This window comes from Chiloscyllium plagiosum, unplaced genomic scaffold, assembly GCF_037043375.1.
Source record: "Chiloscyllium plagiosum isolate Xiang-an unplaced genomic scaffold, Cpla_swu_hap1 HiC_scaffold_3, whole genome shotgun sequence".
Taxonomy (NCBI): Eukaryota; Metazoa; Chordata; class Chondrichthyes; order Orectolobiformes; family Hemiscylliidae; genus Chiloscyllium; species Chiloscyllium plagiosum.
Window position 1 is genome coordinate 129,599,684 of NW_028270141.1, and position 72,089 is coordinate 129,671,772.

Below are 72,089 nucleotides of genomic sequence, written 5' to 3' on the forward strand. Positions count from 1 at the left end.
AACCCTCCACTTTCAAGAGCATAGCTAATCAACACCTTCTCAAGTGCAATTACTGAGTAATTCAGTTTTGGCATTTCCACCAATGCCCATACTCAGTGATGGGGGTTGGTTGGGTTTGCAATGCAGAGTGACACCAACAACATGGGGTTAATTCTGCACTGGCTGAGGCCATGATGAAAGACTCTCCTTCTCCTTTCCCCTTACCTGAGGTAAGGTAATCCTCTGATCAAACCACCACCAGTCATCTCTCACTAATGTGAGAGCAGCCCTAGAGTCTGGTGAGAGAATGGCAGCTTTACCATATATGTCCCAGTTGAATTTTCTAAGGTGTTCAGGCAGCCTTTGCTCTATTGTAGACATTGATAGTTTTCCAAAAGCAACTTTTAGGCTCCCTGTTTTACAATTCTCTGGTTTTCCTCTCTCACTTTTCTGAAACGGTTATCACTAGATTATTGATTCAGAGACCCAGGTAATGTGCTGGGGACTGAGTTCAAATCCCACCATGGTAGATGGTGGAATCTGAATCGATAAACATCTGGAACGAAGAGTCTAATATGATGTCAATGCAATTATGGTCAATTATTAGGAAAACCCATCTGGTTCACTAATGTCCATCAGGGAAGGAAATCTGCCGTCCTCACCTTGTCTGGCCTACATGTGACTCCAGACCCACAGCAAGATGGTTGATTCTCTGCTGCTATGTGGGCAATTAGGATTGGGCAATAAATACTGACCCAGCCAGTGATGCCCTCACCCCACCGATGATTTAAAAAAAAACGTTGTACTCAATAGTTATGGAGTTAAGAGAACTTTGGAAAACTAACAGTGAGGTCACCTGCAATTTTCCCCACTTACCTTCTTCAAAATCCTGGAGTCCATCTATTCCGGAACAGGTCGCTTTTCAGTGCCATTATTTTCTGCAGTATCATTAATTTGCTGATTTGAGTGAGCTCCTGTCCCCGATTCTATCGTTGTTTCCTAGTGATGTTCAGCACTGCATCCACTATAAACACTGATCCAAAGACATTATAGCATCTATCTGCAACTTTCCTCATTGCTAAGATCACTGCGATCGGTTTTCCAGAATCCCTATTCCCAGTGACTCTTCTATTTTCCCAAATATAGTTGTGGGTGGGCTTTTTACTGATTTTACTATCCCTGGTAAGTTTATTTTCCTACTTCCTTTCTGTACGTCTCACTCTTTGGTGCTTTGATTTCTTTGTTATCAGGATGTGTGCTATTTTTCACATCCTTTACTTATTCTGTTACCTCTTACGCTTCATAGCTGGCAACTAGACATCTTCCCCTTTAGAATTAAAAGTTACATCACATAAAATTATTTTCTTTCTCACCATCTTTTTCTGACCTCACATTATTTTACCCATTCGCAGATTTGCTCAGTTTCCTCTTTCCACCTGGTGGCATTGAATTCAACTATTAAAATGAAGAGCTGTTTTGCATTTCCTTCTTAGCTCCTTTAGCTGGATGGCAGGTTCGCAATGCAGAGTGACACCACTAGCATGGGCTCAATTCCCACAGGCTGAAATTACCATAAGGTTTTGTGTTCTCAGCATTGGCCTTCATTTGAGGTGTGGTGACCCTCAGGTTAAACACATCACCAGCTGTCGTTCTCTGATGACAACGTGGTCCTCTGGGACTATGGCGACCTTATGTTTCAAGTGCTTCAATTGCACTTCATCACATTATGAGCACGACTGGATAAATGTTCACACAGTGCAATTGCTAATAAGTACATCAGACTCAGTCTGTTAACTAAATAGAACACAGCACATTATGCAAAATGCTCAAATTGAGAGTGAAGTTGATAGTGAATCCCCTGAATACCCCGAAACAGGAGATGCAAACCAGTTTTGGGGTTCAAGCCTTATGGCAATGCAGTCAGCGAGGTGTTTGTGTTCCTGTTAACACTAGATCACTCACTGACCGGGAAGCACCAACATCCAAAGGCTCTGGTTAAGCCAGGGGGAAAAGGTGAGGGAGGAAACAGTTACATGATACACCTGATGCTCTACAGAGTGCTGGAGGAATGGAGATTAAATGATAAAGGATCTGCTTTTAAATAACCAGACATTAATCACAGCTGGTATTAACTGTACTCAGAAACAACAACTCTGATATATATATATAGCACATATATTCACTTGTGAACAATGAATCACATTAGAGTATATGCCTGAGAGATGTCACTGTGCTTTTTGTTAGCCACAAACAGTAATAATATTAATAATAATCATGGTCAAAGGCTTAAAAAGTGCATAATGTCATTAAGACCCTGCAAACCTCAGCAATCTTATATTTTTAAACATTCCCCTACAATAGGAAGGGTGCTGAAATGTTACTGTCGACAGATCCTTTGTTGACAGGTCAGCAAAACCCATACAGTCAACTGGAAGCTACCATGCTGCACTGCCTTTGTCTGTGGTGACCACGCCAAACCTTAAGCACTGTCTTTACCACAAAGACAAAAGGGAGGTTTTTATTTCAAGGATACACTTACAATTGATCCAAAGGGACAAAGGACCGAATTATAAGTAAATCCAGGCAACATGGTGGCTCGGTGGTTAGCATTGCCACCTCACCGCACCAGATGACTATCTGTGTGGAGTTTGCACGCTCTCCCCTCTGAGTGGGTTTCATGCAGGTGCTCCGGTTTCCTTCCACAGTCCAAAGATATGCAGGTGAGGTGGATTGGCCATGCTGAATTAGCCATAGTGTCCAGGGATGTGCAGGCTAGGTGGATTAGCCAAGGGTTGGGAGTGCTGGGTCTGAGTCTAGGTGGGTGCTCTTCAGAGGATTGGTACAGACTCATTGGACCGAATGGACTCTTTGCACACAGTAGGGATTCTACAAAATCCAATAGAAACCTTGGCTTCCTCACTGGAAAAGGGGGTACCTTAGAAACAGTTAAGGTAGTGATTGGGGAACAAATGATAAACTAACATTAAAATTATGAAATTAATCATATAAATACCGAGTAACATTTGGGAATGAATTATCAGATGAGATAGTTGGGTCAGCATTCACAGGAACAGTTAAGAAGCAATTGAATGGGTGATGTGTGGAATTATTTGCTGGATGGATGAACGAAGATGGGTTATCGGGCTTTTGCTCATTTGTATCTCTCCCACAATTAGAGCTGGTAAAGTTTACGGCTGCGTATATTTTTATTTCTTACAACAGCCAATCAAACATCACCTTCAAAACAGCTCCACTTATTCAGGAATATTGCTCCTGCTTTTCTGAGGTGGACTGGAGGTCAAAGGTGAGGTTTTCTGGTTGCAAATAGCCTCTGGCTTGAAACTTTTCCCTCGACTTACAAGACAACAAAAGCAAAACCGCAGAATTGCTGTGACACTCTTGTCATGTGCTGCTTTAACCATGTAAAACATGGAAGGTCCTTGAGTAAACAGGCTGATCGCACTGGGCTCAATGGATGTGTGCACACCTACATTTGCTTTCTGGCCTTACAGTTTAATGCTCCTGGACACAGTGCTGGGGGGCTTTAGAGGCTTTTGGTGCCCACTCACCTGATGTGGGCCATTTTCAGGAGACAGGGACCAGTTTGGTCTACAGTCACTCTTCCTGAACACGAATGCCATTCCTAATATTTGGTCAATGTTAACAGCTTTGGGTCTGGGTCTGGGTCTGATACAGGGACAACAGTTAACACATTCAGCCAGACGTTTACAAATTACAATGTAATTATACAGATTATCGTTCCCATCATGATCCACACCAATTGCTAAATAGAAGACATGAACCTACAATCTGCTAACAATGATGATTTGCACCTCCTATTTCGATCTTCTTCTTTCCCTCCATGGATTTCCTTTTTGTCATTGCTCTTGTAATTGCATATTGCCTAACCCCATCATCCCCAGTGACAAAGTCTTCATCTCTCCTGAGAAAGAGTTGTTCAGCCAGTCTTCTTCACCACGTGGATGAAATAGCATGGAACGTAATCCTGGCCTGGCGTGTGGGGTTTGAAGTCACTGTACAGGCTGTGCTGACATTTACCTTGGAAAGCATTCTTCAGCAACTCTGTGAAGGCATCCACACGGTGAGGATAGTAGGACAGGCGGAAGGTGCTGAGGAGCAGAGAAGGAGGCAAAGGGTTTTCATTGGGTTGTCATACAATCATTAACAAGGAATGGCAGCCTTTGGGGCTTTTCAATGTAAATGTTACAGAGTAAAGTTTCACGTTCCCAACCCAAGGCAAGTAGCAACACAAGTGAATTAGGCATACAAACTCAGCTGAAGGGTTTCCAGGATATTTCATACAAATATATGAATTAATAAGAGGAGGAAGTCATTCTACCTCTCACTTACCCATTATGTTGCAGTGTGATCACTCAGAGCTGGGCCTGACTGACAGATAAATATTCCAGGTTATAAGGTCTTTAAATACTTGTGTGTGTTGAAAAGGATGAGGAATAGCAGTATTAACAAAGAAGAATATTTCCACTTGATAAAGAGAAGATATAGGGAGGATGACAAGACTATAGAAATGCCAAGGGTAGGTTGTTGTGTCAATGCAAATCTCTAGTGAATTTTGTTTATTTCAGTGATAAAATTGCAGCACACTGAACACAGAAATCAGATTGGCTTGTTGCAAAAACAGAGCAAGAAACCCATTTATATGACGCCTTTCATGATTTTAGGAAATGAAACAATTCAATTCGTACACAGCAAACTTCTCAAATACCAATGTGAAAGGAAACGAAACAATCTGAGTTTTTTTTGTGGATGTTGAGAAAAGGAAAGGTCCTAGCCAAGGCACTGGGAATAATTTCCACTCTCTTTTTTGAAACAATGAGTCAGAGTTGTTACATGATGTGCCAACTCTCCAAATGATTATCTGCTACTGAATCTCTGGGCAAATAGCACCTTGATTTAACATCTCCCCTCAGGGATGATACTGCCCATAGTGCAACAGTTCTTCAGAATCACACAGGAGTGTCAGCCTTGATTACCTTGGAGTGGGACTTGAACATATCATGTTCTGACTCAGAGGTGACAATGCTACCAACTTCACGTTTCACTGAAATGCCTGCTAAAGTCCTAAGGGCACCAAATTTCCTATGTGCATGCGAGACAATGGAACAATCATTTTTTAATTCAAAAAATGTTGTATGAGGTATAGTGATGTGCAATGAACCTCTACTAAACAGAAAATTATCTCAGACCAAACCACTAAGTTTACAATAGAATCTTTTTTTATAGCATGAGGTCCAGAGGAATGAGAGAATTATGCCATAATTAGGATACAATTTCAAAAATAAAGGGGAAGGCATTCAATACTGAGATGAGGACTTTTTAAAAAATTTCAGACGGCTGTAAACCTTTGGAACTATATACCTATCAGGGCTGTGGAAGCTCAGACCTTGAATGTACGAAAGGTAACAGATCTCTAAACACCAATGATGCCAAGGGATATGGGGAAAATGTAAGAAAAATGAATTTAAGCCAAGATTGTGCTGAATGTCAGAGCAGGCTGAATGACCTACTCCTGAGATCCCTATAGCATTCCTTTATCCAGAGCACATACTACATAGAGTCATAGACATGTACAGCATGGAAATAGACCCTTCGGTCCAACTCATCCATGCCAATCACACATCCAAAATTAATCTAGTCCCATTTTCCAGCATTTGGCCCACATCCCTCTAAACCCTTCCTATTCCTATACTCATCCAGATGCTTTTTCAATGTTGCAATTGTACCAGCCTCTACCACTTCCCCTGCAGCTCATTCCATACATGTACCAACCTTCTGTGTGAAAACGCTGTTCCTTGGGTCCCTTTGAAATCTTCCTCCTCTCACCTCTACTTTTTGGCTCCGTTACCCTGGGAAAAAGACCTTGGCTATTCCCCCTATCCATGCTCCTCATGATTTCATAAATTTCTGTAAGGTCACCCCTTCAGCCTCTGACGCTCCAGGGAAAACAGCCTCAGCCTATTCACCCTCTCCGTGTAGCTCAAACCCTCCAACCCTAGCAACATCTTTGTAAATCTTTTTTGGACTCTTTCAAGTTTCACAAGATCTTTCCTTTAGCAGTTTCTGCAAAGAACTTCAACAAATTTGTTAAGCAAGATTTCACTTTCGCAAAACCATACTGACTCTGCCTGATTAATTTGAATTTATCTACAAGTCTGACTATAACATGTTTAATAATAAATTCTGACATTTTCCCTAAGACAAATCTGAAGCCAACTGCCCTGTAACTTCCTCAATTCTGTCTGTCTCTCTGTTTAAAAAAAAATCATTATTTTCTCATCTAATGGAACCTACTTTAAATCTAAGGAACTTTGGAAAATTAGGACCAATCCATCAACTTTGTATAGGGCAAATGCTCATTTTGTTAGTTCTTTTCTTTTTCAGATATCAATAGAAACAGTTTTTATATTTCTAGCAAATATTTATATATTTACATGTTTTAATATTGCTAGCTCCTTCTTATAATTCCAACTAGTTGTCTTTCGTGCTGTAACATTTCCCCCCTCACTAATCCTATTGTGTTGCTCTTTTAAACTTATCTAACCTTCTGAGCTGCCACACATCTTTGTAAAATTGCATGTTTTTTCTTTTGCTATAGTTAACCACGAATGGTGGGCTCTCCCCTTAGCACTGTTCGCTCTCATTGGGCTGTACATATTCAGCATTTTCTGAATTAGTTTTCTGTTCTTGGGCACAATCCTACCTCACATCTGGTTGTTCATTGCTGTCCATGTTTGGAACCTGAATAGTATAATCCAGTGTCACCATGTGAGGCCTGTTGTTTACATACAGCACAGAAGTATTTATATCCTTGGTGAGGTCACTCTGGAAGGCAAAAATTGCAAATACGTTACTCCTCTCTGATGATATAGCGACTTACAAATATTATTTTAATAAGTAACTGAAACAAAAATCATGAAAGCCATTCTCCAACGAACACACTGGGTGTTTGTCTCTCACTTAACACAACATCAAAAGAGTGTAACAAATGTGCTGAACTGTGAGGGAAATAATTGACCTCTTCCCTCTAGCAGCTTGGTTAAAGCTAAGCACATATTACTGAGTAGAAAAGACCCTGAATTGCTATTCTCTGTCACAGGAGCTACACGGTTTGTGCTGATGCAGTAAGAAACTGTTATTGTACAGCTCAGGGAGTTTTGCCTTACAACAAACAGACAATGCTACAGCAATGCAACATCTATGAAGACAGAGAAATAGAGTTGACATTTCAAGTCCATCTTCAGTTCTGAAGAAGACTCATACAGGATTCGAAAGTAGTTTGGGATAGTATCATGGTTGGTTCCGACATGGTGAATTTAAGAGCCTATTCCTGTGCTGCACTGTTCTATACTCTATGATGCGGTCATGCCTGCTAAGTTTTTCCAGCATTCTCTGTGCTTACTTCAGATTTCCAGATCTGCAATATTTTGCGTTTATCTGAGTTTGGTTTTGCATCTCTGTATCTGACCTGGAGGTGCATGGCTTTAGCAGTGCATACTTGCAAATGACAATAACAATTTTCAACTAAGGGAAGGCAATATGCTGAGACCACATGAGGTATCATAGAATGACATAGTATTGAAGAAATCCATTTGACCCAAAATGTTTGTGTCATCTATTTGAAATTAGACCCAATTCCTGTACCCATCTCAGAGCCCTGCACATCTTCCTTTTCAAGTATATTCCAATTTCTGTGATTGATTCTAATTCAAACATGATTTAGAAAATACATTACAGATCAGAACAACCTGCTGCGTGGAAAAAAAATACTGTTTCCACGTTATGCTTTTAATTCTTTGGTCAATTATATTTCAGGGCCCTATTGAGAGAGATTGTGCTGGGGAGAACTGGAGGAGAAGTCCCAAGAGTGTAATTTGCTCAAAGTGAAATCAGGTAAATACATCTAATGTCTGTGCTAAAGCATCATTCTGAATTTTTAACCAAAGGTAAAGTTACTATCCAGATGAAGGAAAGATGAGTAATCGTAACCTAATCCAATACAGATTTGAGATGGGAGAGACAAACATGGTGAATAAATAAAATATATGTGTCATGTGCATGGATTTTCAAGAATAGGGAGTGTGGAGAAGATTTGTAGCTCAGGTTGAGGTTCTGAACGCAGGTTTGCTCGCTGAACTGGAAAGCGCGTTTTCAGATGTCTCGTCACCATACTAGGTAACATCATCAGTGAGCCTCCGGTGAAGGACTGGTGTTATGGCCTGCTTTCTATTTATGTGTTTAGGTTTCCTTGAGCTGGTGATGTCATTTCCTGTGTCAGTGATGTCATTTCCTGTTCCTTTTCTCAGAGGGTGATAGATGGCATCCAAATCGAAGTGTTTGTTGATAGAGTTCCAGTTGGAATGCTATGCTTCTAGGAATTTTCATGTGTGTTTCTGTTTGGCTTGTCCTAGGATGGATACATGTCCTTGTGCATGTAACATCCATCCTAGGACAAGCCACACAGAGACAAGCATGGGAATTCATAGAAGCATAGCATTCCAATCAGAACTCAATCAACTAACACATCGATTCGGATCCCATCTATCAGCGTCTAAGAAAAAGAACAGGAAATGACATCACCAACACAGGACGTGACATCACCACCAGAAATGATATCACCTGTCCAAGGAAACCCACCCAATAAGCAAATAAATAGAAAGCAGGTCATAACACCAGTGCTTCACCAAAGGGTCACTGATGATATTACCTAGTATGGTGATAAAACGTCTGAAAATGAACCTTCCAGCTCAGCGAGCAAACTTACATCCATTTTCAAGAATACTTTAGATAAGGTACAATAAAGGAGACTACTGGAGAAAAATAGTGGGTATGGTTTTCAGAGGAAGAGCAGAAGTTTGGATCAAAAGATGGTTAGAAGGGTAGACATAAAGAATTAAGAGTTAAAACATGTATCTTCAAATTGAGAATGAAATGGCTATCATATAGGTAGGATGGTGAGGCAATGAAACATATGATAACTAGATTATGCTTGGTATGTGAATATAAAAAAGGAGAGGGTTGAAAATTGTGGCTACAGTTTCCAACACTGAGGAGATTCAGGGTTAATTTAATAGAGATCAAAATTAGGAAGCGATTGGTTAGTTAAATCAAAACAGAATATCTCTGGGAATTGATCTGAATCTAGAACAGGGGAGTATAGATATATTAAAGATGATAAATGTAGCGACATTTTGGTGCCTTAAAACAAATCACAGAATCCCTGCAGTGTGGAAGCAGGACATTTGGCCCAACAAGACCACACAGACCCTGTGAAGAGTACCCCATCCAGACCCTTTCCCTTACCCTATTACTCTCAATTTCCCCCTGACTAATGCACCTAACCTACACATCTTTGGATTATGGGAAGAAATCCACACAGATACAGGGAGAATGTGCAAATTCCACACAGACAGTCACCCAAGGCTGGAATTGAACCTGGGTCTCTGGCGCTATGAGACAGCAGTACTAACACTGAGCCACCAAGCCACCCAAAATACAGAACACTCTCAGACAGCTCCATGCCTACTGGCACGAATTACCTTGTAATAAATATTTTTGCCTTTTGGTGCTTCGCCAGTATCTAAGATGGCATCATAGTTCCTGTGGTCAATGATTAAAATCCCACCTGGTTTTACCATGCTGGCAATATTTCTCAGGGCTCGCTTCTGGTCACTCTGGTCACCTAGAGAAACAAAATTTAAAACAATTCCAACTGGCCGTTCACAGATTAGGAAGGAGATGTTTTCACCCAGGTGCGAACTTAGTCCGGGAAAAAAAATCTGAGACAAGAATCCCACATGTTTCCCAGTTTTAACAGAGGGGTAGAGTGCCACCAATCCAGTCCCATGAATTAGGATTAAATCTTTCACATACAGAATTCTTTGGGAACTTGACAGGGTAGATGCTGCTTGTGGGAAGAGTCGAGAACCAGAGGGCATAATCTCAGAAAGAGGGGGTCACGCATTTAAGACAGAGGTGAGGAGGAATTTCTTCTCTCCGAGGTTAGTGATTCTGTAGACAGCAGAGGGGTGTCAAGGATGGGTGTTAAATATATTCATAGCGGAGGTGGACAGAGTTTTAAGGGTTATAGGGAAAAGGCAGGAAAGTGGAGTTGAGAATTATAAGATCATCTCTTGAATGCTGGCACAGACTTAATGGGCTCCATGGCCTATCTACCTTCACTCCCATGTCCTTATGGTCTTGTGATCCACGAAGCAGCAGCCTCCATTTTAAGTGTACCTATTTTTACACACAGCGTTAGTACTCTATGGGAATCGGGAAGGAATGCAGATTGGTAGGTTGTGTTTTTGCAGCACTACGAGTGAGGCAAGAGGACCAGGAGTATTTTCCCTAAGGCCAACAAGCTAACCTTGAAACCACACCCTCCATTGACATCTCTGGTCAACCCATCAGTACTGAAAGGCCCACCCTGACCCTCCATCAACCCCTCTGATAGCAAACCCCTACCTCCTCACCCCCGCAAATAAAGTCTTGGCACAAACAGCTCCTGATCGATTGACCAAAACAGTATCTTCTACATCACGGGTATCAAATGCCCCGCTGATGTCATACCAGGAACTCTCTCAAGGTTTTGCCAGAGACAAACAGGAAGTAAGCTCTTTTTTCTTTTACCTTTGAAGTCTGGTAAGTGCGCAAATGAATTTCCTAAACAAATTACAGCATCGAATCCATCACCAGGCTTCTGGATGTCGTTGGGTAAGGTCAACCAATTAGCTTCCTCGATCACTGTGAAGGAAAGTGAGGAAGTTTACAGCTCCTGTTAAAGACTCACACTTAAAAACTCCTTCTGATGCAACTCATCTAGCATTAAAAACAGAGCCAGAATGGGGTCATGCCACAAAAATGAGGCATTTGTCCATCATGCCCATGCTAGCTTCCATAGATCAATCCAGACAGTCCCATTCATACATTCTCCTCTGCGCAAGCTTATTTCACTTAAATTCCAATACAATATTCTTTTTAAACCATTCATCATCTGTGAAATAACTCAACAGAGACTGTCATTCTGTTGCTGAAAATGTGTTGCTGGAAAAGCTCTGATCTCCAGCATCTGCAGTCCTCACTTTCTCCACTGTCATTCTGTTACCAAGTCACCCTTTATTTACACATGCACAGTACTTGATGCTGGTCCAGCTCCCACAGAGCCAGCTCTCAGACTGAACAGAATCTCTGACACTCCAGTTTATATCTGTCAGCCAGCGCTCCCTGATGGGACCAAATTAACAGCTCCAATCAGGGAGCTCATATTCTATGAAGTCAACCTGACTGACCTCGTTACAGTCGCTATATCCCTCCCCCTCTAAGTCTGGAGACATTGGCCCATTCTTTCTCTTGTAGCCTCTTCTAGGGCACTTTTGAACTGGATCCAGTTCATAGAGTCATAGAGATGTACAGCACGGGAACAGACCCTTCAGTCCAACTTGTCCATGCCAACGAGATATCCTAAACTAATCTCATCCCATTTCCAGCACTTGGCCCATATTCCTCTAAACCCTTCCTATTCATATACCCATCTAGATGCCTTAATTGTACCAGCCTCCACCAAACCTTTATCTTTCAAACCTTTCCTATTCTTGTACTTATCCAAATGTCTTTTAAACATTGTAACTGCATCTGTCAATGTCTCTGGCAACTCATTCCATACATGCACTACCCTCTGTGTGAAATTGTTGCCCTTTAGGTCCCTTTTATATCTTTCCCCTCTCACCCTAAACACATGCCCTCCAGTTCTGGACTCCTCCACCCCAGGGAAAAGACCTTATCTATTTACCCTATCCATGCCCCTCACGATTTTATAAACCTCTGCACAGGTCACCCCTCAGTCTCTGATGACCCAAGGACAACAGCCCCAGCCTATTCAACCTCTTCTTCCTCCAACTCAGCCTCAGATACGGGCAGCGTGTATCAGACTGTAGCCTGCCTCTTGGGCCCCAGAGAGTCTAGGAAGGAATTTGTTGTCTTCTTCAAGTGGTAAAGGCATTGAGGCTGCAACATCTGCTGTGCCTGTCGCAGACTCCGAGCTTTCTTCCACACCAGGGGAAGGGGACAAACCCACAGGTTCTGACAGCCTGTTCTGAGGAGCTGGGTATGCTTTGCTCCTGCCCCACTTGTGAGTTTGTAGGTTTCATTTGGTCCATGTGCAGGCCCCACCTACCTGAACTTTGTACGTCACAGGATGTGACCATGCCCGTCATCCATGCAGGGCCATTTTCCTGGTTTTGGATCAAACTTCATCCCTTGAAGTAAACTGGCTCTCTTGTTTAGTGGATACTTTTGCCTGGCATTGGCATTCCTGATGCCAATGCCTCCCCCAGGTCCGGGAAGATCAGATTTAACCTGGTGTGGCGTCATCCCCCACCCCTTTAGCAACTTTGCTGGAGCTACCCCTGTAGTTATCATCATAGAGCACGGAAACAGACACTTCAGTCCAATCAGTCCCTGCTGCCCATAATCCCAAATTAAACTAGTCCCACCTGCCTGCTCCTGGCCCTTTTTCCTCCAAACCTTTCCTATTCTCGTACTTATCCAAATGTCTTTTGAACATTGTAACTGCATCTGCATCTATCAATTCTCTGTATAAAAGAAGTTGTTCCTCATATCTTTTTTTAAAATCTTGCTCGTCTCATCTTAAAAATCTGTCCCCTCGTCTTGAAATCACCTCCCTGAGGGAACCTCTATAAATGTCACCTCTCAGCCTCCTACGCTCCAGTGAAGTAAGTCCCAGCCTATCCAGCCTCCCCTTATAACTTAAACCCTCCATACCCAGGAACATCTTGGTAATCTCTTCTGAACCCTCTCCAGCTTAATAATAACCTTCCTATAACAGGATGACCAGAACTACACACAGTATTCCAGAAGAGGCCTCACCAACGTCTTGTACATTCTCAACAGAACATTCCAACTCTCATACTAAATGCCTTCAATAACTACCCTGTCTAGCTGTAATGCAAATTTCAAAGAATGATGTACCTGAACTCCAAGGTCTGTCTGTTCTACAACAATACCCAAGGCTCTATTTTTAATTGTATAAACCCTGCATTTGTTTGCTTCACAAAAACGTAATAACTTACCATTTATCCAAATTAAACTCCATCTGCCACTCCTCAGCCCACTGACCCAATCGATCAAGATCTCTTTGTAATCTTACATAACCTTCTCCACTTCACCATCAATCTTGGTGCTATCCACAAACTTACGAATCGTGCTTTTTCTATATTTTCATCTAAAACACTTATGTAAATGACCAACAAAAGTGAACCCAGCACTGATCTCCATGGAACACTGCTGGTTTCAGCCCTCCAGTCTGAAGAACAACCCTCCACCATCAGTCTCTATCTCCTGCCATTAAATTAAACTAATTTGATATTCAATTGGCAAGCTCACCCTGAATCACATCTGATCCAACTTTACGAATTAGTTGCATGAGGGGTGGTCCCATAATCAAACAGAAACTGGGACAGTTTGGTAATGAGGTAGGCTGTAGGCTGTTTCTTTAAGTCTACCTTCAAATTTGGACTATTCTTTTTGTCAGGCCATTGGATGATGGATGGTATGGAGCTGTCCGAACATGACGAATGCCATTTGACTTTCGGAAAAATTCAAATTCCCTGCTGGCAAACAATGGCCTGTTGTCTATGACCAAAACTTCTTGGAGTCCATGTTTTGCAGAAGATGCCAGTAGCTTTTGTATCATTGTACCTGTGTTTGATGAATGAACTCTATGCACATTCAACCACTTTGAGTGGGCATCCATAATGACTAAGAACATTCAGCTCATGAGGCCAGCCGGCACTGTTGACATGTAACCGAGTCCAAGGTTTACCCGGCCATTCCCATGAATGTGGGGGAGCTGATGACTGTAACTTTTGTCCTTGTTGGCACTGACCCACCAACGCTGCTTTGTCAGCATCCAATCCTGGCCACCAGACATAACGTCTCGCCAGCATCTGCGTGTTGGAGACTCCTGGATGACCTGGGTGGAGTTCAGCCAGTATCTGGCAGTGACCTTTGCTCGGGACAATCACTCTTGGTTGGTCTCACCGGGTCCAGAATGTTCTCGATTCTGGTTGTGAGAAAAGGCCCTTTTGTTTCCCCCAACTATTTTAGTTTGGCTGAGACTTGATCATTTTTGTGTCCATATTGTCAGTGGTGACTGGCGGGCTGTCCTAAAAGTTTAAAACCAGAACGGACTCTTCCAGGCATGGCACCACCAGTGGGAGGTGGCTCAAGGCATCCATATTTGCCACTCGGCCTCCCGAACAGTGTTTTAAATTGTAATTGTACGCACTTAGAATGAGAGCCCACTGCTGAATTCGACTGAAACTATGGGCAACACGGTCTTCTGCTCTTTTTGTAACCCTACCAAGGATATGTGATTTGTTATTATTACAAATTTATGTCTGTAAAGGTATTGGTGGAACTTTCTCACACCAAACATGACCCCTAAACCTTCCTTCTCTATCTCGGAGTAGTTGCACTCTGCATCAGCCAGAGTCCTGGAAGCTTAGACTATCGGGTGTTCCTCTCCATTGGGCCATCTGTGAGCTAACACTACCCTGATACTATATGGGGAGGCATCGCCTGTCAGCATCAGATCCTGCCTGAACTCAGAGTCACCTTGCATGATGATAGCTGCTTCTACATTTCACTAAAGACTACAGCTTGGGTTCTAGACCATTTCACAGGCTGACCCTTTCTTAATAGCAGATGTAACAGTGTCAGGATGGAGGCCAGGTTAGGTATGAACTTACTGTAATCATTTGCCAATCCAAGGAAACACCAAAACTCCAGTATAGACTTGGAAGCTGGGGCACCTTTGGTTGCCCTTACTTTATCTTCCAATGAGTGTAACCTGGTCTTGTCAATTCTGTAACTCAGGTAGGTCACTTGCAGTGCCTGGAACATACACTTTCTCTTCTAAGGCCCTCTAAGGAGAAACGTTGAAGCACTATGTCCAAGTTCTCAGTATTCTTTATTGATCTTCCTTGTTGTTAGCACATCATCCAGATAAATGCTGACCTGGGAGTAGACCTTTTAAAATGCTTGCCATGGTCTGATGAAAAATGGCACAGGCTGATGATACCCCAAAAGGCAGGCTTGTACTGTCCAGATGCTGCCCATTCACAAGCTGGACTGATTTGATGATCCCTTCACTTGACAGCCTCCTGATTTCTGCCTCCAGTTTTGCCTCTCAGAATCACGGAACTGCTTCCCACTCAACATGCAAGGTAATCTTAGCTCCTTTGATAGTATCTAGAAAAACATCCGGGTATTTAATTAGGACGTCACTCAGGCAGCCATTCTCTAATCGAAAAATGTTGAGCTTCCTCAACCAATTTTGCCCCATCAGGCTTGGGCCTGAGCTTTTTACCCCAATCAAAGGGAACTGAGCCAGCTGTTTTTCATCAGATTGGAACCAAAGTTGTTCCCTTAATCTCTAAAGGTTCCCCAGTGAAGGGTCTCGGTCTCGCCAAGGTCTTTCACAAACTTAAGGATTGGAGTCCAGAGTGAATGTCATTAAAGACTGACTCTGCAATCACTGATACAGCTGCGCTAGTATCGAGCTCCAATAGAACCAGGTAAACATTTAACCAGACGTTTATTTTGATTGGCTCTGATTTGGACATTGCTTAGCAATTTATCTGTCCCAAGCCAGATGTAGGTGGGCTTTCCAGGGTGTGCACTCTCCTGGATACTGGTCTGTGAGTTAACTTACTCACTCTAGGTCTAGTGGGACTTTTTTGCTGCCTTGAGTCTACATACTGGCAGCCACTGCAATGGCCTGCCAGTCCAGATCATGAAGAAAATGGTGACTGTTTGGCCGAAGGTTGGCTTTGTTTTGGGGTTTTGCTGTAGGTCGACTGAGAGTCCGTCTGTTCAGGAAATGTCCTGAGTGGGTCTATGTCATTACTTTCACTCAAGTGGTGTTCCCAAAGCTTAGTCAGACTAGCGAGGGTGTCCACATCCTTCAGCATACCCAGTAAATCATATGCTATACTTGCTGCATTTTCCAGTGACAAAGCCAGTTGTAGTGACGGTCTGAAGTCCAGTTCGACTTCAGCTAGTCAGCACTTTTGCGTGGTTACATCATTAACCCCATTCTCGTTACCACTGAAATAACTCCACAGAGGATAGTATCCCGTCCACCAAGTCACCCTTTACTTACATGTGGAGAGGCCTTGACACTGATTCAGCTCCCTCAGAGCCAGCTCTCAGAGTGAACAGGATGTCTGACACTCCTGTTCTTATCTGTCAGCCATGGCTCCCTGATTAGATCAGATTAACAAACAGAAAATACATAGTCTAAGAAGTCCACCTGGCTGACCTCATTGTAACCACACCCTCTTAGACTGCAGGTTTGAGGTCACAGCATCGCTACAGTGTGGAAAGAGGCCATTCGCCCCATCTAGTCTGCACTGATCCTCCGAAGAGCATCCCACCCAGACACAGCCACCCTCATCCTATCCCTGTAACCCTCCATTTGCCATGACTAATCCAGCTTGCCTGTGCTTCCCTCAAAGATTAGCATTGCCAATCCAGCTGACCTGGACATCTTTGGACATTGCGACGAAACAGGGGGAAACCCACACAGACAGGGGGAGAATGTGCAAACTGCACACAGACAGTCACCCGAGGCTGGAATCAGATCCAGGTCCCTGGCGCTGTGAGGCAGCAGTGCTAACCATTAAGCCCAGGACCAGATCCTTGCCATTGTTGCATAAATAGTATGCTTTCTCTGGTTCTCCATGCATCTCTTGCCCAATGCCTTAAAACTATGTTCCCTCAGTATTGCATGACCAATGAACAGGGACAGCTTTTCTCTGTCCACCTTATTTACATCTGTCATAATCTTGTACACTGGGCTCAAACCTCCTCTCCATTTTCTTTTCTCTAATCCCAGCTTTGGCAACCTTAGTTTCTCATTAAGTCACTCATTCCTGGGTAGGTGTGGACACCAAAAGTGGCCACCGGTCTCAGGAGAATAATGATGGCAATTGCCAATAGTTTCATGGCCAGTGTTTTGCAAACTCTGGGCCGATATATGGGTTTGCAGAATAGGCACATAATTGGCAATACACATACGGTTTATTTGGTGGAAAGAATAAAGAGGCTACACATTTCTTGAAAAACAGCATGGATACTTGGAGCAGAGAGACAGCAACACAAAACATAACAAGCAACAACACAGAAAAGCAATGAGGTTCACTTCTAGCAGGGGAGAAATGAAAAGCAGAGGGTTATATGTTAAGTTTCTCAGAATCACGGAATTATTAAAGCTCAGGAGGCCATTCATCCCACCATCTCTGTGCAGGCCCCCTATGGAAATGATGCACCTTGTACTTAATATTCTCTCCAAATCCTGCACAATTCAGATTGTAAATCAATTCCTCCTTGAGTACCTTGATTAAACCTACTTCCGACACACACTCAGGTAGTGCATTCTAGACACAAACCACTTGCTCTTGTGCTCATATCTTTATTGCTCTCTTTGCAAATTATTTGAAATCTCGGTACTTCTGTTCTCAATTCTTCCACCAATGGGAACAGATTTTCCCAATCCGCTCTGCCCAGACCTCTCATGATTTTACATAACCCATCAAATCTCCTCTCAGCCTTGCCTTCTCCAGAGAAAACAGTCCCAACTTTTCCAATCTAAATTCATAACGTTTGAGGTCTCTGGATGTATACTCGATGGAGTTTAGAGGAATGAGGGAGGATCTAATTGAAACTTACAAGGCAGTGAATGGCCTGGACAAAGAGGACGTTGGAAACATGTTTCCGTTGGTGGGAAAGACAGGACACGAGGTCACAGTCTTAGAATAAAGGGAAGAATGGAGATAAGGATAAACTTCTTCAGCCAGAGAGTGAGGAGTCTATGGAATTCACTGCCATAGAAGGCTGTGGAGGCTAGGTCAGTGAGTATATTTAAAATTGAGATAGATATGTTCTTTAATATCAAACGGATCAAGAGTTACAGGAAGAAATGAGGAGAATGGGGTTGAGAAACCTATCAGCCATGAATGAATGGCAGAGCAGACTCAAGGGGCTGAATGGCCTAACTTCTGCTCCTATGTCTTATGGTCTTATCCGAATTCCTGGAACCATTCACATTAACCCTTTCTGCATTATCTCAAGAGCCCGCACATCTTTCCAAAAGTGCAGAACCCAGAATGGGACACAATGCTCCAACTGAGGCTGAACCAATGTTCAATAAAGCTACTGTATAAAGGCCCTGGCAGGGGGGGACATTGGTTCTGCAGGGACTGCACCAGTGATGGGTTACAAGACATCAAAACTATCGAGATCATTGCTAGATCGAGATAGTAATTGGACGCTGGTGGACCTTAATGTTGGCTTCAGCCTACCGCCAATTCAGGTTGTCCAAACTTGTGGGGATGGGGGGTTCCACTTACCCTCAGATGGCCCCCAAAGGTCAGGAAGATGCCACCTCCCAGCAGAAAACTGAGACGAGGGGCACTCAGAGGGAGGGACAGGCCGGAGAGGAGGAAGAGGTAGTCAGTGCAAAGACATAGTAACTGACCCAACTCCAACATGAATAGATGGAGTCAATGGAGAAGAAGGAGGAGGAAACCATGGAGGTCGGGGAATGGATTGCAGTGAGAAACAACTGGAACAGTCAGGTCCCCAAAGCCTCACAGCAAAACAGAAAGAGGCATAATGGACACACCAACAACTTCTGTGAGGTTGAAGATGTGCAGAGGGATGGCCATCCACATAAAAAAGGGGCAGAGCAGGGGCGAAGGAGAGAAGCACCCCCTAACCCAGAAATGCTGGACTCCCCGGGTGGGGCCCGGTGAAGACTAACATCCAGCCATTCGGACCCACAGGTACCCTCTGCACGACAGTCACAGGCAACCAGCAGTAGTGACGCTCTGACAGTCCCTCTGTCAGACTCCAAGCTGGACCCTGTTGGTTCGTTCCCACAAATGGATGTTAAAATTGTCAGTATTAACGTGCATGCAGCATTAAATCTACTACGTGAGGTGTCTCCACATTGACTTATCTGGTCAATGCCATTGCGGGAGACCTCGTGTTTCTGCAGGAGTGTGGAATACTGCACCCCAGCAGCCACAGGAGAGGGTCGAGCCTTCAACTTGGTAGGGGGGGGGAAGCGATAGTCATTCCCCCGGCCTGGGTATTATGGTGCAAGGAGGAGATTTCACCATCTCTGAGGTTAAGGAGGTGGTGGGTGGGTGCTTTCTCGTAGCAGATGTTACATACAGAAACGCTCCCCTGAGATTAATTAACATGTATGTCCCGGGGGTACAGAGTGAGTGGCTGGCTGACCTGAAGCAGCTCCCACTACCAGTCATTCGGGCCAGAGACTTCAATCACATTGTTGATGCAGATCAACAATCCAGAGGGGCTGACAGCAAACTGGACACCACATTCAGATTCCCAATGGAAATGGTTCAATTTGCTAATCAACACAACGTCTTCAGCAACCCTGCAGACAGATGCCTCTGGTCATGGCCAGATGGGTCTATACGCTGAAGGATAGATTTCCCATTTGCATCCCGCACATTCTCAGTCAGATCCACCAATGTCGAACCAGCGTTCTTCTCTGACCACTGCCTCCTGCTGGCTGACTGTCACCGACAGGAGGAGCAGCAGGCCAGCAAAGGAACATGGAAGCTGAACATGAAGTGGTTGACCCCAGAAAACATTAAGGAGCTCAAAAGGGATTACACAGGTTGGAGAACTTTTGGATACAGTCAAAGTCCAATGTTTTGTTTATTTACTTGATATGCAACTGTATTGAACCAAACTGCTTTTGTGACAATGTAGATCTACAAAGAGAACAACCTTACTGTCGTCAGGTAAAGTCACCATCGTCCTACCATTTCATTTTTGTACTGTGTTCCCCCTATTAATAAAGCATAGGATGCTACACACCTTTACAAACTCATACGGAATGTGTACTTAATCATATTTGGAGTTCAATGAACAGTTTGTTATAAAGTGAATGAGGAGAAGGTCAAGAGTTTCTGTGCTGCAAACTCTGTAGACAAAGGTTGCAAACTATTCAAAATCCATTCACATTAACAAGTCAATCCTTGTGCGGGTCTGTGTAGATGAAATAAACTGGGATTGCTCTGCTTAAGGAAGAGAAGGATGTATGGAAATTTAATTGTTTTAAAAGATTTTGACAGAATAAATGAGGCAACTCCATTTCACTTCAGGAGGGTTGGTAATTAGAGAACACATTCTTAAGAGAATTGCCAGAAGAACCAAAGAAGAGGTAAGGAGCATTAAACTACAGAAAATGTTTACAATCTGAAATGTTGCTAAAGCTGATCCAATCGTAACTCTCAATATAAAATGGGATTACACTTGAAAAGGGAACCTTTGGGAACTACCATTAAATCATAAAATCCTCACAGTGCAGGAAACAGGCCATTCAGCCCACTGAGTCCACACTGTCCCTTCAAAAGGTATCCCACCCAGACCCAATCCACAATACCCCCATGGTTACTCCATCTACACGTCCCTGGATACTATGGGCAATTTAGCACAGCCAATCCACCTAATCTGCACATCTTTGGAGTGTGGGAGGAAACCAGAGTAATCAAAAGAAACCCCAAGCAGATACAGGGAGAATGTGTGTGTGTGTGTGTGTGTGTGTGTGTGTGTGTGTGTGTGTGTGTGGAGTTCACACAGTCAGTCAGCAGAGACTGGAATCGACCCTGGGTCTCTGGCACTGTGAGGTAGCCGTACTAACGGCTGAGCCAATATGCCACTCATAGAGAAAAATAGTGGGAATAATTGGATAGCTCTTTAAAAGAGCCAATGCAGACATCATGAACCAAACACACTCCTTCTCTTCTGCATAGCTGTTTCACACCATCCAGATTATAATAGAGCTTGACAGCCAATGTAAATGCAATTACTCTTACAGAATAGGAAAAGCAGCAGCTAAGAGATGTACAGTACTACAGTGAGAGCAAATACTTTTATCTAATGCTGTTAGCTGAGGGACAAATATTGATGAAGAGACCATCTCATAGAGCTACCATTGGCTGGGACAAGGACTCAGCAAACTGCAGAAGTAAACAGAACCTCCCCAAGAGTCCGTTCCAATGTTGAATGAGAAATAACTCTTCAAATATCAACAATGTGCATTTCGATAGTGCCTTTAGCATAACAAAACATCCAAAGGTGCTGACAGAAGCATTACAAAGCCAACATTGACACTAAACCACATAAGGCAATGGAAGGTCAGATGACCCAAAGCTTGGCCATAGAGGTAGCCTTTAAAGAGCAGCTTGAAACAAAAATGAAAGGTAGATTATGGGGAAATCTCTGAGCTTAAGGCCTAGACAGACCATTAATGGTAATGTAAGAAATGGGACTCCACTCCTAATCCACGACGAAGGAACAATGAGCCTGCAGAAACACTCCCCAGGGCCTTACCATTAAGTGTATAAGTCTTGCCCTGATTTGCCTTTCCAAAATGCAGCAACTCACATTTATCTAAATGAAACTCCATCTGCCACTCCTCAATCCATTGACCCATCTGATCAAAGTCCCATTATACTCTGTGGTAACCTTCTTCGCTGTCCACAGTACCACCAATTTTGGTGTCAGCTGCAAACTTACGAACCATTCCTCCTATATTCACATTCAAATCATTTACATAAATGATGAAAAGTAGTGGACCCAGCACCGATCCTTGTGGCACTCCACTGGTCACAGGCCTCCAGTCTGAAAAACAACCCTCCATCACCACCCTCTGTCTTCTACCTTTGAGCCAGTTCTGTATCCAAATGGCTAGTTCTCCCTGTATTCCACGAGATCTAACCTTGGTAAACAGTCTCCCATAAGGAACCTCTGAAGTAGGGTCACAGGACTTGAAAAGTTAGCTCTGTTTCTCTCCTCACAGATGCGGCCAGACCTGCTGAGTTTCTCTAGCAATGTCTGGTTCTGTTTGATAAAGAATTCCTTTTTATGCTCTCTCTCAAGGCCCAATATTTACCCCATTTATCAAACGCCTCTTCTTTCCTTCGGTTCCATCTCTCTTTTAACGCATATTTCAGCATTTTGTCACTGGCATCTGCACTCACCATGGTGAAGCCTTCTTCCACTAACATTATGGAATCCACTCTGTTGAGGAAAGCAGACAGTGTTATTAGAGGAGGCTGGCTGAGCTGCAACAAAAGGTCTTCACCAATGACAACATCATCCCTGACAAGGACACAGCGTAATGTTTATACAGTGGCAGCACAAGAGAAAAGTGCTTTGCAGTGCAAGCTCATTCCTCATCACAGATTAGCGTGAGAATGTGTTGGCTTCATATTGTCATATTAAAGTTCAAGCTACCTTGAAATAATGCAGCAACAAAGTCGTGTGTTGTAAATTAAGAAAAGGCAGCACAAAGCAGGATCGTACTCACTTATTTCAAAGAAATAATGCTGCTATATTTTTCCAGCAAATTATGTGGGCATCATTGCCTAAGTGTATTTTAATGAAGAGGTGAGATACCAAGCCAGAAATGACACAGAGAAGGTAATCTTAATATTATCATAAGATAAAATGAAACGCATAAATTTTACTCAAATACCTACAGCACAAGAGGAGGCCATTCAGCCTTTTGTGCCCACAACAATCCAGTGACACTAACCCCATTTCCAAGCTTTTCGATCATATCCCTAGAGGCTATGGCAATGCAAGTTAATCGTTCATTACTACTTAAGTGTAATGAGACTTTCAGATTCAACCAAACTTTCTCTGTTCCTGTCACTGTTCAATCTCCCCAAGCCCGTGTTCCTATCGCTGCTCAATCTCCCCCATCCCCTGTTTCTATCGCTGCTCAGTTTCCCCCATCCCTTGTTCCTGTCGCTGTTCAGTCTCCCCCAGCCCGTGTTCCTATTGCTGCTCAATCTCCCCCATCCCCTGTTCCTATCGCTGCTCAGTCTCCCCCAGCCTGTGTTCCTATCGCTGCTCAGTCTCCCCCAGCCTGTGTTCCTATCGCTGCTCAGTCTTCCCCATCCCTTGTTCCTGTCACTGCTCAATCTCCCCCATCCCCTGTTCCTATCGCTGCTCAGTCTTCCCCATCCCTTGTTCCTATCGCTGCTCAGTCTCCCCCAGCCTGTGTTCCTATCGCTGCTCAGTCTTCCCCAGCCCTTGTTCTATCGCTGCTCAGTCTCCCCCAGCCTGTGTTCCTATCGCTGCTCAGTCTTCCCCATCCCTTGTTCCTGTCACTGCTCAGTCTCCCCCATCCTTTGTTCCTATCACTGATCAATCTCCCCTGCTGCCTGTTCCTATCGCTGCTAATCTCCCCTGCCCCCTGTTCCTGTCACTGATCAATCTCCCTCCCAATGTTCCTGTCACTGATCAATCTCCCCTGCCCCCTGTTCCCATCACTGATCAATCTCCCTCCCAATGTTCCTGTCACTGATCAATCTCCCTCCCAATGTTCCTGTCACTGATCAATCTCCCTCCCAATGTTCCTGTCACTGATCAATCTCCCTCCCAATGTTCCTGTCACTGATCAATCTCCCCTGCCCCCTGTTCCCATCACTGATCAATCTCCCTCCCAATGTTCCTGTCACTGATCAATCTCCCTCCCAATGTTCCTGTCACTGATCAATCTCCCTCCCAATGTTCCTGTCACTGTTCAATTTCTGTCTCATTCTTGAAACCCTCAACTGTCCTCTCTGTTCAGATTAAATCCTCCATCAGGTGTGGTACACTAGCTGAGGTATATCAGTCTCATATGTAAGTTCAGCATAAACTCCCTGCTTTGTATACTATGCCCCTACTCATTTTCATGGACCCGCATGAAATTGTATACTATTTAGCCTTCTAATTAATTTTTGATTCTTTCAACTTTGCTTTTACACTAACATTTTCTATCCTCGAACATTATCCTCTTATATAGTTTTAAATATTTTAATGTTTAAAGAACTTAATATTTTCCTTTACTTTTTTTTAATTACTAAAAATTTCTTCTAACAGTTTTATCATTTCTAACAACTTTGTCACATCAAAACTTGAAAAGTAAAATGAATGCTCTCGGCTCCTGTTTCAAATCACATTGCGATGGTTAACACTGGAAAGTGGGGGTGACAGCTATGAATTTTGTTTTCATGATCCCCCATAGTGGTTCAGCCTGTATGCATACATGGTCTGAATTTAAACACTGCAATGTTTCAAAGAACAAAGAAAATTTACAGCCCAAGAACAGGCCCTTCGGCCCTCCAAACCTGAGCCGATCCAAATCCACTGCCTAAGCCTATCGCCCAATTCCTAAGCGTCTGTATCCCTCTTCTCCCCACCTACTCATGCATCTGTTCAGACGCATCTTAAATGAATCTACCTTGGCATTTTCCTTTGCCATTTTGCTGCAGTGCAGCAACAACATTGTACATTTATCTAGCCTGATGCTCGTGACAACCCTATTGAGCACTGGCTGTGTATATTAAAGATATCGAGCTGTATCGAGTTACTTCAGGGACATAAACAATCCATTATTTATCTCACTGAAATCGATCTTGAATACTGTCATAATTGTGTGACGAGTAAAGTCAGCAGACACTTTTTGAGGGAGGACGAAGGGCAAGGGAATGTCAGGTTTCATATAATGTACAAGATCATGACCAAGGCTTGTCGACCCTGCCCCACGCATCGTGACTTTCTCCAGGAGGTGAGCTCCACCAAGGTGCATCTTGAATCCTAGTGTCTGCAGAACAAATACAACAAGAAGGAATTTATCTTCACTGTATATTTTATTCTGTCTTGGAGGATGCATTTTGCTGACTTGTCAGCATTTATTGCCCGTCCCTAGTTACCCTTGAGCAGGTTATGGTGAACTGCCTTCTTGAACCGCTGCAGTCCACGTGCTGTAGTCTGACCCAGAATGCCATTGGGTAAGGAGTTCCAGGAGTTTGACCCAGCAACAGTGAAGGAATGGCGATACATTTCCAAGTTAGATTGCAAGTGGCTTGGAGGGCAACTTGCAGGTGGTGCTGTTCCCTTGTATCTGCTGCCCTTGTCAGTCTAGATAGAAGTGGTTGTGGGTTTGGAAGGTGTTGTCTGAAGATCTTTGGTGAATTCCTGCATGCATCTTGTAGATAGTGCATACTGCTGCTACTGAGCATTATTTGACTGAGAAATAAATGACTGTGAGCGCTAGTGAAATTTGCTGAAGTAAAACAAAGACTATGGATGCTGGAAATCTAAAAGAAAAACAGAAGTTGTTGGAGGAACTCAGCATCTATGGAGAATTAAAGTTTTCAGTGCAGTGATCCTTTTCAGAACTTTGCTAATCAGACATGCTGTTAAAATTGCGTCCATTAGCAAACCTGTCCATTCATTCTCACAGTTGGTGCATTAATTAACAAACCTGACATTGATTGCCCATCCCTGGCAAAACTGAATGACTACAGTCATCTTCACAGTTATACTCAGTTGGATTATCGTGGGACAGGGCAAGGAGCAGCCGGGATTTTGTGACAATCCGATAGCATCTCGATCAGTTTTTTGTTCATGACTTGTTTTTTGTTCATGACTTGTTTTTAAAATCCAAGTCAAATGCTCACGTTGCCTTTATGCAGCTTAGACTTGGATCCTCGAGATCCACCTCCTTGTTTGGAAATCTCTCCATAGCTGCATTCCGGCTAATAGCTACAGTCTACTCCAGCTCAACAATTCCACCCCACCCCAGTAATTGCTGGTTTTAATTGTTCTACCTCAGGCGGCCTTATGCTCTGGTCTTCCCTCCCTACACCTTTTTATCACATTACCCCCTTTCACACACACATTACAACCTACCTCTTTGACAAAGTTTTGATCATTTGATGTAATTACTTAACAAATACAGAGAACGCTGAAAAATAGCACAGTAGCATCTGCACATTGAGAAGCAGATAAATGTTTCTGGTATAACTGTTCTTCAGAATTGAGTTCAACTTGGAGCTCAGGTCATAGAATCCCCGCAGTGTGAAAACATACCATTTGGCCCATCAAATCTACACTGGCCCTCTGAAGAGCATTACTGTAACCTTGCATTTTCCCCATGGCTGATCCACCTATCCTGCATATTCCTGAACACTGCGGGCAATTTAACATGGCCATCCACTCGATCTGCACACCTTTGGACTGTGGGAGAAAACTGGAGCAGACATGGGAAGAACATGCAAACTCCACACAGCCAGTTGCTCAAGGGTGGAATCAACCCCGGGAGCCTGGTGCTATGAGACAGTGGTGCTAACCACTGAGCCACTACATCGTCCCTCCTGGAGTAGGGTCACTGGACTCTTAGCATGAACTCTGTTTCTCTCTCCAAGAATGCTGCTAGACGTGCTGAGTTTCTCCAGCATTCATCTGTAGTATTTTGCATTTGATATTTCATTTTATGCCCCAGTGTTATATTTTGATTGTAAGACCTCTGGGAAACACCTTAGAATGTTTCTTTATGTGAAAAGGTGCTCTGTAAAAATGCAAACTTTCCTCGATCCAGACCTCTTCAATGAAGCAGCAGTCTGCAGTGTTGTTGTCACAGAGCCTGGTTTGTGTAGTGCTGGCCTGGTTTACATCGAAGCTACATGCTGGGTTTGCAGTTACGGTGACCATGCAATGGCCCCCGGGGCTATGACTGTTTGACATTCTGTTGGAGCTGACCCCCAATCTCATTCTGCCCCTGTACACGTGTTCATGTGAACACTAGACAAACATGTTTACACACAGCTAAGCACTTGGGCCCGCTTCCAGCAACTCCCTGAATAACATTGCTTACCCGAGACAGCTCATGACGACAAAACCAGACCTAACCTGTTCGAATCCTCCACCCAGCCTAAACGACTGAATTCAAAATGATCAATACGGCAAATAGGTCTTTGACTGAAACTGATCTCAGCCATAATAAAGAAAAAAAGCATGTGTTTATGAATTGCTGCAGGATGCTCCAAAGTGCTGTACGGCGCTTTTGAAACGTTCACTATTCTAAGGGGGGAAAGAAATCAAACAGCATACTCAATTGGACATCGGGATTCAGAGACTTAAAGTGGACTGAAACAATTGAGAGGAAACAAGTTGCATGCAGTAACAGTGAGTGACAGAGAGATGGCAGCAGTGCCCATAGGGACACATGGGCTGCAGGAAGGATGATGAAATAGATCCTGGATTGAAAAAGAGCAAACAAAGCACAGATCTGCAAACAGTTCAGCATCTCATTTGAAAGATGCAGCTCCTCATGTATTTTGAGGCTGCTTTCTTTGAAAGAGCTAGCTGAGACGCTTTGCGAATTCACTTCTTAACAAAAACAAACCCACAAAGCAAATTCCTTCCTGATTGTTTGCCCCGCCCTCGCGAGGCGTTTGGAAGGGAACTGCCATCAGAGTTAGAACAATATGAGGGAGGGTGGAAGGAGTGGTGCAGGAGGGAGGGATTCTGTAGGGGCTCAATGTTAACTTCCCAAGATCCACAAGCCTGACCATCCTGGCCGACCCATTGTCTCAGCATGCTCCTGCCCCCCCCCCCCCCCCCACCCCGAACTCATCTCCACCTACCTTGGCACTGACTTATTCCCCCTAGTCCAGGAACTCCCCACATATGTTCGAGACACCACCCACACCCTCCACCTGCTCCAAGACTTCCATTTCCCTGGCCTTCAACGCCTCATCTTCACCATGGATATCCAATCCCTCTACACCTCCATCTGCCATGACCAGGGCCTCCAAGCCCTCCGTTTCTTCCTCTCCCGACGTCCCCAACAGTACCCTTCCACCGACACTCTCGTTCGTTTGGCTGAACTTGTCCTCACCCTTAACAATTTCTCCTTCAAATCCTCCACTTCCTCCAGACCAAAGGGGTAGCCATGGGCACCCATATGGGCCCCAGCTATGCCTGTCTTTTTGTTAGTTACTTGGAACAGTCCATCTTCTGTAGTTACACGGGCACCACTCCCCACCTTTTCCTCCGCTACAGTGATGACTGCATTGGCACCACCTCATGCTCCCGCGAGGAGGTTGAGCAATTCACCAACTTCACCAACACATTCCACCCTGACCTTAAATTTACCTGGACCATCTCTGACACCTCCCTCCCCTTCCTGGACCTCTCCATCTCTATTAATGACGTCTGACTTGACACTGACATTTTTTACAAACTCACCGACTCCCACAGCTACCTGGATTACACCTCTTCCCACCCTACCTCCTGCAAAAATGCCATCCTGTATTCCCAATTCCTCCATCACTGCCGCATCTGCTCCCAGGAGGACCAGTTCCACCACAGAACACACCAGATGGCCTCCTTCTTTAGAGACCACAATTTCCCTTCCCAAGTAGTTGAAGATGCCCTCCAATGCATCTCATTCACATCCCACACCTTCGCCCTCAAACCCCACCTCTCCAACCGTAACAAGGACCCCCCTGGTGCTCACCTTCCATCCTACCAACCTTCGCATAAACCACATTATCTGAAGACATTTCCGTCACCTCCAAATGGACCCACCACCAGGGATATATTTCCCTCCCCATCCATTTCCGCTTTCCGCAAAGACCGTTCCCTCCGTGGCTACCTGGTCAGGTCCACGCCCCCCTACAACCCACCCTCCCATCCTGGCACCTTGCCCTGCCACCACAGGAATTGCAAAACTTGTGCCCACACCTCCCCCCTCACCTCCATCCAAGGCTCCAAAGCTCCCGATGCAATCTCTGCTACATTGGGGAGACTGGACGCCTCCTAGCAGAGGTGCTTTAGGGAACATCTCTGGGACACCCGCACCAATCAACCCCACCAACCTGTGGCCCAACATTTCAACTACCCCTCCCACTCTGCCGAGGACATGCAGGTCCTTGGCCTCCTCCACTGCCACTCCCTCACCACCCGACGCCTGGAGGAAGAACCACTCATCTTCTGCCTCAGAACACTTCAATCCCATGGCATCAATGTGGATTTCACCAATTTCCTAATTTCCCCTTCCCCCACCTCACCCCAGTTACAACCTTCCAGCTCAGCACCACCCTCATGATCTGTCCTACCTGCCTATCTTCCTTTCCACCACCCACTCCACCCTCCTCTCTGACCTATCACCTTCATCCCCACCCCATTCACCCATTGTAATCTTTGCTACCTTCCCCCACCCTCCTCTCTGACCTATCACCTCCATCCCCACCCCCACTCACCTATTGTACTCTATGCTACTTTCTCCCCAATCCCAACCTCCTCTCATTTATCTCTCCACTCTGCAGACACCTTGCCTCTATTCCTGATGAAGGGCTTTTGCCTGAAATGTCGATTTTCCTGCTCCTCGGATACTGCCTGACCTGCTGTGCTTTTCCAGCACCACTCTAATCTAGAATCTGGTTTCCAGCATCTGCAGTCCTTGTTTTTACCTCACTCACTGTTAACTGTTACCGTCTGGTATCTGGCCTGGCAGCAGCACCTAATGTAGATGCTGATTGAAAATCTGGAAGATTCAGTACTGATACTCCTTGCCGCAATGAACGCAGAAATAAATATTTGTGAAAAGACAAATAAAAATATGATACCAAGATAAGCAATGCTCAAGTGTATGGATTACCAAACATCAAGTGGAAGAGAGGGTAACATTGAAAGAAGTTATATTTATATTTACCCTCAGAGACTCAATAAACTTTGCCACAGGATAAATGTGAGGCACAAGTGCATGAAATATGGGACAGAATTTTCTGAACTCTTGGAGCTTTTCAGAGGATGGAGGTGGGTGGGGTTTAATGGAAAGTTGTTGGTGTTGGGGGGTGGTTGGGTAAGTTAACATTTTGTTATTAAGTTCTCCGAACTTTTCAGGTGGGTCAGCTACAATTGAGAACTTACTGTGCCTTTGTCTTGAATACTCATTCCCCCCTTGCCCACCGCGATTCCATTCACTGGCGCAATCTTGTTAGCCAAAAACATGCGTTCACAAACTTGACGATATATGAGGTGTGTTCCCAGCCAGGGAAGCTTCTTCGCTCAAACTTCAGGGAGTACAAATTTCTTTAGTTACTTGGCTGCTCAAAACCAATGCATTTCTTTGCGCGAACACTTACAGTGTAACTGGTGAAGCGTCCCCAGTCTCAGTCGCATGCGGTCTGACTGGTTGGTGTTAAATGCTTTAGCAGCATTAGGGTCAAAGCCAACTAGGCCTCTAAGCCTAACCAAGCATGGTAGTTACACCAGCTGACAGCAGCAACTCTGATCAGGTCAGACAACTGGGGCTGAACTCAACAGACTACCTTTTGTGGTTGTGCCATTGCCACGCACACAAGCCTGCGGTGAAAAGCTCTCAGATTTCCACGTTCTCGCAGTTGCAATGGAGTGTCAGTGACCTGATTTTTTTCCCCCATGGGATGTGGGTGTTGAAGAATGATCTCTGGACTCGAAACATTAACGCTGCTCCCTCTCCACAGATGTTGCCAGACCTGTCAGGTTTCTCTCAGCATTTTCTGCTTTTGTTTCAGATCTTCAGCATCTGCAGTTCTTTGATTAATACCTACCGAACAAATCACTAACCTACCGCTGACCCATTTCGCTTCCCCATCCTTTGCTCATGTGGGCACAGGAAGTTGAAACTTTATTGCTGGAACAGCACAGCAGGTCAGGCAGCATCCAGGGAACAGGAGATTCGACGTTTCGGGCACAGGCCCTTCTTCAGGAATGAGCAGAGAGTGTTCAGCAGGAGAAGATAAAAGGTAGGGAGGAGGGACTTGGAGGAGGGGCGTTGGAAATGTGATAGGTGGAAAGAGGTCAAGGTGAGGGTGATAGGTCAGAGTAGGATGGAGGCGGAGAGGTCAAGAAGAAGACTGCAGGTCAGGAAGGCGGTGCCGGGCTGGAGGGATTCGGCTGAGACAAGGTGGGGGGAGGGGGGATGAAGAAACTGGTGAAGTCCAAGTTCATCCCCTGTGGTTGGAGGGTTCCCAGTCGGAAGATAAGACGCTCCTCCTCCGACCGTCGCGTTGTTGTGGTTTGGCGGTGGATGAGTCCAATGACCTGCATATCCTCGGTGGAGTGGGAGGGGGAGTTGAAATGCTGTGCTACAGGGTGGTTGGGTTGGTTCGTCCGGGTGGCCCAGAGGTGCTCTCTGAATCGCTCCGCAAGTAGGCGGCCTGTCTCCCCAATATAGAGGAGGCCACACCGGCTGCTGCGGATGCAGTAGATGATGTGGGTGGAGGTGCAGGTGAATCTGTGGCGGATATGGAAGTTTCCTTTGGGGCCTTGGAAAGAAGTGAGGGGGGAGGTGTGGGCGCAAGTGTTGCACCTCCTGCGGTTGCAAGGGAAGGTGCCGGGAGTGGAGGTTGGGTCGGTGGGGGGTATGGATCTGACAAGGGAGTCGCGGAGGGAGTGGTCTCTACGGAAAGCTGATAGGGGAGGGGAGGGAAATATATCCTTGGTGCTGGGGTCTGTTTGGAGGTGGCGGAAGTGACAGTGGATGATGCGCTGTACATGGAGATTGGTGGGGTGGTAGGTGAGGACCAGTGGGGTTCTGTCCTGGTGGCGGTTGGAGGGGCGGGGCTCAAGGGCGGAGGAGCGGGAAGTGGAGGAGATGCGGTGGAGGGCACCGTCGACCACGTCGGGGGGGAAATTGCGGTCCTTGAAGAAGGAGGCCATCTGTGTTGTACGTATTTTGAACTGGTCCTCCTGGGAGCAGATGCGGCGGAGACGAAGGAATTGGGAGAATGGGATGGCGTTTTTACAGGGGGCAGGATGGGAGGAGGTGTAGTCCAGGTAGCTGTGGGAGTCGGTTGGTTTGTAGTCGGTTGGTTTGTGCTCCCACGAGGAGGTTGAACAGTTCATCCACTACACTAACACCTTCCACCCCGACCTCAAATTCACCTGGACAGTCTCGGACTCCTCCCTCCCCTTCCTAGACCTTTCTGTTTCTATCTCAGGCGACCGAATCAACACGGACATCTACTACAAACCAACCGACTCCCACAGCTACCTGGACTACACCTCCTCCCATCCTGCCCCCTGTAAAAACGCCATCCCATTCTCCCAATTCCTTCGTCTCCGCCGCATCTGCTCCCAGGAGGACCAGTTCAAAATACGTACAACACAGATGGCCTCCTTCTTCAAGGACCGCAATTTCCCCCCCGACGTGGTCGACGGTGCCCTCCACCACATCTCCTCCACTTCCCGCTCCTCCACCCTTGAGCCCCGCCCCTCCAACCGCCACCAGGACAGAACCCCACTGGTCCTCACCTACCACCCCACCAATCTCCATATACAGTGCATCATCCGCCGTCACTTCCGCCACCTCCAAACAGACCCCAGCACCAAGGATATATTTCCCTCCCCTCCCCTATCAGCTTTCCGTAGAGACCACTCCCTCCGCGACTCCCTTGTCAGATCCACACCCCCCACCGACCCAACCTCCATTCCCGGCACCTTCCCTTGCAACCGCAGGAGGTGCAACACTTGCGCCCACACCTCCCCCCTCACTTCTCTCCAAGGCCCCAAAGGAAACTTCCATATCCGCCACAGATTCACCTGCACCTCCACCCACATCATCTACTGCATCCGCTGCAGCCGGTGTGGCCTCCTCTATATTGGGGAGACAGGCTGCCTACTTGCGGAGCGATTCAGAGAGCACCTCTGGGCCACCCGGACGAACCAACCCAACCACCCTGTAGCACAGCATTTCAACTCCCCCTCCCACTCCACCGAGGATATGCAGGTCATTGGACTCATCCACCGCCAAACCACAACAACGCGACGGTCGGAGGAGGAGCGTCTTATCTTCCGACTGGGAACCCTCCAACCACAGGGGATGAACTTGGACTTCACCAGTTTCTTCATCCCCCCTCCCCCCACCTTGTCTCAGCCGAATCCCTCCAGCCCGGCACCGCCTTCCTGACCTGCAGTCTTCTTCTTGACCTCTCCGCCTCCATCCTACTCCGACCTATCACCCTCACCTTGACCTCTTTCCACCTATCACATTTCCAACACCCCTCCTCCAAGTCCCTCCTCCCTACCTTTTATCTTCTCCTGCTGAACACTCTCTGCTCATTCCTGAAGAAGGGCCTGTGCCCGAAACGTCGAATCTCCTGTTCCCTGGATGCTGCCTGACCTGCTGTGCTGTTCCAGCAATAAAGTTTCAACTTTGATCTCCAGCATCTGCAGACCTCACTTTCTCCTGGGCACAGGAAGTCCCAAGTTTGATATCCTGCTGAACCATGTCAGAAGTGAAAGGAAGATCTGTTTGGAGATACGTCAGTAGCTACGATGAAGTGACAAATATTAAATGAACATGAAGCCTCTGATGGTGATATCAATCACGCAACCTCCTGTGTGGCAGTCCTCTGAAGGAATTTTGTCCTTCATTGTGAGAGGAATTGACTTTAAAAGCAGGGAGGTCATGCTGCAGCTGCACAGGGTGCTGGTGAGGCCACACCTGGAGTACTGTGTGCAGTTTTGGTCTCCTTATCTGAGAAAGGATGTACTGGCACTGGAGGGCGTGCAGAGGAGGTTCACTAGGTTGATTCTGGACTTGAGGGAGTTGGCCTATGAGGAGAGAATGAGTAGACTGGAATTATAGTCATTGGAATTTGGAAGAATGAGGTGGGATCTTAAAAAAATATATAAAATTATGAAGGGAATAGACAAGATAGAACCAAGGAAGATGTTTCCATTGGCGGGTGAAACTAGGAGAAGAGGGCATAGCCTCAAAATAATGGGGAGCAGATTTCGGACTGAACCTCGTCACCCAGAGGATTGTGAATCTGTGGAATTCCCTGCCCAGTAAAGTAATTGAGGCTTCCATATTAAATGTTTTTAAAGTTAAGATAGGTAATTTTTTGAACATTAAAGGTATTAAGTGCGAGGGTGAGGGGGCGAGTAAGTGGAGTTGGGGTCACGAATTGATCAGCCATGATCTTATTGAATGGTGGAGCAGGCTCGAAGGGCCAGATGGTCTACTCCTGCTCAGAGTTCTTATGTTGTCATGGTCTCTGCACTGCCAACACACACTCACAGGGACATGAAGCATTAATGAGATATTTGCCCATACGCTGAAGGAACATAGCAAATTGTTCAAACTCTTTCTGAACACTGCAGTCACCAGGATGCCTTTGTCAGTCAGAGTAGCCACTCCCTGCTCCCCATAGGGAAGAAATCTGCCCTTCCCTCTCTCAGTAGGATGACATGGGAAGGACTGCCAATATGTGATGCCTCATTTTGCTTAGTCTCTGACATCTCCAGGGGAGGTTGGGGGGTATGATGGACAGGACGTTAATGCCCCTGGGAGCCTTTTCAACAGGCACCCAGCTGGAGCCTGAAGGTCCTAACTGGGCAGGGCAGGACTTCCTACTATAAAACCCTGCTCTTTTACCTGTGCAAATGTAATGAGCTGCGAGGTGCATAATCACTTAGCTTCATGCCCGATCCTTGACATCCTTCACCGGCAACACATCTACAAGATACACTACAGTAGCTCACCAAGGCTCCTTCAGCTGTCCATCTTCCAAACCTGCCAACTCTACCACCTGGAACAAGGTGCATGGGGACACCCCTTCCAAGACACATTCCATCCTGACTTGGAAACATATGGCCATTTCTCAATCTCACTGGCTCAGGATCTTGGAATGCCCAACCCACTCGCACTGTGGATATGGCTTACCAAATGGACTACAGTGGTTGAAGGCGGAAGATCACCCAGGCAATTAGAAATGGGCAATAAATACAGGTCTTGCTGACAGTGCTCATATTCCAAGAACAAATTTGAAAATCCGATCTGCCTCTGATCAGAAATCCACCCTCATGGTTATTCTTAAGAGAGGAAAATCCCACTCATTGTGATTTGTTTACTGCTGTAGAACTCGGCCTATTTATGTCTCGGACCAGCCCAACCAACCCTGCCTACCACTTACAAAGTGCACTGGCAGCATTCCCACTTCTAGTCTCGTGTCAAAAAGGTGAATGGGAATCACTGAGTGCAAACAGCTCCTCAAACATTACATCAGTTCCAAACAAACCAAGGGAATTTGAATTGTTTAATAGTTGTGCAATGCTTGCTTCACTGGCAAATTCTGCAGCGTTGATTAAGTAACTGTGGGGCCAAGATAAGCTACACAGTGAATTGGGCAATTTATGTAATTAGGCTGAATAGCAACAGGTAGGACTGATTATGGGTGGGTCACAGCACTGCATGTAGGACATGGGAAAGGTTGATTGCAGATGGTGAATAGATTTAAAAACACATTTACAGGCGACTTGGCAATAGGGAGCAAACCAACTTCATTTGTGTGTAAGAGCACTTCAGGATATAAAAAGAGGAATCAGGCTGCATTTGACATCCCACACATAGTGAGGGAAAAAAGGTGGAAGCTGGATGAAGACAATTCCGAGCAGCAATCCTGCATTACTAAGTCAGAAAGAGCTAAAGGTAAGGTGATGGTAGGAGCTGCAGAAATTCAGGATACATGTTTAAGCTCAGGGTTCTCATAGCTCAATGGTAGCTCTGAGCCAGGAGGTTCAAGTTCAAGACCTTCATGCTCCACAGTCATAGAGTCATAGAGATGTACAGCATGGAAACAGACCCTTCAGTCCATCTCGTCCATGCCAACAAGATATTCCAATCTAATCTGGTCCCACCTGCCAGCACCTGGCCTATATCCCTCCAAACCCTTCCTATTCATATTCCCATCCAGGTGACATTTAAATGTTGCAATTGTACCAGCCTCCATCATATCCTCTGGCAGCTCTTTCCAGGCATGTACCATGAACTCCGTGAACAAGTTGCCTCTTAGGTCTCTTTTATATCTTTCCCCTCTCACTCTAAACCTATAGCCCTCCAGTTATGCGCTCCCCGACCACAGGGAAAAGACCTTGACAATTTATCATATCTATGTCCCTCATGATTTTATAAACCTCTGTAAGGTCATCCCTCAGACTCCGACGCTCCAGGGAAAACAGCCCCAGCCTATTCAACAGCTCCCGAGAGCTCAAATCCTTCAACCCTGGTAACATCCTTGTAAATCTTTTCTGAACCAGTGCAAGTTTTACAACATCCTTCTGATAGGAAGGAAACCAGAATTGCATGCAATATTCCAAAACTGGCCTAACCAATGACCCGTACAGCCGCAAAATGACCTCCTAACTCCTATACTCAATATTCTGACCAATAAAAGGAAAGCATACTAAATGCCTTCTTCACTATCCTATCGACCTGCGACTCCACTTTCAATGAACTATGAACCTGCACTCCAAGGTCTCTTTGTTCAGCAACACTCCCTAGGACCTGGACATTAAATGCATAAGTCCTACTAAAATTTGCTTTCCCAAAATGCAGCACCTCGCATTTATCTAAATTAAACTCCATCCTTCATTTCTCAGCCCATTGGCCCATCTGGTCAAGATCCAATTATAAACTGAGGTAACCTTCTTCGCTGTCCACTACACCTCCAATTTTGGTGTCATCTTCAAACTTACTAACTGTACCTCTTATGCTTACATCTAAATCATTTATATAAATGACAAAAAGTAGGGGATCCAGCACCAATATATGTGGCACTCCACTGGTCACAGGCCTCCGGTCTGAAAAACAACCCTCCACCACCACCCTCTGTCTTGTAGCTTTGAGCCAGTTCTGGATCCAAATGGCGAGTCCTCCCTGTATTCCATGAGACCTAATCTTGCTAACCAGCCTCCCACGGGAACCTTGTCGAACACCTTACCGAAGTCCATACAGATCACGTCTACTGCTCTGCCCACAATAATCCTCTTTGTTACTTCTTCAAAAAACTCAATCAAGTTTGTGAGATATGATTTCCCACTCACAAAGCCATGTTGATTATCCCTAATCAGTCCTTACCTTTCCAAATACATGTACATCCTGTCACTCAGAATTCCCTCCAACAATTTTTCTTTATGCAGAGAGTTGTGAATGCCTGGAATGTGTTGCCAGTGGTGGTGGTGGAAGCAGAGTCATTGGGGACATTTAAGTGACTGCTATCCATGTGCATGTCCAGTAATGAGTTGAGGGTTGTGTAGGTTAAGTTACTATATTTTACATTAGAATTAAACCTCGGCACAATATCGTGGGCCAAAGGGCCTGTTCTGTGCTGTACTTTTCTATGTTCTATGTTCTAACTTGCCCACCACCGACATCAGGCTCACCAGTCCATAGTTCCCTGGCTTCTCCTTTCCACCTTTCTTAAATAGTGGCACAACATTAGCCAACATCCAGTCTTCCTGCATTTCACCTGTGATCACTTCCCTAGCTTCCTACAGAGTTCAAGGGTACACCTGATCAGGTCCTGGGAAATTATCCACTTGTATGCGTTTCAAGACATCCAGCATTTCTTCCTCTCTAATACGGACATTTTTCAAGATGTCACCATCTATTTCCCTATATTCTATATCTTCCATGTCCTTCTCCACAGTAAACATCAATACAAAATACTCCCCCATTTTCTGTGGCTCCATACAAAGGCCGCCTTGCTGATCATTGAGGGGCCCAATTCTCTCCCTAGTTACTCTTTTGTCCTTAATGTATTTGTAAAAACCCTTTGGATTCACCTTAACCCTTTTTGCAAAAGCTATTTCATGTCCCCTTTTTGCCCTCCTGATTTCCCTCTTAACTGTACTCCTATTGCCTTTATTCTCTTCTAAGGATTCACTCCATCCATCCTGTCTATACCTGACATATGCTTCCTTCGGTTTCTTAATCAAAACCTCAATTTGTCCAGTCATCCAGCATTCCCCACAACTATCCACCTTTCCTTTCACCCGAATAGGAAAGTACTGTCTCTGGACTCTCATTAACTCATTTCTGAAGGCTTCCCATTTTCCAGCCGTCCCTGTACCTGCGAACATCTGCCTCTAATCAGCTTTTGAAAGTTAGAGTCATAGAGATGTACAGGACGGAAACAGACCCTTCGGTTCAACTCGTCCATGCCGACCAGTTATCCCAACCCAATCTAGTCCCACCTGCCAGCACCTGGCCCATATCCCTCCAAACCCTTCCTATTCATATACTGATCCAAATGCCTCTTAAATGTTGCAATTGTACCAGCCTCCACCACATCCTCTGGCAGCTCATTCCATACACGTACCACTCTCTGCACGAAAAGGTTGCCCCATAGGTCTCTTTTATATCTTTCCCCTCTCACCCTAAACCTATGCCCTCTAGTTCTGGACTCCCCGACCCCAGGGAAAAGACTTTGTCTATTTATCCTATCCATGCCCCTCATGATTTTGTAAACCTCTATAAGGTCATCCCTCAGCCTCCGACACTCCAGGGAAAACAGCCCCAGCCTGTTCAGCCTCTCCCTGTAGCTCAGATCCTCCAACCCAGGCAACTTCCTTGTAAATCTTTTCTGAACCCTTTCGAGTTTCACAACATCTTTCTGATAGGAAGGAGACCAGAATTGCATGCAATATTCCCCAGGACCTTACCATTAAGTGTATAAGTCCTGCTAAGATTTGCTTTCCCAAAATGCAGCACCTCGCATTTATCTGAATTAAACTCCATCTGCCACTTCTCAGTCCATTGGCCCATCTGGTCAAGATCCTGTTGTAATCTGAGGTAACCCTCTTCGCTGTCCACTACACCTCCAATTTTGGTGTCATCTGCAAACTTACAAACTGTACCTCTTATGCTCGCATCCAAATCATTTATGTAAATGACAAAAAGTAGAGGGCCCAGCACCGATCCTTGTGGCTCTCCACTGGTCAATGGCCTCCAGTCTGAAAAACAACCCTCCACCACCACCCTCTATCTTCTACCTTTGAGCCAGTTCTGTATCCAAATGGCTAGTTCTCCCTGTATTCCATGAGATCTAACCTTGCTAATCAGTCTCCCATGGGGAACCTTGTCGAATGCCTTACTGAAGTCCAGATAGATCACATCTACTGCTCTGCCCTCATAAATCTTCTTTGCTACTTCTTCAAAAAACTCAATCAAGTTTGTGAGACACAATTTCCCACTCAGAAAGCCATGTTGACTATCCCGAATCAGTCCTTGCCTTTCCAAATACATGTACATCCTGTCCCTCAGGATTCCTTTCAACAACGTGCCCACCATCAAGGTAGGCTCACCGGTCTATAGTTCCCTGGCTTGTCTTTACCACTCTTCTTAAACAGGGCGCCACGTTTGCCAACCTCCAGTCTTCCGGCACCTCACCTGTGACTATCGATGATACAAATATCTCAGCAAGAGGCCCAGCAATCACTTCTCTAGCTTCCCACAGAGTTCTTGGGTACACCTGATCAGGTCCTGGGGATTTTTCCACTTTTAACCATTTCAAGACATCCAGCACTTCCTCCTCTGTAATCTGGACATTTTGCAAGTTCTTGCTTAATACCGTCAAAATTAGCCTTCCTCTAAATTAGAACTTCAACTGTTAGATCTGGTCTATCTTTTTCCATCACTATTTTAAAACTAATAGAATTATGGTCGCTGGCCCCAAAGTGCTCCCCCACTGACACCTCAGTCACCTGCCTTGCCTTATTTCCCAAGAGTAGGTCAAGTTTTGCACCTTCTCTAGTAAGTACATTCACATACTGAATCAGAGAACAAGGTAGAGAACAATTTTCTTGTGCACATTTATCTATGGCAGTCCCAGTCTATTTGGAAAGTAAAAATCCCCTGCCATAACCACCTTATTATTCTTACAGATAACGGAATTCTTCTTACAAATTTGTTTCTCAATTTCCCACTGACTATTATGGGTTCGATAATACAATCCCAATAAGGTGATTTCCCTTTCTTATTTCTCAGTTCCACCCAAATAACTTCCCTGGATGTATTTCCAGGAATATCCTCCCTAAGTACACCTCTAATACTATCCCTTATCAAAAACTCACTCTCCCTTCTCTCTTGCCTCCCTTTCTATCCTTCCTATAGTATTTGTATTCTGGAACATTAAGCTGCCAGTCCTGTCCATCCCTGAGCCATGTTTCTGTAATTGCTATGATATCCCAGTCCCATGTTCCTAACCATGCCCTGAGTTCATCTGCCTTCCCTGTTAGGCCTCTTGTATTGAAACAAATGCAGTTTAATTTATCAGTCCTACCTTGTTCTCTGCTTTGTTCCTGCCTACCCTGACTGTTTGACTTGCTTCTTTTCTCAACTGTACCAGTCTCAAATTCATCTCTTTCCTCACTATCTCCCTGGGTCCCAACCCATTAGTTTAAATCAAGATTAAGATTAAGATTACGGCCAATCAAGGATAGTAGTGGGAAGTTGTGTGTGGAGTCAGAGGAGATAGGGGAAGCATTAAATGAATATTTTTCGATAGTATTCACTCTAGAAAACGACAATGTTATCGAGGAGAATACTGAGATACAGGCTACTAGACTAGGTGGGATTGAGGTTCACAAGGAAGAGGTATTAGAAATCCTGCAGAGTGTGAAAATAGATAAGTCCCCTGGGCCGGATGGGATTTAACCTAGGATCCTCTGGGAAGCGAGGGAGGAGGTTGCCGAGCCTTTGGCATTGATCTTTAAATCGTCATTGTCTACAGGAACAGTGCCAGAAGACTGGAGGATAGCAAATGTGGTTCCCCTGTTCAAGAAGGGGAGTAGAGACAATCCTGATAATTATAGACCAGTGAGCCTTACTTCAGTTGTTGGTAACGTGTTGGAAAAGGTTATAGAGATAGGATTTATAATCATCTAGAAAATAATAATTTGTTTAGGGATAGTCAGCATGGTTTTGTGAAGGGTAGATAGTGCCTCACAAACCTTATTGAGTTTTTTGAGAAGGTGACCAAACAGGTAGATGAGAGTAAACTGGTTGATGTGATGTATATGGATTTCAGCAAGGCATTTGATAAGATTACCCACAGTAGGCTATTGTACAAAATGCGGAGGAATGGGATTGTGGGAGATATAGCAGTTTGGATCAGTAATTGGCTTGCTGAAAGAAGACAGAGGGTGGTGGTTGATGGGAAATGTTCATCCTGGAATCCAGTTACCAGTGGTGTACCGCAAGGGTCGGTGTTGGGTCCACTGCTGTTTGTCATTTTTATAAACAACCTGGATGAGGATGTAGAAGGATGGGTTAGTAAATTTGCAGATGACATTAAGGTCAGTGGAGTTGTGGATAGTGACGAAGGATGTTGTAAGTTACAGAGAGACATAGATAAGCTGCAGAGCTGGGCTGAGAGGTGGCAAATGGAGTTTAATGCGAACAAGTGTGAGGTGATTCACTTTGATCGGAGTAACCAGAATGGAAAGTACTGGGCTAATGGTAAGATTCTCGGTAGTGTAGATGAGCAGAAAGATCTCGGTGTCCATGTACACAGATCCTTGAAAGTTGCCACCCAGGTTGTCAGGGTTGTTAAGAAGGCATACAGTGTTTAGCTTTTATTAATAGAAGGATCGAGTTCCGGAACCATGAGGTTATGCTGCAGCTGTACAAAACTCTGGTGCGACCGCACTTGGAGTATTGTGTACAGTTCTGGTCACCAGATTATAAGAACGATGTGGAAGCTTAGGAAAGGGTGCAGAGGAGATTTACTAGGACGTTGCCTGGTATGGAGGGAAGGTCTTACGAGGAAAGGCTGAGGGAATTGAGGCTGTTTTTGTTGGAGAGAAGGTGGTTGAGAGGTGACTTAATAGAGACATATAAGATAATCAGAGGGTTAGATAGGGTGGACAGGGAGAGCCTTTTTCCAAGTATGGTGACGGTGAGCACGAGGGGACATAGCTTTAAATTGAGGGGTGATAGATATAGGACAGATGTCAGAGGTAGTTTCTTTACTCAGAGAGTAGTAAGGGTATGGAATGCTTTGCCTGCAACGGTAGTAGATTCGCCAACTTTAAGTACATTTAAGTCATCATTGGACAAGCATATGGACGTACATGGAATAGTGTAGGTTAGGTGGGCTTCAGATTGGCATGACAGGTTGGCGCAACGTCGAGGGCTGAAGGGACTGTACTGCGCTGTAATGTTCTATGTACTAAATCCTCCCAATCACCTCTAGCAAATCTTCCTGCTAATATATAGTCCCCTTTCAATTCAGGTGATTTCCATCCTTCTTCTACATGTCACTTCTACCCCAGAAGAGATTCCAATGATCCAAAAATGTGAATCCTTCTCTCATACACCAGCTCCTCAGCCATCTGTTCCTATCACCTGCTTTATCCTGCATATGCCCGAAACGTCGATTCTCCTGTTCCCTGGATGCTGCCTGACCTGCTGCGCTGTTCATGTTACATTCCCCAATGAATCCATCACTCCCCACATTTTCCAAAACAGCATACTTGTTTGAAACAAAAGACCCCTGCACTACCTGCCTACCTCTCTTACTTTTCCTGGAGTTAACCCATCTATTTGACTGTATCTGCGACTTTTCTCCCTTTCTATAACTGCCAACCATCACACCCACTTGCTTTTGTAGATTCCTCATTGCCTCTAACTGTCGCTCCAACCAATCCATTTAATCTGTTAGGATTCACAACCAACAGCATTTATTGCAGATATAATCCTCAGTAACACATCAATTCTCCCTAAACTCCCACATCCGGCACAAAGAGCATTTCACTATACTAGAGGCCATTTTTCTCCTTCCAGTCTACAGACCCAGAAAATAGCACCATCTTGTTCCTCTACAAAACACTGCTCCAGGCTAGCTTAATACTTATTTATATTTATAAGTTTAATCAAGAGACATATCTCAATAAAACATTTAATCAAGAATGAACCCACTCTACTCAGTATTGTGGATTTACAACAAGGCTATACACAAAACTATTTACTTAACTGTTTCTGTGCTAGGACCTCTCCCAAACAGGTTCCTCCAAGATCAGTTGTGAATTTCACTGTTTGTTAATTCTCCCAGACGCACTTCCCTGTCCAGAGATATATGAATTCAAACAGCAAAAGCAGTAACTGTGCAGGTTCACTGCTGTGTCAGTTAGCAGTGTGGGTTTCTTTCTCTCTCTCTCTCCTGCACTGACCTCACCATGTGCTGCCTGTTGTCTGTCCCTCTCCCTTTTAAAAGTGCTAATGTTTTGACTTATTTTTCTCCAAAATTCCAAAACAATGCAATAGCATATAAAACAGTAATTACTGCTCCTGGAATTCGAGGAAATCACCTCCAACACCCAAACTACCTCAAAAATGGAGCAGCTTGTTACAGCCATGAATATTTCCCATCCTCCATCTTGAATTACCCAGAATCACAGGTTGATTAGAAAATATCTCCAAGTTCTTGCTCCTGATTTATATGTTCATGTTGAGGCACAGGGTATCAGGCTCAGGTTTGGAGGTGAGACCGCAACACATCAATCGTGAACATATTGAATGGCTGAGAAGACCCAGTGGGGTTGAATGGCTGACTTCTGTTCCTAACTTCTGCATCCATGGGAGGTTGGTTTTCTGAACTGATAGGTTTCAGAGTGCGAACAACACCTGCATACAATATAGCTCAAACAAAATCCTGAGCCAGCTGGCTGGATTATAGATTGGATCCTGCATGTTAGGACTGCCCAGAACTGATTGTACCTTGGAAGAGGATGGACGCTCCATTGTTTCTGTGATACATTTCTGTGATTAAGAAGATGGGGAGATGCTCAAATATTGGAAGCAGTGCAGAGACGACCCTAGGAAAAAATCCCTGGATCTGGATTTTATGAATCTCACCAGAGGATTCTGACATCCGTAATATGACACAAGCAGTGTGCCCACTGCGCGCGTGTGTGTTTGTGTGTGTGCGCGTGCGCTTATGTGTGTGTGTGTATGTATATGCAGATGTGTGTTTGCTTGTGTGTCTGTACGTGTGCATATGTGTATGTGCGCACGTGTGTGTGTGCACACATGTGTGCGTCTGTGGATGTGTGCACATGTGTCTGTGTGTGCGCGAGCGCATGCATGCGTATGTCTGGGTGTGTGCGCCGTGTGTGGGAAATGAGCCATTGGGTAGCCATCTACCCAGCCTGTGATCAATTGAGGCCATTAAGTGGCCTTAAGGGTCTGAGTCTGACCGCTGTTGGGATTGACATTGTAGAGAGAGACACTCAGGCCAAGCACTCAGCTCAGCAGCTTTCATAACATGGGTTTGTACAAGGTAGGATGAGGTGGGGGTGAGGGTGTGGGGGTGAGGATGCAGGGGTGAGGGAGAAGGGTAAGCTCCCAAAATGTTCTCCTAGGCCTAGAATAGGGGCATCGACAGGTCATGCATCTGGCCTTTCCTGTTTCTCCTCATCAACTCCCCCCCAGTGTCCCCAGCCGATGTTCCTCCATACCTCTTGAAGCCCTTAGAGGTCTGGTCTCAGTGGCATCACCCCCAGCATTCTCACATCGTCACCAATACCTCCCCCACCTTACTCTCTGCGCCATTTTCCCTTGCCCTGCCCCACCCCCTCGATACATTGGGAAAACGAAGCGTAGACAGGGTGACAGCTTCATAGAACACCTATGTTCTGACCGCAAAAAGTGACCTGTGCCTCCTGTTGTTTACCATTTCAACACCCCACCGTGTACCCTGGACAACAGCTCTGTCTCAGGCTCAATACAGTGCACCAACGAAGGTCAGCACAAGCTGGTAGAGTGGCCTCATATTTCTGTTTGGGGACCATGCCACCTTCAGGACTCAACATCGAGTTCAATAATTTTAGGGTTGGAGCACCTTCTCCCATGTCCCTACCTTAAATGGCACACACACCAAACTTTGTCATTAGCTTGCTGCTGCCACACCCATCCCATTGTCAGCCACCATTAGCAGCTATTGATTCTCCCAGGCTGACCTTTGCCCACTCCTTAGTCTATCCAATTGTGTTTTCGTTTCTCTTTGGGCTCTACCTCCAATAACAGTCTACTCCTCCCCCCTCTTCAGCATATGTACACTAACCTTTTCCTAGCTGCAATCCTCAAGTACGACCTGGAACATTAACTCTGCTTTCTCTCCACAGATGCTGAGACCTGCTGAGTTTTTCCAACAATTTCTGTTATTGTTCCTGATTTCCAGCACCCGCAGTTCTTTGGTTTCTTTTTTGAAAGGTGAGAATTAGCCTGATAAATGAAAGGGTGAAACATTAATTCACCCCCCTCTGCAGCTCGATATTCTGATAAAATCACCAATTGACCTAAAGGGGAGTGCAGCAGGTCAGGCAGTATCCAAGGAGCAGGATACTGCCTGACCTGCTGCTCATTTACTGCATTCGCTGCACCCGATGTGGCCTCCTCTACATTGGGGAGACAGGCCGCCTACTTGCGGAACATTTCAGAGAACACCTCTGGGACACCCGCAACCAACCAACCCAACCGCCCCGCGGCTGAACACTTTAACTGCCCCTCCCACTCTGCCAAGGACGTGCAGGTCCTTGGCCTCCTCCATTGCCAGACCATGGCAACACAACGCCTGGAGGAAGAGCGCCTCATCTTCTACCTAGGAACCCTCCAACCACAAGGGATGAATGCAGATTTCTCCAGCTTCCTCATTTCCCCTCCCCCCACCTTATCTCAGTCCCAACCCTCGGACTCAGCACCGCCTTCTTGACCTGCAATCTTCTTCCTGACCTCTCCGCCCCCACCCTCTCTCCGGCCGATCACCCTCACCTTAACCTCCTTCCACCTATCGCATTCCCAACACCCCTCCCCCAAGTCCTTCCTCTCTACCTTTTATCTTAGCCTGCTTGGCACACCTTCCTCATTCCTGAAGAAGGGCTTTTGCCCGAAACGTCGATTCTCCTGCTCCTTGGGTGCTGCCTGACCTGCTGCGCTTTTCCAGCAACACATTTTTCAGCTCTGATCTCCAGCATCTGCAGTCCTCACTTTCTCCTAAAGGGGAGTGGCACACTAAGTTCCTTTGAAAGAGGATTTTCAGCAGGAGGCAGAACTGAAAGGAATCTTCCCTGATTGCATCATCTTTCATGCCTCCACGCCAAGATGTCAAGATGACAAAAGCAGTTGTAATATAATGACTGTTATTACACACTGTACCAGTTTTGTTGAGTTACAGTCAGTCCTCACCAGTACACAGTTAACTTTGGCATCTGCCTACGTGATCATCCCAGTTCCAAAATGTAAAAGATTACGTGTGTTTAATTCAGGGCAATTTGAATGCTGTTCCTGATGGATGTTGGCTTGTAACATGGTGGCTCAGTGGTTAGCACTGCTGCTTCACAGCACCAGGGTCCCAGGTTCAATTCCAGCCTCGGGAGACTGTTTGTGTGGAGTTTGCACATTCTCCCAGTGTCTGCGTGGGTTTCCTCCCACAGTCCAAAAATGTGCAGGTCAGATGAATTGGCCGTGCTAAATTGTCCATAGTGTTAGGTGCATTAGTCAGAGGGAAATGGGTCTGGGTGGGTTGCTCTTCGGAGGGTCGGTTGGGCCGAAGGGCCTGTTTCCACACCGCAGGGAAACTAAACTAAACTAACACAAGCTACCCAGTGATACCCATCCACTGTCACACACGCGCAAAAGACCATGAAACAAAATTTCACCATCTGCCACGGTGGGATTCAAACGCCTGTCCTCAGATCATTAACTTGGGATTCTGGTTTACTCGAACACTGACTCTGTCACTACACCACCAACTGCAGAAAGCATTCTTATCAGTATGGAGCGCCTAAATTAACAGAATACAGCAGATAATTAGGCCATTTGGCCCATCATAGCTCTGCCACCAGTTATGACCCCTGCAGAGGCTGATAATGTTTTTATTACTTATTAATTTGTGGGATGTGGGCATCAGTGGCTGGGCCAGCATTTATTGCCCAGCCCTAGTTGCCCTTAAGAAGGTGATGGTGAGCTGCCCTCTTGAACTGCTGCAGTCCATCTGCTGTAGGTTGACCCACAATGCCATTAGGGAGGGCGTTCCAGGCTTTTGACCCAGCGACAATGAAGGAACAGAGACACATTTCTCAGTCAAGATGATGAGTGGCTTGGAGGGGAACCTGAAGGTGGTGGTGTTCCCATGTATCTGCTGTCCTTGTCTTTCTAGATTGAAGTGGTCATAGGTTTGGAAGGTGCTCTCTGAGGATCTTTGTTGAATTGCTGCAGTGTATCGTATAGATAGTACACACTGCTGCTACTGAGTGTCAGTGGATGCTTGTGGATGTAGTGCCAATTAAGCAAGATGCTTTGTCCTGGATGTTGTCAAACGTCTTGAGTGTTGTTGGAGCTGCACTCATCCAGGCAAGTGGGCAGTATTTCATCCTGACTTGTGCCTTCAAGATGGTGGACAGGCTTGGGGAGTCAGAAGGTGAGTTAACTCACTGCAGTATTCTTTGCCTCTGACCCACTCTTGTAGCCACTGTGTTTATGTGGTGAGTCAAGTTGAGATTTTGGTCAATGATAACTCCCATGCTGATAGTGGGGAATTCGGTGATGGTAACACCATTGAATGTCAAGGGGCAGTAGTTGGATTGTCTCTTATTGGTGATGATCATAGCCTGACATTTGTGTGGCATAAATGTTACTTGTCACTTATCAGCCTGGATATTGTCCAGGACTTGTTGCATTTGACATGGACAGCTTCAGTATCCGAGGATACTATTGAAAAAGAAACTCAAATTTCTGCTTAATAGGTGAAAGTATGACAAAACGTTTAAGACATTTACTGTCACAAATGTAAAAACTCAATGATGTAATAATATATTTGTATGCAACTTATACTTTAACTCACAGAATGGAATGCCCCATTTTATTTATAGCACAATCAATGTAAAATACTTTAAAGCTCTGGGTCACACAGTCCTTTAAGTAATCATTCAGTTTTCAGATATCAGTCCAAAATGACTCTTAGCTTCCAAGAATTTACTAGATGAATCTTCCAGATTAATTTTATCTCTTCACACATTAAGTCTTACCAATGAATGCACAGGCCCCCAACTACAGTCAAATATGATGAGGCTAAGTATCTTGCTTCATACGGCTTTTCTACATCTACTAGGAGAAAGTGAGGACTGCAGATGCTGGAGATTAGAGTCAAGAGTGTGGTGCTGGAAAAGCACAGCAGGTCAGGCAGCGTCCAAAGAGCAAGAGAATCAATGTTATGGCTTATGCCCGAAACATCGATTCTCCTGCTCCTTGAATGTTGCCTGACCTGCTGTGCTTTTCCAGCACCACACCCTCGACTTTTCTTTACTTCTACTGCACTTTGGCATCCTGACTGAATCAGAGTTTTTAGTGACATCTTCCAATCCTTAACCTCTCAAAGCACACTTCTATGGTAACATGCATCACATGGCCCATGTATCCACAGAGATGGTGGTCAGCTCACCTCAAGAGGCCTATTACCAAAGTTACAGACAATTTAAAGCACAACTGTTTACAGCCCAACATCCTGAAAGCTTTTCAGACACTTAATTCTGTTCACGTTAGCACACAGCTTACTGCAATTGCCTTCAAGTGTAAACACCTTCAACCTCCTTACCAGCCAAAAAACATCTAGGCCTTCCTTCATCACCAAGATGCTTGACAGGTACACTTCAGCAGAGGTTACATGATCCCCAGATTTTACCCTAAATTTGAAAATTGTCCTCCCAAAACAATTCCAGGCAGAAGAAACATGGGTTGGATGAAAAAGTAAGTTTAGCAGGGCTGAACGGAACATATTTTGATGCAAGGAGTTTGAGGAATAAGACAGATGAGCTGGCAACACAGACTGGCATTTGGGAGTATAATATCATAGCTACGACCATCTGAAAGATGGGCACGATTGGCAGGTCAATATTTATGGTTACAGATTAATCAGATGACCCAGAGAGAGGATAGAAGAGGAGGGAAGGGCAACAGTACTGATCATGGAATCAATAATAGCAGTGAGGAGAGATGATATCGGGAAGGATTGTTAAATGAGGTCATGTGGGTGGAAATAAAAAAAACACAAAACAGAAAAGCTTGGGTGTATCCCATACACCTCTAAAGAGTCAACATATCTGCCTACTAACTCCAAGAACTTTCTCCTGAGTTTAATAACACAGAAGCGTCCAACTACATCTAGTTGCCAAACAGCTTTCTTCAGCATAGATCTCAGCTCTGCCTTTATCCGTCTTAGTGTCTAACTAACTGTAACCATAGAACTGCTCTTAAATATAAGTAATATTTTGCCACAGTCACATGTGCCAACAGTGGGATTCAAATGTAACCTTGGTACTGGCTGTCCCTGATGTTTATAATGTGTACCAAATGCTGGCTTTGACAGCACCATTAGTGCATTCAAAAGAGAAGCAATTGCAATTAGTTTTGACACCTTTCCAACCTATTGACTGAAGCACAATACACATTCACTCTGCAAAAAGCAATTCTCATCAAGACCCAGTATCAATATACCTCCATTTGGCAAATATTATACAGTCATTGAGTCATAGAGATGCACAGCATGGAAATAGACCCTTCATCCATGCCGACCAGATATCCCAACCCAATCGAGTCTCACCTGCCAGCACCTGGCCCATATCCCTCCAAACTCTTCCTATTCATATACTCTTTCAGATGCCTTTTAAATGTTGCAATTGTACCAGCCTCCACCACTTCCTCGGGCAGCTCATTCCATATATGTACCATCCTCTGTGTGAAAACGTTGCCCCTTAGCACCCTTTTATATATTTCCCCTTCACCCTAAACTTATGCCCTCAAGTTCTAAACTCCTCCACCCCAAGGAAAAGACTTTGTCTGTTTATCCTATCCATGTCCCTCATGATGTTATAGACCTCTACAAGGTCACCCCTCAGCCTCCGACGCTCCAGGGAAAACAGCCCCAGCCTCTTCAGCCTCTCCCTATCGCTCAAATCCTCCAACCATGGCAACATCCTTGTAAATCTTTTCTGGACCCTTTCAAGTTTCACAACATCTTTCCGATAGGAAGGAGACCAGAATTCCACATAATATTTCAACAGTGGCCTAACCAATGTCCTGTACAGCCGCAACATGACCTCCCAACTCCTGTACTCAATACTCTGACCAATCTACTCAATATTCTGAGAAATTCAAGCCTCTGTTGAAACCCTTCATGAACTTTCAAAATCTTGTCCATGGGATTTGGGCATCACTGTCAAAGCAAGTGGTTATAGTCCATCCTGAGCTGTCCTCAAAAAACTGGTGGTCAGTTAGCTGCAGACCTGTTGTGGTCCCTGGGACATAGGTACACGCAGAGTGCTGCTAACGAGGGAACCTTAGGATTCTGACCTGATGACAGTGGAAAAAACAATACTAAAGTTCCAAGCAAGGACAATGTGTGACTTGGTGGGGCATTTCCTGCTAATAGTGTTCCCTTGCCCTTGTCCTTTGAGATGGCGTGGTCATAGGTTGAAGAACCTTGGCAACTTACTATATCTTAATAGGACTTGCCCTTAATGGGGTGTCTAAAGGAGAGAAATATTCTGTAGAACACATGGCCGAGTGCAAAATATTGGGAAGTAATGTAAGCTTGCTACGTTGTCTCAATTTCACAGAACAATGTCTGGTTGTCCATTAAGATTTGCACACCATGGAGATTCACTGAGGAATGCCATAAATTTTTAGAACCCTTTAATAAGAAGACCATCTTCTCTGCATTGATTACCAAGAATTTTTGGCATAAAGTACTGGAAATGCAGCTCCACTATTGCCACAGCAGTCTCCAACCTGAAAAGGTTGCACCCAAATTTAAATGACTAATGAACCCAGGTTAAAAGTAAACACTCATCATGGAGATATTGATGCTAAGTTTGAAGATGTCACAAAGATAGGTAGAGGGTCAGGTCGTGTGGAGGGTGCTGGAAGGCTAGGACAGGCTAGGAGTATGCTCAAATAAGTGGCAAGTGGAATACAGTGTTGGGAAGTGTAAGTTATACATTTTGGTAGGATGAATAGAGGCATAGACTATTTTCCAAGCGGGGAAAGGCTTTGGAAATCTGAAGCACAAAGGGAATCAGGATTGTCTTAGGATTAACATGCAGTTAGGAAGGCAAAGACAATGCCAGCACTCATTTCAAGTGGGCCAGAATACAAGAGCAGACACTGCATTAAAATTACTGTGAGCAATTTTAGCCCCCGTATCTAAGGAAGGTTGCGCTGGTATTGGAGAGTGTCCAGAGGAGTTTTACAAGAATGGGGAATAAAGGGCTTTTCATGTGAGGAGTGGTTGAGGACTCTGGGTCTGTACCCAACAGAGTTTAGAATGATGAGGGAATATCTGACAGAAACTTAAAGAACACTCAGAGGCCTAGAGACATAGAGAAGATGTTTCCATCAGTAGAAGAGACTAGGACCTGAGGATACAGCTTTAAAATGAAGGGACCACCCTTTGGAACTGAGCTGTGGAGGAATGTCTTCAACCAGAGGGTGATGAAACTGTGGAACTCATCTCTGCAGATGACTGTGGAGGCCAAGTCACTGAGTGTACTTAAAACAACGATAGATTCTTGATTGGCAAGGGGATCGAGGGTTACAGGAAAAGGCAGGACAATGGGGTTTAGAAATCAATAAGCAATGATTGAATGGCAGAGCAGGCTCAATGGATAAATGGTCTAATTTTGCTGCTTATCTTAAGGTCTTATGGTTTTACAATTTCTGTACTTAACAAGAAAACAGCTAATGATCGTGAACAGATTGCTTTAACCAATGGCAAAAATATACATAAGTGATAAGTAATAGCTCCCTACAACTTAAACTCTACTCTTTTTTAATTAAAACCCTGTACACGTGCAAACACGCAGACAAATACAGACTAGATACAAATATTACAGGTGAAGAAGGAACTGTACTGTCATTCAGTACAGTTCTGGCACCAGTCTGGATTACAGGAAACAATAAGTTATTTTCCTTCAGTTCCAATCAACTCCTCGAGGAGTAAATGAGGTTGTAGACACCGTGATTTTAAACCTTTCATTCACTGCTTGAGAATTTGACCTTTCAATGTCACTGAACATGGTTTTACCCGAGAGAGAGTGCAGCTAGCTATTCGGGATTTAGTGCACACAAAACAGAGAGGGAAGGACAGCTTTTCTTCTTCACAGGCTGAATGTTTCAACTGCAATGTCCAAACGCAAAGCTGCGGTCACTCACCCAAGAACCAATCAAGATGCTGTTACATTGCTGAGTACTTCTGAAAACACAACTGGTCCTGCTCAAAAAAACCAATCCAAAGGCTGTCATTGGCAAAGCTGCACTGAACACATACAAACACATACACACACAGCCCACCCTCCACAGGAGCAGAGGTATATAGCATCCTCTCCACTGCTTGATTATGACATTACTGAAATTCAACACACAATGAGTTCTAGTAACATTTACTTTTAAAATGGAACTATTCCTTCCACAGTCCCTTGGTTTAAAATAGTATCTTTTCAAGTTGATAATCCAAAGACAACAGTCTTTAAATGATTCAATTCACAGAATCCCTACAGTTTGGAAACAGGCCAATTAGCCCATCAAATCCATGCTGATCCTCTGAAGAGAATCCCATGCAGGCTCACCATACTACCCTATTCCTGTCACTGTCACCCCGCATTTCCCATGGCTAATCCACCTAACGTACATATCTTAGAACACTATGGGCAATTTAGCATGGCCAATCCACCTAACCCGCACATTTTTGGACCATGTGAGAAAACCCATGCAGACACAGGGAGAATGTGCAAACTTCACCCAAGGCTGGAATTAAACTGAGGTCCCTGGTGCTGTGAGGCAGCAATGCTAACCACTGAGCCACTGTGTCACCCTTTTAACCAGAGTCAATGGTGTTTCATTGGCAAGTGGCAACATTTAATCTGTCAAGGCGAGATGTGTGACTGGGCAGTGGTTATAATTACAAACAGTGACAGTGAGTGGAGAATCTAGCACATTTGTATCAAGAACATTAACTCTGTTTCTATCTCCACAGCTGCTGCCAAATCTCCTAAGCTTCTCCAGCATTTTCAGTTTTCATTCTAGAACCCCACCAGCATCTGGACTATTATTCTGCATTTATTTTCCCTTCTTTCTGGATTTAACATGACACACTGGAAGGCAAGAGGGAGAACTCCCTGAAAGTGTCTGGGACAGTGCCCACATTCTGTAGAAGTGAAAGCACTAAAATGGAATCATGTCCAAATTGGTCCAGTGGAACGATAATGCTGGGAAAAGAACACCATAAAACCAGCTAGTGAATCAAACCGGGCTCCAAACGGTCCCACTACTTCAGCAGGTAGATAAAATTCCATTCCACATAGACATTCTGCTCTTTTTGGAAATTCTTGGGTTAAACAAAAGTGTCTTTTGATTTTGAGATTGAGGCGTTTTATGATTCCGTATTTCTTTCTAACAACATTGAAAATAGGAGCTGGAGTTGGCCATTCAGCTCTTTGATTTTGGATAATCAGAACTGAAAAGCAATGGACTTGATTGTAACACCCAAATGAACGGCCGTTTGGCACAATCACTGGATAATGTGGACTGAGCGAAACCAATTCCATTGCGACGAGATGATTTTAGGGATTGCCTTCCACATTGCTATTGATCCCTTTTGCTTTTTAGAAGTCGCCAGCAATCCATTTCCTCAGATCTGGCTTTCTGTTAAGCTGTGAACCAATAGGGATGCCCAAATTGTCTACAAATGTCTCCTATGTGCAGACATTCGGATGAGCCTTCATGGGTCCCAGTTTGTTTTATTCACAAATCAAAAGCTTCAAACGCAAAAGCTAGGTCACATGAGCTGGACAGACTGAGTTTTTGTTACGCCGTTTCCCACCCCCACCCCCCCCCACCCCACCACCATCAGCAACCCTGAACTTATGCCTGTGTGTATGCAGACAGTCAATGAGATAGCTAAGTCATATTATATTTGTGCAGATACTAGAAAGCATGAAATGCATTTGTTGCTGACCTGCAAAATGGAGAGAGAGACAGAGAGGTGCAGAAAGGAGGACGCGAGAGGAAAACCTACTGTTTTTAATGATTATTTACAAGTCAAATACAACAGGGATACAGGATGGTAATCCGCCGTGGGGCTTCATGAGAGGAGACAAAACAGGACAAAAAAGTATCAGAAAGCTGTAACTAAAACATTTGGTGTGTTTCAAAGCTGTCTGCCAACGTCTGGAAAGGGAAAAGACAACAAAAATGACAAGAGAAACCTGTATTTACATAATGCCTTTTCGACAATAAAATGTCCCAAAGCGTTTCACAGGCATGTTTTTAACCCAGATTTGACACTGACCCACACAGGTTATATCAGGTCAAGTTGGCAAAAGTTTCATCAAAAGAAGGTTAGTTTTAATGAGTAGCTTAAAGGGAGGAACGAAGTATAGATGTTTAGGAGACAAACTGCAGAGACTGGAGACAGTCTCCTTTGAAGGCATCTTCACCTCTCCTGGAATGATTAAACTCAGGAATACTCAGGAGGTCAAAGTTAGAAGATCATTGGTGCAGAGGAGATTATGAAGGTAGGGAGGGAGGGTCAAAGCCATGAATGAATGAGAAAACAAAGAATGAGAATTTTGAAATCACTGCACTCCTTGACTCATCATAGTGGGCCTGTCATGGATATACAGTTGTGTTTTCTTTTAACCACTCATTATCCATGACTATAACTCTCAGATAGCCAACCTGCAGGTATAGAAGAATCCTGAAACTTTTGGAAACTTCCAGCTGCAGAAAATGAAAACAGCTAAAAAAATCCCAGGGAACCAAGGATGGTGGCCATTTGGTTCATTGGGCCAGTATGGATTGCTTTTGTAAAAAGGTTCCAATTAGTTCCACTCCTGAATTATCTTTCCAAGTAATACACAATTCCCTTTCAGATACTTCTGTTGAATTTATCATGTGAACAAGTCCATCATTCACATTCCCATCAGTGAACCTTTCAGACAAGCATGTTCTACTGAAACAATGAGAGCCAGCCTGAATGTGATGTTCCCAATTTTCTACAGCATGATGGCTTCGTAAAATTCACCTCAATGTGACAATCTGCTGAGCGACTTTGGGCTAAAAAAAAATTACATTTTAAATAAGGCTTATTTTAATTACTCTACTCTGCATATTTTACGGCACCTTTTACTACCTCAGGACATCCCAAAGGTATTCACTGTTTCAAAACTAGAAATGTGCCAGTACATTTGTGCACAGCAAGCTGCCACAAACAGCCATGGGATAAAAGATCCAATAATCTGTTTCAGTAACATCAGTTGAATGAAAAATACTGCTCAAGACACTAGCTTCTTCTCAGAATACTGCTGGGACTATTCTTTACCTAACTGACAGCTACCTCCAACAGTGCGGCACTCCCTCAGTACCACAATGGAGCAACAGCTTAAGGCTCTTTGCTTAAGATACTGAAGTGGAATTTGAAAGTCTATCCTTTTGATTCAGAAGAGGGAATAGGCTGTTTATAATCCAAGAGTGCCACTTGGATTATAAACAGCCCATATTCCTTGTCTAGAGAACCTGGCATGCTGCTGTTTTGTTGCAGGCCGGTATTGAGGCTTGGTCCGAAGATCTGCAGGCTAGGTGGATTGGCCATACTAAATTGCCCACAGTGACTAGGGATGTGCAGGCTAGGTGGATTAGCCTTGGGAAATGCAAGGTAACAGGGATAGGGTCGGTTTGAGTGGGATGTTTTTCCATGTGGACCCAATAGGCCAAATGAACTGCTTCCACACAGGAGCGATTCTGGGATCTATAAGCCCTCTTGGTGCAGACAAGCCTTGGGGTTACATTCAGCAACTCCTTGTGATGGCTCATGATTTTGAAGCCTAGCACTTATTTCAAGCATAATTTTCAACAGAGATTATACGTGGGACATGGAGCCATGTTGTAATTTAGTCAAGATATCATCGAATGGGTGGAACAGGCTCAAGAGGTCAAATGACCTCCTCTGATCCAATGTTCTGACAATCAACCTTCAGCAGAAACAGTTAGAACCACAACAATGAGAACTTACACATTTATGTAGCACCGATAAGGCAATAAAGCATCTCAAGGTGCGTCACAGGAGTATCACCAAACAAAATATCACACGGAACCTCAGAAGGAGAGATTGTAAAAGTGGGAGGTTGTAAGGAAGTGCCACAAAAGAGGAAAGTGCATGTCAAAGTCTTAAGGACAGTTTAGGCTATTTAGGACTGAGATGTGGAGGAATTTCCTCAGCCAGAGACTGCTGAGTCTGTGGAATTCTCTGCCGCAGAAGGAGGTTGAGGCCAAAACACTGAATGTTCTCAATACAGAGTTAGGTATAGTTCTTATTGCCAAAGGGATCAAACAGAGAGAAACAGGAACAGGGTACGGAGTTGGATGATCAGCCATGATCATACTGAATGGTGGACCAGGCTTGAAGGGCCAAATGTCCTCCTCCTGCTTCTATTTTCTATGTTTCTAAAGAACAGCGAGTCCTGAATGTGTTTCAGAGCTTTAAGCCTGAGCAACTAAAAGTGCAGTCACGAGTGGTGGAGAGATTAAAATCAGGGTTGCTCAGGAGGCCTGAATTAGAGGAATGAAGTCAACTGGGAGTGGTCAGATTGCCAGGGAAAGGGGATCCCACCATAGTCCTGGAGGCTAGAGTGTCCACTTTGGAGATAGGTGAACTCTTCCAAGCTGTTTGATGCAATAAGGTCTGCAAGGTGATACAACTCAAGCTGAAGAGTGGTAATGTTTAGATTTAACTGCACAGAGTACACAGAAACCCATAGACCATCCAAGGAGCCAATAAAGTTTGGTAATGCGATCAAATTCAAGATAGAGCTTATGAGGGAACTAAATTATTTGGTGGGTGGTGATGGGGGTAGTTGTCAAAGCAGGAAACAGTAGGTTGTGTGCAATTTTTAAACTCTGGTTTCAGATCATGTGCAAGAGCAGGGTTATGGTAATACTGTAACTAGTTGACCTTAGCTGGATTATTATTGCCAAGTTTAGCCATCATACTCCTGGTTTAATTTTGTTTTTTTTTATTCTTGTTAAACATGTGCAAAACCCCGGAGGGGGCATGGCAGCAACACAATAGAAAAATAGCCGTGATGGGCAACTTAGGACATCTGGAGGCACCAGAGATGCTGGAATTGTTCACTTACGAGCAGAGGAAACTAAGCAGAGATTTAATAGAGGCATTCAGAATGTTAAGGAGTCTTTGTAGAGAAGATAGGCCAAAACTGCTTCCATAGGGGAAGGATCGTAAAATCACACAGCATAGAAACAGACCCTTTGGTCCAACTTGTCCACACCAATCAGGTATCCTAAACTGAACTAGTCCCATTTGCCTGTGTTTGGCCCATATCCCTCTAAATCCTTCCTATTCATGTACCTGTCCAAACATCTTTTAAATGTTCTAATTATACCCAGCTCTACCACGTCCTCTGGCAGCTCATTCCATACATGCACCATCCTCTGTGTGAAAAAGTTGCCCCTCAGGTCCCTTTTAAATCTTTCCCTTCTCACCTTAAACCTATGCCTTCTAGTTTTGGATTCCCCTACCCTCAGAAGAAGACCTTGGCTATTCACCCTATTCATGCTCCTCATGATTTTATAAACCTCTATAAGGTCACCCCTCAGCCTCCGACGCTCCGGTGAAAAAGTCCCAGCCTAACCAGTCTCTCCTTCTAACGCAAACCCTCCAGTCCCAGCAACATCATTGTAAAAATTTTCCTTCCCTTTTCTAGCTTAACTTACCCCTTAGTCATAAGCACTTGACATTATTTCAATGGTCACTTTTGACTTATTAATATATCTGCCAGGGACATTTACCTTTTGCAGTTTCTATCTTTTTAAAAACACTGAAATGTAATAAACAAACAAAGAACAAAGAAAATTTACAGCCCATGAACAGGCCCTTCGGTCCTCCAAGCCTGAGCCGATCCAAATCCACTGTCTAAACCTATCGCCCAATTCCTAAGTATCTGTATCCCTCTGCTCCCCACCTGCTCATGCATTTGTCCAGATGCATCTTAAATGAATCTACCGTGCCTGCCTCTGCCACATCTGCTGGCAACGCGTTCCAAATGCCCACCACCCTCTGTGTAAAGTACTTGCCGCATGTATCCGCCTTAAACTTTCCACCTGTCACCTTGAAAATGTGACATCACGTTATTGAATCCTTCATGGAAAAAAGCTTTTCTCTATCCACTCTGTCTATATTCTCTGACAGTCACTTATGCTTTCTGCTACTCCACCAATCTCCGTGTCATCTGCAAACTTGATGATCATACCAACAGTGCTCTCTCCCAGATCATTTATGTATATTACAAACAACAGTGGCCCCAATACTGACCCCTGTGGAACACCACTGGTCACCTTTCTCCATTTTGTAAAATTCTCTTCAACTACTACTCTCTGTCTCCTGTTGTTCAACCAGTTCTTTATCCACCTAGCTAGAACACCCTGCACACCATTTGAAGAATTATGCCTCAATAATTTTATAAAACCATTTTCGAATATCTTTCAGCTTGGAAGAAGTTGCAGTGGATTCAGACATTAACTCTGCATTCTCCCTCCACAGACGTTTCCGAATCTAGAATAAAGAACAAAGAAAATTTACAGCCCAGGAACAGGTCCTTCAGCCCTCCAAGCCTGAGCCGATCCAAATCCACTGTCTGAACCTGTTCCCAAGCATTTGTATCCCTCTGCTCCCCACCTAGTCATGCATCTGTCCATACGTATCTTAAATTAATCTAATGTTCTGCACTTGAGTGCACACCGAGTCTGCGTTAGAGCTGCTTAATGATTCTGCATTTGAACTAGCCCATAAAAAGCCGTGTTGCTCAGCACAATACGAGAGAGAGTAAGCACAGTTCTCAATGATTCAGAGTTATTTGTATATAAAAAACCATTGCATTCTACGAAGCACACATGAATGGATCCGAACATTCCAAGTCTATGAAACTGAACTGACTTACATTATCTGTGAACTTTCCTGCAGGCAATCACTCCTTTGAACAGGTTCCTGCTATTGGTAGTTTGGACCAATTATCACAAAGAGCATTATAAAATTACTAGCTTCTCACTCAGTGATGACACTGTTTTAAGATCACTCGGCAAATGTAAGGCACAGGAGGAGACACTTTGACTCATCACGCCAGTGACAGCGTTTTGAAAAGCTCAGAACAGTTCCTCAACAAGGTGCTCTCTTCTTCCAAAACACACACACACACAGTTATTGTGATGCTGACCACTTAACCACTACTAATTGTTGTAAAAAGACATCTGGTTCATTAATGTCCATCAAGAAAGGAAATCTGGTATCCTTACACGGTCTGGCCTATATGTGACTCCAAACCCACAGCAATTGGCCTCTGAGCAATTAGAGATGGGCAATGCTGGCTGAGCCAGCGTTGTCCACATAACCATGAAATTTTTTTTTGTATGTCTCCTTATTTCCCTGGAATGTGCTCAGATGCAATGCAGACTGAATTCGAAGGAAATCTGGCAACAAATACCTACAGGATAAAAATCTTAAACAGCAACTTTATCCCGGGCTAGTTGAGTGTAGGTCCCGGTTGGTTATCGCCACCAACCAAGGCATCTGTTCCAGGCTGCCAGCGTTTGGACAGGGAGGAATGGACACACAGATTAAAAAGGGGGTAACCGTCACGCATCCATCTGTATCTGTTTGAACACAATACGACTCCTTTAAAATAAACCAGTTAGATCCATCCCGTTAGTGTGCAGGCTGTTTCCCATTCCTCAGAGGGGTTTGGCCAAACCAGGTTCCATATGGTGAACAGAGAGAAAGTGAGGGCTGCAAATGCTGGAGATCAGAGCTGAAAATGTGTTGCTGGAAAAGCGCAACAGGTCAGGCAGCATCCAAGGAACAGGAGAATCGACGTTTCGGGCACAAGCCCTTTTTCAGGAAGGAGGGCCTATGCCCGAAACGTCGATTCTCCTGTTCCTTGGATGCTGCCTGACCTGCTGCGCTTTTCCAGCAACACATTTTCAGTTCCATATGGTGAACAACAAACCATTAAAGCCAATACGACATGGACTGGAGTGGATGATCTCGCAAATCAGTGGAAGCTTTGCCCAGTTGGACAAGCTTCATTTTTTGTGTTGAGGCTTTGGAATTGGCTCTGATTGTACCAGCAACCTGACATTTCCTCTTCTGTGTGTTAACACACACGCTGCTTTCAAGGGGAGCTGAAATAAAGCGCAGGATTTAGGTTCCTGTATCGATTCTATGGGGGGAAACCAGCGGGGGATGTTTTAAAATATGAATGCAATTTATTTTGACAGACTGGATGAAGGTGAATGTTCCCCTACCCGGTACCACACGCCACGTCCAGGACCCGTTGACACTGATGCTGTCGGAGCAGTTGCACGACGGCGCTGCGGTACTCGTCCGTGCGGCTCCTAGTATCGCCAATGTACAGCTGCCAGACTTTGGCCGCTCTGCCGTCCGCGTACTGGTCTGGCAAGCCCACCGCGGCCACCCCGAGTGACCGGGTCCGGTACACGATGTCCACCATATCCCCGAGCTCGGACACGCTTCACACCCACGGAAACAAGGCTCAGCGACAACAAAAAGAAATGCTTCCAGCCGCCGAACAAAATAAAAACTTCTCCGGAACACCCCCCCCCCAATAACTTTCTCAGCCAATCAGAGGCGCCGGTGCAAGCACACCCTCCCGCACTGACCACCACCACCCCCTCACAGACCACCCCCACTCCCTCACTGACCACCCCCACCCCCTATCTGACCACCCCCACCCCCACCCCCACCCCCCTATCTGACCACCCCCACTCCCTCACTGACCACCCCCACCCCCTATCTGACCACCCCCACTCCCTCACTGACCACCCCCACCCCCTATCTGACCACCCCCACCCCCTCACTGACCACTCTCACCCCCTCACTGACCACCACCCCGTCACTGACCACACCCACCCCTCACTAACCACACCCACCCATCTGACCACCCCATCACTGACTACCCCCACACCCCTCACTGACCACCCCACCCCCTATCTCACCATACCTACCCACTCACTGACCACCCCCACCCACTCACTGACTGACTGACTGACCACCCCCACCCCTTCACTGACCTCCCCCAAACCCTATCTGACCACAACCACCCCCTCACTTAACACCCCCTCTCTGACCACCCCACCCCCTCACTGACCATACCCACCTACTCACAAACCATGCCCCCCCTCACAAATAGCATCCCATCCTCACTGACCACACCCACAAACCACACCACTCCCTCACAAACCACACCCACCTCCTCACAAACCTCACCCACCTCCTCACAAACCACACATCTCCCACACTGACCACACAAACCACACCCCTCCCTCACAAACCACACACAAACCATACCCCTCCATCACCAACCACACCCCTCCCTCACAAACCATACCCCTCCCTCACAAACTACACACCTCCATCACAAACCACACCCCTCCCTCACAAACTACACACCTCCATCACAAACCACACCCCTCCCTCACAAACTACACACCTCCTTCACAAACCACACCCCTCCCTCACAAACTTCACACCTCCATCACAAACCACACCCCTCCCTCACAAACTACACCCCTCCCTCACAAACTACACACCTCCATCACAAACCACACTCCTCCCTCACAAACCGCACCCCTCCCCGCAAACCACACCCCTCCCTCACAAACTACACCCCTCCCTCACAAACTTCACACCTCCCTCACAAACTACACACCTCCATCACAAACCACACTCCTCCATCACAAACCATACCCCTCCCTCACAAACCACACCCCTCCCTCACAAACCACACTCCTCCATCACAATCCACACTCCTCCCTCACAAACCACACCCCTCCCTCACAAACCACACCCCTCCCTCACAAACCACACCCCTCCCTCACAAACCACACGCAAAGCACACTCCTCCATCACAAACCACACTCCTCCATCACAAACCACACCCCTCCATCACAAACTACACCCACCCCCTCACAAACCATACCCCTCCCTCACAAACCACACCCCTCCCCGCAAACCAGACCTTCCCCCTCACAAACCGCACCCCACCCTCACTGACCACACTCCTCCCTGACTGACCACCCCCCTCCCTCACAAACCACACCCACCATCTCACAATCGGCACCCAACCCCACTGACCACACCCATCTGCTCAGAAACCACCCTCACCTCCTCAGAAACCTCACCCCTCCCTGACTGACCACATCCACCCCCTTACCGACAACCCCCTCCCTCACTGGCCAGAACCACCCACTCTCAAAACACACCCCTCCCGCATAGCTCACACACCCCTCTCCCACACTGACCACATCCCACCCTCACTGACCACACCCAACTCTCACTGACCACACCCCACCCACACTGACCACACCCCACCCTCACTGATCAGACCCCACCCACACTGACCACACCCCACCTTCACTGAACACACCCCACCCTCTCTGATCAGACCCCCCCTCACTGACCACACTCCCACTTTCACTGATCAGACCCCCACCCTCACTGACCACACCCCACCCTCACTGACCACACCCCACCCTCCCTGATCAGACCCCACCCACACTGACCACAGCCCACCCTCACTGACCACACCCCACCCTCACTGATCAGACCCCACCCACACTGACCACACCCCACCTTCACTGAACACACCCCACCCTCTCTGATCAGACCCCCACCCTCACTGATCACACCCTACCCTCACTGATCAGACCCCCACCCTCACTGACCACACCTCACCCTCACTGATCAGACCCCACCCTCACTGACCACACCTCACCCTCACTGACCATTACACGTGGGGACACCTCCCACCATGTAAGCGGTGAGTACTCGTGACTTGGCCAATGTTGTCTATCTCATACACTGCAGGCAAGGATGCCCTGAGGCATGGTGCATTGGTGAGGCCGAACAGACGCTGTGGCAACAGATGAAGGGACACCATGCAACAATTACCGGGCAGGAGTGTTCCCTCCCATTCATGAACACTTCAGCGGTCCAGGACATTCATCCTTGGAGCTTCAGGTAACCACCCTCCAAGGCGAACATCAGGACAGGGAGCAACACAGTGTGGGTGAGCAGAGGCTGATAGCAAAGTTAGGGATCTTGGGTTCATGTCATACTACAGGTGACCCCACTGCACGATACACTCTCTCACATACATACACACACACACACTCCTATATACTCACACTCCCACCATCTGAAAGTGTTCAAAGATAGAGGGAACAGGAGAATCGACGTTTCGGGCATAAGCCCTTCTTCCTGAAGAAGGGCTTATGCCCGAAACGTCGATTCTCCTGTTCCCTGGATGCTGCCTGACCTGCTGCGCTTTTCCAGCAACACATTTCCAGCTCTGATCTCCAGCATCTGCAGACCTCACTTTCTCCTCAAAGTGTTCAAAGATACCCTCACAAGAACAGGGTACGATGATCAATCGCCAGTTTTGACATGCCACAGCAAGAAACTCTAATGACCTACTCGGGAGACAGACAGAACCTGCAACCAACAAGGTACCCAGCGTTGTGCAGTTCTTCCCGCAAGCTGATGACTATGCCATATTTTTTTGCAGCCTACAACACATTATCAGTGAGGACGAGCGCCTTGCCAAGACTTTCCCTGCACCGCCACTTCTTGCCTTTTAAAAAAACACCAAACCTTTAACAGATCATTGTTCGCAGCAACACCATTCCAACCCTGTCACAGCAGCTGCTGCAAGACATGTCAGAGTATCAATACGGATAACACCATTACATGTTTTGAGTGCGAGCAGCAGCTGAGTTTAAACCAATCCGGAAGGCTACAGCTAAGGTGAGACAGTTTGTTTTAAAATTACTTACCGGTATTGGCAGCGGTGTTTTTTTTCTCTTCACAGAAAGAGCGGGAGCAGCAGGGGGAAGTGACGACGACCAGAGGGGCAGCCGGGAAGGAAAGCAGTGAGTATAAATACTCACCCTTCGACGCCAACGGTCACTTTGAGTGCGAGCAGCAGCTGAGTTTAAACGAACCCGGAAGGCTACAGCTAAGGTGAGACAGTTTGTTTTAAAATTACTTACCGGTAGTGGGCAGCGGTGTTTTCTTTCTCTTCACAGAAAGAGCGGGAGCAGCAGGGGGAAGTGATGACGACCAGAAGGGCAGCCAGAAGCTGGTATAGCGCAAGCTTACCTGGGTAGGTTTTTTTTCCTATAAAAGCGCGCAGGAGAGGAACCTGAACCTGAGGGGCACCAGTATCCTTGGGGGGAAGCTTACTAGTGCTCTTGGGGGGGGGGGTTAAACTAACTCTGCAGGGGCATGGGAACCTAGACTGTAGCTTTAGGGTGCAGGACCTGGAGTGTGGGGAGGTTAGGAACATGGCATCAATCTCAAAGGAGGGTGCCTGTAAACAGGAAAGTGTCTTGAAGTGTGTCTACTTCAATGCAAGAAGTATACGAAATAAGGTAGGTGAACTTGCAGCGTGGGTTGGTACCCGGGATTTCGATGTTGTGGCTATTACGGAGACATGGGTAGAACAAGGACAGGATTGGCTGTTGCAGGTTCCAGGGTTTAAATGTTTTAGTAGGGTCAGAGGTGGGGGTAAAAGAGGGGGTGTTGTGGCATTGCTTGTCAAAGATAGTATTACAGCGGTGGAAAGGACGATGGATGAAGACTCGCCATCTGAGGTAGCTTGGGCTGAGGTTAGGAATAGGAAAGGTGAGGTCACCCTGTTAGGAGTTTTCTACAGGCCTCCTAATAGTCCTAGAGATGTAGAAGAAAGGATTGCGAGGATGATTCAGGAGAAGAGTGAAAGTAATGGTGTGGTTGTTATGGGGCATTTTAACTTTCCAGACATTGACTGGGAAAGCTATAGCTCGAGTTCATTAGATGGGTCGGTGTTTGTCCAATGTGTGCAGGAGGGTTTCCTGACACAATATGTAGACAGGCCAACAAGAGGTGAGGCCATACTGGATTTGGTTCTGGGTAACGAACCAGGCCAGGTATTTGAATTGGAGGTAGGTGAGCACTTTGGGGACAGTGACCACAATTCGGTGACTTTTACTCTAGTGATGGAGAGGGATAAGTGTGCACTGCAGGGCAAGAGTTATAGCTGGGGGCAGGGAAATTATGATGCGGTGAGGCACGACTTAGGATGCGTGGCTTGGAAAAGTAGGCTTCAAGGGAAGGGTGCAATTGATATGTGGAGCTTGTTCAAGGAGCACCTATTGAGTGTCTTTGATAAGTATGTACCATTCAGGCAGGGAGGTAAGGGTCGTGTGAGGAAGCCGTGGTTTAATAAGGAATTGGAATCCCTTGTTAAACGGAAGAGGGCGGCCTATGTAAAGATGAGGCGTGAAGGTTCAATTGGGGCGATTGAGAGTTATAAGGTAGCCAAGAAGGATCTGAAGAGAGAACTAAGAGCAGCAAGGAGGGGACATGAAAAGTCCTTAGTTGGTAGGATTAGGGAAAACCCTAAGACTTTCTATAGGTATATCAGGAATAAAAGAATGACTAGGGTAGGAATAGGTCCAGTCAAGGATAGTAGTATGAAGTTGCGTGTGGAGGCTGAATAGATTGGGGAGACACTGAATGAATACTTTTCATCAGTATTCACTCAGGAACAGGACATTGTTGCCGATGTGAATATTGAGTCACAATTAATTAAAATGGATGGCTTTGAGGTATGTAGGGAAGAGGTGTTGGAAATTCTGGAAAGGGTGAAAATAGATAAGTCCCCTGGGCCTGATGGCATTTATCCTAGGATTCTCTGGGAAGCAAGGGAGGAGATTGCAGAGCCATTGGCCTTGATTTTTATGTCCTCGTTGTCTACAGGAATCGTGCCAGAAGATTGGAGGATAGCAAATGTGGTTCCCTTGTTCAAGAAGGGGAGTAGGGATAACCCTAGTAAGTATAGGCCGGTGAGTCTCACTTCTGTTGTGGGCAAAGTCTTAGAGAGAATTGTAAGGGATAGGATTTATGAACATCTGGATAGGAATAATGGGATCAAGGATAGTCAGCATGGTTTTGTGAAGGGCAGGTTGTGCCTCACAAACCTTATTGAATTCTTTGAGAAGGTGACTAAGGAGGTAGACGAGGGTAAAGCGGTAGATGTGGTGTATATGGATTTTAGTAAGGTATTTGATAAGCTTCCCCATGGTAGGCTACTGCAAAAAATACGGAGGTATGGCATTGAGGGTGAGTTGGAGGTTTGGATAGGAATTGGCTGGCTGGAAGAAGACAGAGGGTAGTAGTTGATGGTAAAGGTTCATCTTGGAGTGCAGTTACTAACGGTGTTCCGCAAGGATCTGTTTTGGGACCATTGCTGTTTGTCATTTTTATAAATGACCTGGAGGAGAGGCTAGAAGGTTGGGTGAGCAAGTTTGCGGATGATACGAAAGTCAGTGGAGTTGTTGACAGTGAGGAAGGATGTGTCAGGTTACAGCGGGATATAGATAAGTTGCAGAGCTAGGCAGAAAGGTGGCAAATGGAGTTCAATGTAGGTAAGTGTGAGGTGATTCACTTTGGTAAGAGTAACAAAAAGATGGGGTACTGGGTTAATGGTCGGATACTTGGTAGTGTGGATGAGCAGAGGGATCTTGGTGTCCATGTACACAGATCTCTGAAAGTTGCCACCCAGGTAAATAGTGCGATGAAGAAGGATATGGCGTACTGGCTTTTATTGGTAGAGGAATTGAGTTCCGGAGCCCTGAGATCATGTTGCAGTTGTATAAGACTCTGGTGCGGCCTCATCTGGAGTATTCTGTGCAGTTTTGTTTGCCATACTATAGGAAGGATGTGGAGGCACTGGAACGGGTGCAGAGGAGGTTTACCAGGATGTTGCCTGGTATGGTAGGAAGATCGCATGAGGAAAGGCTAAGGCACTTGGGGCTGTTTTCATTGGAGAAAAGAATGTTTGGGGTGACTTGATAGAGGTATACAAGATGATTAGGGGTTTAGATAGGGTTGACCATGAGAACCTTTTTCCACGTATGGAGTCAGCTATTACGAGGGGGCATAGCTTTAAATTAAGGGGTGGTAGGTATAGGACAGATGTTAGGTGTAGATTCTTTACTCAGCGAGTCGTGAGTTCATGGAATGCCCTGCCAGTAGCAGTGGTGGACTCTCCCTCTTTATGGGCATTTAAGCGGGCATTGGATAGGCATATGGAGGATAGTGGGCTAGTGTAGGTTAGGTGGGCTTGGATCGGCACAACATCGAGGGCCAAAGGGCCTGTACTGCGCTGTATTTTTCTATGTTCTATGTTCTACGTGGGGACACCTCCCACCATGTAAGCGGTGAGTACTCGTGACTTGGCCAATGTTGTCTATTTCATACACTGCAGGCAAGGATGCCCTGAGGCATGGTACATTGGCGAGACCAAACAGACGCTGCGGCAACAGATGAAGGGACACCATGCAACAATCACCAAGCAGGAGTGTTCCCTCCTATTCGGTGAACACTTCAGTGGTCCAGGACATTCATCCTTGGAGCTTCCGGTAACCATCCTCCAAGGCGAACATCAGGACAGGGAACAACACAGTGTGGGTGAGCAGAGGCTGATAGCAAAGTTCGGGACCCATGGGAATGGCCTCAACCGGGTTCTTGGGTTCATGTCACACTACAGGTGACCCCACTGCACGATACACTCTCTCACATACATACATACACACACACACTCCTACATACTCACACACCCACGCAGACCCGCTCTCATACATAAGCTCTCTCTCATATGCACACATTTACACCCCCTGAACTCACACCCCCATATACACCCTCTCACAGACACATACCCAATAACACTCACGCATACACATAACCAAGCCTGCACACATACATATGCATACACACTATTTCACGTGCACTCACACCACATGCACATACTCACTCTGTCGCTCTTATACGTGCACACGTATTAGTTTTTGCAGAATTACATTTTATTTTGCTCAAAACTGCATAAATCAATGTAAAACTCTGTAAAACTATGCAGTGGGTTTGTCAGTCTGACTCAACATTGGGACACAGACAGACTTCACACCTATTGTTACAAAAGCTGAGTTATCTTGAGAGTGTAATTTAAAAGAAGTTTTGGGATTTACGTATCAAAGAACTGAAACCAGCATATCCCATTCTAAAAGATGAAAGATTTGATCTAAAATTGATTAATGTATCACATCTCAATGACACTGGACTCCTTTGACTATAACTTTTGTGACCATGATCTTATTCTTCACAGTCACCTGATAAAGGAGCAGTGCTCCGAAAGCTAGTCCTTCCAAATAAACCTGTTGGACTATAATCTGATGTTGTCTGATTTTTAACTTTGTACACCCCAGTCCAACACCATTACATCTAAGTCATACATTACCTCTATCACAGACCAGACATCCCTCCCTCACAGACCACACCCCTCACACACAGACCACACCCCTTCCTGACAGACCACACCGCCTCTCTCACTGACCACACCCTCCTGCATATACTACACCCCTCTCCCACTGACCATGCCCCCTTGGCCACTGACCACACCCCTACCTCACAGACCACACCTCTTCTTCAGTGACCACACCCCTCTCTCACAAACCACACCCCTCTCACTGACAACACCCCCTTCCTCAGTGGCCGCTCCCACCTCAATGACCACACCCTTTCACTCACTGGAAGAAATGGTCTGGCCTCATCTTTGATGTTGATATGCAGGGCACAGCAAACAGTCACTAATTGGAGATTCTGTCCTGAGAGTGTCAGTGTGCTCCTGGATAGTAGCTGCCTATGTGCAGGAAGTATTGTCTGTGGCCACAAAGGAGCTGGGCTTTGAGAGAGTGAAATCCTTTCCTGTTCAGGAATTGGCCTGGATGATGCCAGGATGCTCTGTGGGTGGTGTGTATAATTAATGGCAAGGGATCTAGCATCTAAGGAAACATGGCTATCTGGGTCCATAGTGAACTTGACAAACTGTATTACTTTTCTGTAAGGAGCACTGGTGAACACGTGCACTTGGCATGTCAGAAGATGCCAGGCATGTCCCTGATTGGGGAGGGTGGGGTTAGGGTAAAGAAAGTCAATACCGCTGTGGTCTGTAGTAGCACAGGATCCTGAGAGAGCCCCCGACAACAACCCTAGCAATCTTTACCACTCAATCCACTGACCTGTGAACCTCTTCTGCTCAGGGCCTCTTTCCGTAGAAACCCCTTTTCACCTCAGTCTCCCTTCACCCATTACACTGTAAATATTTAAAAATTGCAAGCAAGACCTGGCTGAATGGAGCAGCTTCACCCTTCACGCTATCAACATTTTCACAAAGAAATTGTATCGGAGGAATTTTGTAGTCAGCAAAGTTTGGAGGAAGTAGTCTACCCCACCGGTTACACACTTTATCTGAAATGTTTGTGGGATCTGCGAACATCTCTTTCCCATTTTTGGCTAACAAAGTTGGGCCTGTGAATGTAATTCCAGAGTTGCTGGAATGTGTTTCATGGCCAGCCAATGAATTCACAAAATCTGACATTCAGGGAGACCTGGACAAATTGAAAGGTTGTGAGAAGCTCGTAGCAAAATGTTAGTCCTGAACCTTACATTTGAAACTAAATTTTTGCCTCCTCTCCAGTTATGGTCACCCACCCACCTGTTCTTCTAAAATTGCCGGGCAGGCCTGGAATCTTCTGCACACTGCCTGTCATATCAATGTAACCCTGAGTGAAACATAGAGAGTTCTCAGAATGCTGGAAACACGAGATGCAGGGAGAACATTGTCCTTGGTTGTTGTGTCTAGAGTATGAGATAAGCCATTTTGGAATGAGATGAGGAAACATTTCTTCACTCAGAGGACAGTCAACATTGTGGAATTCACTGCCACAGGAGATCGTGGAGGTCAAATAACGGAGTATCTTCAAGACAGAGATCAATGCATGTTTAGATTTTAAAGGCAACAAGGAGCATAAGGAAAAAGTGGAAATATGGTGTTGAGGATCAGCCATGATGGTATTGAATGGTGGAGCAGGGTTGAAAGGTTTACTTCCTAGTTTCTGTTGTTGTCTCTCATACTTAGTTGCTGACATGCAATGAGTTGCATCATGTTTAAGGCAGGAGTCTCTTCTTGTTAGACTAGCCAATGGTTATCCTCCACCACACCAAACAAAGCAGTTCCTGTAGATAAAAGTAATTTGGCCCATCGGGTCAGGACTGACATTCTGAAGAGCATTCCACAGATCCACCCTAATCTCATAATCCCGCATTAGCCATGGCCATTCACTTAACCATCTTTGGACTACAGGAAGAAACAGGAGCACCCAGACGAAACCCACACAGACAGCGGGAGAACGTGCAAACACCATACAGCCAGTCACCGAAGGCTGGTATCAAACCTGGGTCCTGGTGCTGTGAGGCAACAGTGCTAACCACTGAGCCACCATGCTACCCTATACCAGATTCTGAACCAAAGCCTGAAACCAGACCACCACTGTTGGGGTGATTGTTTTAGACTTCAGTTTGCTCCTCTTAACGTTTACTGCACAAAAATAACCATGATGGGTTAACTCTTTATATAAAAATATATTAACCTTGCAAGTGGAAGTTCTATGCAAAAGCTGAAAGCTATGTGGTAAGTTTCACAGTGAAAACAGATGTGATGTGTCCTTGAACACCACAAGGATTTGTTCAGCCAATGGGCCAAAGTCAATATTTTTGCATGGAAAATGTTTACAATATTAATCATTTGACCAGCTCTATCCGAACAACACTTCAGTCTGATTTCATGGAAACATTCTCTGTTGCAGTTCTATCGATCTCCTGAGCCATTTATTTATGGACTTCCAAGGAGATCACCAATTGTTCGTCTTCGCCTGCAGAGTTCCATCTGAATCCGCTGCACCTTTGATCATTCCAATGAAGCTTTACAATATTCACGCAAAGTCTGTCTTGCTGACAGAAATCACAGAATTGCAGAAGCATCATGGCATAAGAGGAGATAATTCGGCCCATTGTGTCTGCACCAGTTCTCCAAATAAGCATCGTGACTCAGTGCCATTCTCCTGCCTTTTCCCAATAACTCCATGTTCAAACAGTCATCCAATGCCATCCTGAATGCATTAATTGACGTGCCTCCACCACACCTCTAGGTAGCGCATTCCATACTCCAATTGCTCACCGAGCACAGAAGTCTTCTCTCATATCACCCTTGCTTTTTTTGCAGATCAATTTATATCCCAATCCTTTCACCCTTGATCCTTTTGTTAGTGGGAATGGTTTCTACTTATCTATGCTTTCAAGCTCCCTCAAGATTTTGAAAACTTCTATCAGTTCTCCACTTAGTCTTCTTCTCTCCAAGGAGTACAGTCTGAACCTCTCCAAACTATCTTCATAATTGAAGTTTCTCATCCCTGGACCCTTTCTTGTAAATCTCCGCTTCACTTTCTTCAGTGCGTGTCCATGTCCTGCCTATGATGCATTGCCCAAAACTCTACACTGAGATCTGACATGTGTCCTATACAAGTTCAACATTATCTCTTTGCTGTTGTACTCTTTGCCTCTGTTAATGCAGTCCAGAAGACTGTTTGCTTTGCTCACTGGCCACTCGCCTTATCCTGTCACTTTAAATGATCTGTGCACAGATACAGCCAGATTCCTCTGCTGTTGCACCCCCTTTAGAACAGTACCCCTGTTTTCTATTGTCATTCTTCTCCTTCCAAAATGCATCACTTCATGCTTCTCTCCTTTGAACTTCATTTGTTACCTTTCTGCCCACTCCAGCAAGTGTTCTTCCACCTCCGACACAAATTTACCTGTACCTCGACAAATGTCATCCACTGTATCCATTGTACACGATGTGGTCTCCTCTACATTGAGGAGACAGGATGCCAACTTGCAGATCGTTTCAGAGAACATTTCTGGGACACCCGCAGCAAAAAGCCCATGACGTCGTGGCTGAATACTTCAATCTCCCTCCCACTCCACCAAGAACATGCAGGTCCTGGGCCTCCTCCATCACCAAACCCTAACCACCCAACGCCTGAAGGAAGAACACCTCATCTTCTGCCTTGGGACCCTGCAACCACATGGGATTAATGTGGATTTCACCTGTTTCCTCATTTCCCCTTCCTCCACATTATGCCAGTCCCAAGCCTTAAACTTGGCACCGCCCTCTTGACCTGTCCATCGTCTTTCCTGTCTATCTGCTCTACCCTCCTTTCTGACCTATCACCTTCTCCCCAAACTTCATCTGCCTATTGCATTCCCAGCTACCTCATCCCCAGTCCCATCCCCCCTTCCATTTATTTCTCAGGCCCT

General features: G+C 45.4%; 1 protein-coding gene across 1 annotated transcript; it reads right to left on the minus strand.

Annotated features, from left to right (window-relative positions):
* Positions 1–2,095: 2,095 nt before the first annotated feature.
* Positions 2,096–60,370, minus strand: gnmt (glycine N-methyltransferase). The gene is made up of 6 exons (XM_043687252.2): positions 60,122–60,370; positions 22,037–22,164; positions 10,651–10,764; positions 9,558–9,700; positions 6,722–6,843; positions 2,096–4,109 (listed from the first exon to the last, which is right to left on the minus strand). Exons 1-6 carry the CDS (start codon positions 60,325–60,327, stop codon positions 3,938–3,940), a joined length of 885 nt encoding a protein of 294 aa, XP_043543187.1. The 5' UTR covers positions 60,328–60,370; the 3' UTR covers positions 2,096–3,937.
* Between the last annotated feature and the right edge of the window lie 11,719 nt (positions 60,371–72,089).

Coding starts and splice junctions, on each gene's coding strand:
- gnmt (XM_043687252.2), bottom strand. CDS start 60,327: ATGGTGGACATCGTGTACCGGACCCGGTCACTCGGGGTGGCCGCGGTG. Junction 10,765..22,036: donor AGAGGCGTTTGATAAATGGG/GTAAATATTGGG, acceptor TTTCCTTCACAG/TGATCGAGGAAGCTAATTGG. Junction 6,844..9,557: donor GCAAAAATATTTATTACAAG/GTAATTCGTGCC, acceptor TTTGCCTTCCAG/AGTGACCTCACCAAGGATAT.